Below are 62,213 nucleotides of genomic sequence, written 5' to 3'. Positions count from 1 at the left end.
TCCCCTCAGTAGCACAACGCTGGAGGACCCAAAAATCCCTCCATGTTCAGGATCGGAGATCCTGTGGAGAAAAAAACAGCACATCAGACTAATACTGTGGATACGAATCCTGACTGACGTCTGTCATTACGTATTCTTACCTGTTAAGTCACTTGTGTAATGAGCCCTTTTTCAGGTTCGTGTTTATCATCCAGCTCCTCGTCAGAGTCTGAACACGAAAGGGAAATCGGTCAGCGTTTTTATAGAAACACCACAGAAAATGTAGGATGATAAAAGAACGGTGGAGCCAGGATTTTAACTGCCAACCTTCAGATTAGAAGACGACCCCTCTGAACCGGACGGCTCAGGTATTCATGCCAACTAAATGTATTATCCTTAAAGACATTAATGGCATCTACAACTGCTTAATAGCAGATGATGCCCTTCGCTCTTATTTTGAAAATTCAGCCACTGATAACCAGCCTGACAATTCCCGTCTTGTCAGGTTTCATCATTTTTAAATTTTCTTGTTTATTGACCTGTGTGAAACAACTGAGGCGCGCTTGTCTTAATGCAGGAGGCTGCAGGTTCAAAGCAGCTGCAGGAGGCTGGTGTGAGAATAAACCTTCACTTTTAATTCTTCACATTTTACAGAAACGGGAATTATTTTTGTATTTTGTGTTATCGACTGCAGCTCTGCTTCTGCTCTGGAGAGTGTCTGTGTCTGCAAAGGATGGGCCCACCCATTGTAGGGAAGGCTCACTGCAGAGGCAGCTGAGTAATTGAATTATTTTCTAAGCAATAAGATGTCTGCAGATGAAAAAGCTCCTTTCACTGTGCAGTGAAACAAATACTGAAGGAGCTACGCCACTCATTTCTGGGTGTGAAGTGCAAAGCTGGAAATCTAAAAACTCTAATAATAATAATAATAATAATAATAACATGACAATAAAATGAACTGTATATCTTCATATTTTGTGTCTGTGCGCTCATTTAAATGGGAATGAAGAGTCAGAATCATCAGACTGAGCAGTCTGAAGGAGCGACAGCTGAAGCGAGTGTGTCGGGTGTGTTTGGGTTTGTCTGATGTCAGTGGGAGGAAACAGACCTGCCAAAGACTCTGGCGGAGAGTAGAACTGCCCATCAGATAAAGGACCTGGACCCAGGAGAGGAGCCCTACTTGTATCTATGATGGACTGATGTCCTGAAACACAGAAGGATGAAGGAAGCAGGAATAACTGCATCAGCAGGACATCAATGAGGTTAGAATAACATAACAGTGGTGAAGTAACTTTCATTTATCAGGTGAGTAAACACATTTGCAGATTTTGTTCATAGCATATAATTATTGATAATTACCTGTGAAATAGCAACAGGAAGCTGATGCATTACACTTTTTACTCTAACATTATAATAAATAATTATAATATTAACTTCTTATCCCATGATCATATATTTTAAATAAAACAACTGAATAAAATTACTCAGTATGTAGCTTTGAATGTTCACCAGCAGGTGGCAGTGTTTCACCAGAGCGCCTGCTGCTGCTCTTTATCGTTTTCTTGTTTCTTTTTCATTCTCCACTCAGAGGCTCTTGAGTCATAGTACTTGTTTTTTCACATTCTTTTGCTAACTTACAGGAAGGTTTTAAAAGGAGCCTGTAAGGTAAACGATCTGTTGACAGAGATCACAGCAGTGACAGCAGCAGTACTGCAACAGTAATGAAGGTGCCTTTTTTATTATTAGCTCAATTGAGACTCACTGTTTTCGTCTTCGATCTCCTGAGGCAGGACCTTGAAGTCGAGCAGCCACGTTTCTATCCAGGCCAGAACGAAGGAGATGATGGGCAGCAGGTACCCAAAGGCCCCCTGACTCAGCAGCTACACAAGAAACACACACGTCCCAATATGAATACGTAATTCTACACAAAGCATACAAAATCTGACCATTTAAAATTTAGAAGGTGCAAAAACAAATATTTATTATTGTTAAGCAGCAGCAATTACAGGTTTTCCTGTACAGGAAGTTTGCTTCACTTCCTTAAATCCTCATACATGTTTGCATCGCCATCGGGGAATATGGAGCAAAGACTGCAGAGGAAAATTAACTCCAACAACAAACTGTCCTCTAAGAGGTTTTTGTGTGTGGACATTGACACCAATACTAAAATAAATAAAGATATTATTAGAAGTAAAAAACTAAAGTCAGTGCAACATTTTTGTTACAAACAATGAAAATATTAGATGTTGTCAGGTTTCCTTAGATCAAAGCTTTAAGTACCACCCTGTTTCCTGAGGTGCTGTTAAGGTGTGTGTGTGTGTGTGTGTGTGTGTGCACCCACTAGTGCAGACAGTTAGGAATTGTAAAGCTTTTTCTTACCTTCGACAAAATGACTTTAGCAATCAGGAAAGCACAGCTGACTGCAGTGGTGATCTGCACAAAGACAGAAAACATCAGAAATGCTCATGCTGTTATTTTTGCTAATATTTTAAACAGAACCCCTTTTACCTGAAAACATCCTCATGTTAATGGTCTTTAACTCTCTAAATATACTGAATATAATGAAGTGAAATGGAAAATCACAGAATCAGCCTGTAACAAACACTGATGCCCCCTGATGACATATTTAATGCACAGAAACAAGAATTAGTGCATCCTCCTGCCAGACACTTCACTGTGCACCCAACAATGTGAGCTCTTGCTGGGCAGCGCCCTCTGCTGGCGCAATTACAGAAGCACTGTTGTGGCGTACAGCCTTAAAACCTACCGCGATGGCCCACCAGTGACGAAGCTTGCAGACAGCGTAGGCCAGGATGAGGACGGCAAACCTGAAAACTGCCAGCAGCTGAGGGAGGGGAGGAAGGTGAAGGTGGCACAGAAGGAGGAGGGAAACAAAAAGGAAGGAAAAAATAGTGAAAAAAACCCCACATAAAATAAAAGATATAAAGTTGATCATTTAAAGCAAAAGAAAGAACCTTACAAAGATGTCGAAGAAGGAGGCGTGGTAGTCGTAGTGCAGGACTTCTTGTTCCAGCCGATTCTGAATGCCGCCGTTCACCTGACAAACACAAACAGCTCATCATGACAAATACTCTGAATGTTAAAGTTAACCCTGACACAACTGAGGCTAAAATGACCTGAGTGAGGCAGTTATATTCTTTGTTACTAGAGGAATATTTTTTGTAAGTTTATTCCATCTAAAATAACAATCATAAGTTTTAATACAACACAAAAACATGAGAAGTTGTAGGATTCAAATAAACATTTGGGGTTAAGGCTGTGCGATGACCAAAATCTCATATCCTCATGTAAGACATTTCTCATCCTGATAACGATGTACATGACAAAAAAGGGCTTTTTATGTAAACTCTGCGAATCTTGAGTGAATGATGAAGAACAAACCATAACGAGGGGCAGGGCTACTACACTGCATTGTGTCCATCAGGTAAAAAAAAAAAAAATCTGTTGGCTAATCTACACCATATCAATAACAGCTTCCTTAAGGTTTTAAAATGCACTGCAGCTGCATTTTAAAACACATCTACAAGCAATGCCAAAGAAACACACAGGTATGAGTACAGAGGTACTATGAAGGTAGCTCACTTCTTACTGGAGTATATCACCATAGTGACTTAAACTGTAGAGCAAACCTGCTTCAGAGCAGGTTGTGTTTGAGATTACGGATCAACAAGTATGAAATCACCACTTAGCTACCAATCAGTTCTCTGGAAAACTGCTTTACAACAAGTACCTGAAAGATCCCTTTGGACTGCTGTGCCATGGATAGTGGGAGGATCTTTCCATTGATGAGCATCAGTAGTCTAATCAGTTTCAGAACAATTTCACAACATTTTGAATTCCTCTATAAACATTAATCTCGTTTTTTTCTTTTGTCTGCAACGCTTGTCCCTAGCATGTCCTCGTCCATGAAAGCATTTAATCTTATCTGAGCAATTCCTCTTGGTCTCCTGTATCACTGCTCATCATTCGACATGCTTTTCCCAGTATATCCACGCCCATTTTTGTATTTATGCTTGTATTTTCTCCCAGACTGGTAAACATCAACAGAGCTCAGCAAAAGAACTTTTAGTTCCTATTTCAACTTTATTAATACAAGTGTTTAACCTTTTCATGTTTATAGTTTTATCTTTCTTTGTAAAGTCAGCTGTTCTGCTGCTCTGTATGTGATTGGTCAGATGCCCCCAACGCCACCCCTTTCATGTAAACAGGCTAGTAGCTAAAATGGGAAACCCTGGTTTACCTTATAGAGTTGATAACTAGCGTCATGTGATCACTTAGTCTGATTGACAATGTTGGGATAAGTTAATCAAGATAACAGAAAGATTTCTTGAGTATGATGAACAATGAATTTAACTCCTAAATGTGACTTCCTAACACAGACTGTGATGACGTCATACGCTTTGTACTTTGATGTGTGGTGATTGGAAGTGTCTGTGTGGTGCAGCCTGGACAGACCAGACCAGCTGCACCACACAGACACTTCAAGAGAATGATTGTTATGAAACTTCCATACAAATTGAGGGAAAAATGGAGAGTTGTTGCCTATGAACTGCAGGAACAAAATGGTCACAGAGCAGTGTTCACTGATCTGGTTGCCTTCATAATAAAACAGGTGAAAGTAGCATCAGATCCAGTGTTTGGCAACATCCAAGACTCACAATCTGGAAGCAGCTTTAAAGTTTCAAGTTCCACCAAGCAAAGAAAAAAGGGAAGTAGTTTTGCCACTAATGTCAGTACAGTTCCAGGAGTCAAAACTCAATCAACTGGAAGCAGAACAAATTCCACTGTTCTGCATAGTTGTTTGTTTTGTTCACACAGCAATCATTTACTAGAGAATTGTAAGCAGTTTAAAGCTAAAATGCATCGGGATAAGTTGACTTTTATCAAGGAAAGGGGAATTTGTTTTGGTTGTTTAAAAGTTGGTCACATAAGCAAAGACTGTAGGAGTCGTTTGAGACACAGCAGCTGAGCAAATGATCATTTCATGCTGAAGACATCCTCAGACAGAATTAAATACATACATAAACACAGCCTGGTGCCAATAACACAGCTAATGACACTGCTGTATCACTGGCTTTACTGATTAAAGACCATATCTGAAGGAAATCTTTGAACACAACAGAAAGTGACCTTTTAAACCTGCGACACTGATGCTGCATTCAAGGACCATTAAAAACATCTGAAAGGACTTAAGAACATGAAGAAAATGTGACTTGTTTCTCTGTAATGAAGCTGTTTTAGTGAAGAAAGTTGAAAGGTCACAGAGCGACTGCTGAATCTTCTGCTCTAAACATGAACTCTGAACTTTGTGATGCTTCAGGAGGAAAACTGCTTCAGTTATTCTCTCAGATTAGTTTCATATTTTCTGCATCAGATTTGAGTGAGATCCTGGAATGAAGACAGAAGAAAAGACTTTGTTCAAAGTTTGATTTATAGTCAAACCTTCCAGTTTATTCACACAATAAAACATCAACACAATATATGAATTCATTCATTAAAATCACAGTTTTTCCTCATTTGTTTGATGATTTTGACAAAAACAAACACAAACACACACACATGGTCTGCCATACTCATGAAGAGAAATGTCGACATTTTTCAATACAAATATTCCAGAAACATTTAGAGGATAGAGAAGTTTACATTTTCATGTGGAGAAATATTTTAGTAAATCAAAATGATGATGAGCAGTGATAGCCTCCATAAACAGTCACAGGAAAGATCTCCTTTAAAAACTCAGAAACATCAAGAGAACAACTAGAAGATGTGGAGGTACCACCCATAATGTTTGACTGACAGCTGATCTCTGTGCAGAAATGATGGAGAGAAAATAAAATGAAACTAAAATACAGATTTAAACCCACAATATGAAAGACTTCAGTCTATTTGAGCTTAATCAACTCAGCAGTGTCTCCAAATAGTAAACCAAAGTCCAGCATAGAGCGGCTGAGTGAATGTGGTCTGGACTCTGTGGAGGAGAGTCATGGTTTCAGAGACGCTGTAGAAGGACAAAATACCTGCTCTGTGATCCAGGTACACTCCTACTCTGGAGGAACGAGGACCTGAGACAGGAGTTTGGATGTTGTTGTACCAAAATGTATAACTGTTGTTGTTACAATACTAATGACCAAGATTTGTCATTACGTCCAAAAACACATTCATTACCCCATCCTTTTCTGCTGATATTCTTGTATGCGACTGCTACATAAACTCCTCCCCCTCTCCACTCCACCTCCCAGTAACAACATCCAGTGAATCTGTCTGGATGATCAGAATAAGACTGTTGTTGATTCATAAATGTTGCTTTTCTGTTCCCCTCTGATAATAACAGCCATGTGTGTGCTGTGTTTGGATCCAGTGTGATTTCACATGAATATTTTAAGAATCCAGCTCTGGTCTTTGGCTCTGGTGGATCTGACAGTAAAACATCCACTTCAGTGACTGTCAGTGAGATGTTTGTCCATTGCTCTCTCAGAATGTCCTGTAGTTTATCTCTGACCTCTGACACAGCTGCTGTCACATCCTCAAAGTAGCTCAGAGGACGGATATTGATGCTGGATGAGTCTGTAGACTCACTGAGTGCTGACAGTGAGGGGTAGTTGTGTAGAAACTGGATGTGATCCTCTGTGTGTGAGAGCTGCTTCAGCTCAGCATCTTTCCTCTTCAGCTCAGTGATCTCCTGCTCCAGCTTCTCCTCAAGCTCTTTGACTCGACTCACTTCAGTTTCCTGCTGGGATCTGATCTGCTGCTTCACATCAGAGCTTCTTTTCTGGATGAGATGGATCAGCTCAGTGAAGATCTTCTCACTGTGCTCCACTGTTTGATCAGCAGACTGATTGATGGCCTCCACCTCCTGTTGAAGCAGCTTCACATCTTTCTCTCTGTCCTGGATTCTCTGCTGGATGTTTTGTCGACTCACCTCCAGCTCTCTCTGCCTCTCAGTCCTTTCTGCTGCAGCTGAGACTGTGTCGTGGCCTTTATGTTCATCCACAGAGCAGAGATAACAGATACTCTGCTGATCAGTACGGCAGAACATCTTCATCACCTCATCATGACGAGAGCAGATGTTCTCCTGGAGCTTCTTGGAGGGCTCCACCAGCTTGTGTTTCTTTAATGGAGCTAACATATGAGGCTGAAGGTGTTTCTCACAGTAAGATGCCAGACAGAAACAGGACTTGAAGGCTTTTATTTTTCTTCCAGTGCAGACATCACAGGCCACATCTTCAGGTCCAGCATAGCAGTGATCAGCAGGAGCAGCTTGGAGTCCAGTCTTCTTCAGCTCCTCCACTAAATCTGCTAACATGGTGTTTTTCTCCAGGACAGGCCTCGCTGTGAAAGTCTGTCTGCACTGAGGGCAGCTGTAGATTTTCTTCTTTTCCTCTTCATCCCAGAAGCTTTTAATACAGTTCATGCAGTAGCTGTGTCCACAGGGAATAGTCACCGGATCCTTCAGTAGATCCAAACAGACTGAACAGCAGAATTTTGTTTGATCCATTTGATTCATGTGCTGTGCCGTTTCACCGTCTCTCAGTGACTGTCAGACAGTTTCACTTCCTCTGAACAGAAACAACCTCTGTGCTCTGAAGGGAAACAGATCTCTGCTCTTGTTCACCTCCTACAGGAAATGAGGCTCACCAGCAACTGCATTTACACCATGTTGTTTAGACCCATCCTGATACAGACACATCTGTGAAGGGAGGCACTAAAGAAATATTCTTACAGAGCGACCAAGAGCCAATCACATGATGCAGGGTGTGGTATGTTTGGTTACAGCATGCAGTAACAAGTCTGACCCAGTTAAAGTTTAATAGTTTATCTTTACTTGGCATTTGAAATTGAGTCAACACTCAGTGAGTTCATTTTATATTTCAAAAAGTTCAGCAAAGTTTAGGATGCTGTGATGAATAAAAATAAATGACACTTTATATTTTGACATTTTCTAATCTTAGTTCATTCTCACACTTACAGAATGATGCATGGGAACAACTGACTCCACTAAATCAAACCTATGTTCAAATGAGATTATGATCATTAAATAGTAACAAATATTTAAATTTAGCAACAACAAATGCAGATCGGTCCACAGTGTTTACAAAAACAAACAAACAAACATTATTTTGTAGTTTTACTGTGTACACAGAATCTCTCTTTTTTTTTTTAAACTTCTGCCTTACACCTTCAGCCATTTTAGTTTGTATTTGTTCATATCCACAAATGCAGCTCACGTTCTGATATCAGCCTTCTGCACGTACACCGCGACCGGGAAAGTGCCACTTAAAAGTTTCAGTGTCATGAACTCTGGTTACTGTATGAGTTTTGTTTCTCCACCTTTAAGGAACTCGAGACCTTACAGGAGGTTTATCAGAAATAAATCATTACATCCTTATCAGTATCCATCCATCATTCAAAACATTACATTCATTTTAAAACTTAAAAATATATATTTACACTTTCAATTAAAAAACAGAGTGTTAATGTCTTATTTCCAGCATAATGTTTACTTATAATTCTGTGATCATTTTCTTGTGCTTCGGTTGAGTCACTGCAAAGGAAAATAAGCTCATGGATGCCACAGAAAGGATTGTTCAGCCAGTATTGAGCCTGCAGACCAGACTGTAGCAGAAAGAGAAAGTCAAACTCTTAGAGATGTTTATGATTACTTCAATGTCTTAAATATGTGCATGAAAGAATATTAAGGTAACATATAGAGATGTGAGCGATACTGTTTGTTTTGAAACGAGAGTGAAGGATTGTGTGTTAAAGAAAACGAGCCATAAACGTGCAGCATGTACACTCGGAGATTTGGGTTTAGTGCACTGAACAGAAGGGACGCTGCTCTCGAAAGCTGCTGTGACGGGCGGGGAAACGTTCTAATGCAAATGTACATATCTTCATGCATGCTTTGCAAGCTCAGTGGATGTTTATTCTTTTTTTTCTTTTTTAAAGAAAAGCCCGTCTGTATAACAGAATCATTAAAATGTTAAAGGTTATGTGGTTTTGTTTAATTGTTTATGTCAAACGTCGACCTTAAAGACATCAACAGAATAAGAACTTGGACATAAATTAGCCTTATGAATAAATAAAGTGTGAAAATATCAGTTTGTTTCAGGTAATGTCAGCTGTTTATTAAAAAAATATTCCTTTAAAAAAACGTTTTCATCTCTATTTTTTCTTAAACCTAATTACTAGTCTTAATTAAGGTGAACAGACTCTGAATGGGGGACTTTTATTTTAATTGTATTAATGTATGTAATGTATTAATTACATTTATTGAATTAAATAAAGATTAAGCCTTATTTTTAAAGAAGACATGCTACTGAATACATGGACTGTAGATAAAAGATGGAGGTGACCTTTTACTCGAGTTATTAGTTTTGAATTTTCTGGTTTTTATTTTTCATTCCATTTTGACTTTTTAATAATAATAATAATAATGGATTGGATTTATATAGCACTTTTCAAGGCACCCAAAGCGCTTTACAATACCACTATTCATTCACTCTCACATTCACACACTGGTGGAGGCAGCCTACAGTTGTAGCCACAGCTGCCCTGGGGCAGACTGACAGAAGCGAGGCTGCCATATCGCGCCATCGGCCCCTCTGGCCAACACCAGTAGGCAAGTAGGGTAAAGTGTCTTGCCCAAGGACACAACGACCAGGACAGAGAGCCCAGGGATCGAACCGGCGACCTTCCGGTTACAGATGCGATTTCCAACCCCCTGAGCCACGGTTGCCCAAAACTTTAAGGTCAGTTTAGTGTCAGTTAGTCTCCAGAGTGAATTTTCTTCTTTCAGTGTAGTTTTTAGTAGTTTCAGTTACTTTTAGGCTTTTAAATTATTATTGTTATATGGAGGCCAAATGTCAGAGGGAACATTTATGAAAATCAGCAGAGAGATCACTAAAAATAAAGATTTACCCCTTATTTTTAGTTTAGTTTTCCAAGTTCAAAGTCTTGAAATGTTTTATTTTTTATCTCAGTTTGGGTTTAGATTAGATTAAATTTTAGTTTGTTTTTTGTTGCTAAGCAAGCATTGTCAACATGCTCCATCCATAAATACAGCTCAACCTTTGTTTAATTTAATGTATTTTTTATTCATTAAATAAGATCAAACTAATTATGGGGGGAGGGACTTTTTATTTAGTAATTTTTGTTGCAATAACCAAACAAACAAGCAACATATTAACATTCTCTGACATAAGACCATTTAAGAGAGAGAGAGGAAAAAAACAGACCACGATTAATATAATGATATGTCGTAGGGGAGATTTATAGCTTTATATTACAATGTTCCAAAGTTCGTGTTCATCCACCCAAGTATCTGTCCACACATCCATCTCTGGTGGAAGATCTCCACCTTCAGTTGCAGGCTTGCTGTCATTCTTTCCATTGTATGAACTCTTTTCAGTCTCTGTTTCCATTGAGTTATGGATGGTGAGTTTGTTTGTTTCCATTTCACGGTTATCCTTTTCTTAGCTATCAGTATATATTTTTCATCTATGGTGTACCTCTCTCTAGGTATAACTCCCAAGAGAAATATGGTGGGTTCAGTGCAGGATTTACTTGTAGGATTTTCTCTGTTTCTTCTTTGATTCTTATCCAGAAACCTTGAATTATTGGACAGTCCCAAAAGATATGTGAATCGTCTCCTATTCCCCCACATTTTCTCCAACATAGTTCTGCATTGGGTTCCTTACAATATGAGGAGATAACAAGAGGTGTATTAAAAAAATCTAATTTTAAATTTCCAGTCAAACTCTCCATAATTGACTACTTATTCCCTTGTTTTACACATCTCTTCCCATACATTATCAGTGATAATAATATTTAGTTCTAGTTTCCATTTCTCTTTAATATGGCCTGTATTTTAAGATCAAACTAATTTTAATATTAGATAAAAAAAATAACCCAAGTAAGTAAAAAAGTGTTTTATAAACGATGATTTCGTTAGAAATCCAGAAATCACTCAAACAGAACCTGTCTGTCAAAGTGAAGCAGGCTAAAAGCTCAGAAAAACAAACATCGCACCACGATGTAAAGACGCTCAAGAAAACTTATGAGAAAAATTACAAAGTTATTGGCATCTATTAGTCTGCAGATGTTTGTAAGGCTTTGGGGCTCCAGTGAACAACGGAGAGGTGAACTTTCCAAGAAGCTACCAGTGACTCATCCAGGTCACAAAAGAACCCAGAATAACATCTAAAGAACTGCAAACCACAGAAATCTAACATATAAGAAATGTATAAAACCACATGTGCTCGATGGGTTGTTTTTAATTGTTATTCTTCTGTGTTTCAATTCCTGTTAAGATAAACCAGCTGGAGGGAACGCGGCAGATAAACGACTGCAGACAGAAGAAGAAACACAAAGCAGCAGTTTCTGTAATTCTCTTTTATTAATTTTTTTCTTCACATTTTTATTGACAGAAGTCAAGTAACCAAGGCATCTGTAAACAGTGCATCCACAAATCTACATGTTGCCTCTCATCAGTGCGATCGTTCAGTCATTCAAAAACACTGTTTGGAAATAAATACAATACTGATTGTTTTTTTTTTCTTTAAAAAAAGAAGAAGAAGAAGAAGAAGGTAAAACCTACATCTGCCTGAAGGAGCTCGTAAAGATTCAGTCTTTGTCTGTAGTCACAGTCTGGAAATGATGCCACATATGAAGCAACACACGGAGGTAAACGACTCGATGTGGTAAAATCCTGAAGCCGGAGGATGAAATACTGACACCACCTGCACGGCTGGTTATGTGCGGCTAAAATGAGAAGTGAGAATTTCTGGACCTTTGAACCCCTTAAAAAGCTTTCAGCTTCATTATAAAGATTACAGTATATCTATCAGTGCATCAGGTGGTCCAGGTGTGTGATTAGGAGGCTTCCTGTGTGCCTCATTACGAGGTTTATTAAGCTGTACGACACCCAGAAAGCCACAAACTTCCTCCTAACAGCACTGCACCGCTGTCCAAAGACGACTGAAATGTTCCTTTATTACCATGAACACAGACCCACTCCCACATGCATCACTGTGCTGCCCCAAAAGTAACAGGTTGACTAATCCGCCATGAAAAATAGTCCCCAATAAACGCACCTTTTCCTCCTGTTAAACAAAAACTTCCCATTTTCTTTTTGTGTGGTATCAAAAAGGGAAAAAAAAGCCAGCCATCAAGAAATACTGGTGTCAGCAGTTCATCCCCCCAGTGTCGTTTGAGACGTGAAACAGCGCCGCCTGCAGCTAAACCACAGCGCTGCATGGACGAAGTGAAACAGCAGATGTTCTGGTTGTTAAATGTTCAACGGATGGACGAGCATCTCTAACACGACACAGACGGACACGGTGAGATTTGTATTAGTTGTTCTCGCTGTACATGAAAATGGAATGATGTGCTGAAATTTGATTCTACTCTACTTTCTCTACTGGAATCGTGCGTCAAGTTTTCCTTCCATTTACTGAGAAGTGGTGCGATTTTTTTTTTGTCCCAACGACGTTTCTTGTGTGCGATTATTGTCCACCTGTCCTTAATTTTATCACCTCAAAAGTCACTCTAACATTACAGAAACATGTTATTGCATCAGACATGAGCTCTAACCTGTTCAACCATGATAATCACTTTAATTAAAACAAGAATCTTTTTTAACATCACTGAACCCTTAAAGCTCACCAGTCAGTCATCAGCTCCAGCACGCGCCTCATCTTGAAATATTCCAGCTTGAATTTTATTTTTTATCCTATTGCTGCACAAGATGCACCGCGACTCTCTGAGGGGAACAAAATAGGAAGCACGTGTAAAACAATAATAATAATAATATTAATGCAGTAACTGTAAACAAAAACAAGGGTCGACTGATGGATTGTTTGTTGGCTGTTATGAGTTTCATGATAACCGTGTATTGACGATTACAATGAAGTGACAATACTGTGTCAATAATGCAGGTATAACGTAAACGTATGAATAACTGTTCTCTTTTTACAGGTATGCCTAGACTTGCTCAAACCTTTGAGCTGAACTATTTTGAATTTTAAATTCTTTAAATCTAACCAAGGAAAAAGGGCAGACTAGCTTGGGTAAAAGAACAAAAGTTTAGGCACACAACGATGTGTGCCGCTGGTCAAGTTTCTGGGCTGCTTTTCCTCATAACAGCCATCCCTCAAGATTTTCTCCATTTAAAGCAATGCATTATCAGGGATTGTAACATCGAGTCCTTTTACTGAATCTTTGATGAATGCATAAAAATACAGCCCAAGTCGACCTGTTGGTATCTGTCTGAAGTCTTACTGCTTAAACAGCTGCTTTTATTACGTTTTTATTAGTTTGGTGAAAGAGGTTAAACGCCAGAAAACGGTTTAAAAATTGTCCTTCACCTGCTGGAGCTCAAACCGTGCAGCAAATGAAACAGGTGGCTTTAAATGAGTGTAAACTTTCTGGGGTTCAGGAGTGATGGTCAAGCATCTCATTTTAAAGTTTGCCCAGTTTGAATGCTCAGCATTAAATATCAGAGCTGCTTTTATCTGAGGTCTCAAAAGTAAAAACACCGGGACAAAATGAGGCACCAACCGTGCTGTCGACACACAAAAATACTGTTTTGGTTCTTGTTCTCTGTCTCGCATGTAACAAGTATTGATCGTCTTTCTCTTCGGTTGGTTTGGGACATGATGTGCGTGTCGGACGGCTGGTACACATCTGCCCAGCGGGTGTCCTCACAGGACAGCGATCGATGAAACTGCGCGTGTACAGTAAGAGCACATGTAACATCGAACCTCCACGGGCATCGCACCTCGACATCCAAACACAGTGTTTTTGTGAGGTTTGAGTTTTCAGAGGGAAAAACAAACACAGATGTGTAACGAGCTGTAAACAGAGAGCCAAGAGGAAAGAAGCTCTGACACTGATCTAAATTTATATTTCTGTTCCTAAAGCTCAGAAATGCCCTCAAGGTTTCTAGACTGAGGAGAAAAGTTTTGGCCTGCAGCCTCAGTGGAAGCAAATCCTCATCCAACTGTTTATGTACAAAACACAAACATGGCTTACATGGTGGTACAGGTTCAAAAATATTTCCTTTGTAAATGTAATCTCTGGATTGAAAAGAATCCAAAAAATTTGGAGCAAAATTGTTTTCTGGATCAAAAAAAGAAGTTTGTCCCATCACTGTGCGCACTGACAGTGTCCGACAAATGTTATTGATTTACTTTTACTAATACTATTCATTTATTGATTTATTGCAAAACTATTAAAACATTTTAAGAATTAAACTTGTTACTTTTTGAGCTTTCATCACTGTTAAGAATCACTTCAGTTCCACAGTTTGTTTAGTGTAAAGCAGAATTAAAAACATAAAAGTGATGGTGTTTATTTGCTTCCACTGGGCTGCTAAATCGAAAATTTAACTACTTTAACCACTAACTAATTTTAAAACAAGCTTTAAATATGGCTTAATTGTTACCTTTGAAATCAAAACAAACAAGAAAAAAAAAGGTCTAAATGTTCTGTTATTGGGTTGTGTTTTCTTCAGATTGGTCATTTTTATTTATTTTTGTTGAGGCTTCTTGTTGAAAACTTTCCAAATACGGTGACTGCTTGCTTTTCAGTGCATTTAGTAGCAGTTGTGCAACTTTTCCTTCACAGAACACGATCAGAACACGTCTACCAAAAAACGACTCTGCTTCTTCTTTGTGTAAGAGCTCAGTGAATACTCTCCTTTTGAGTTTAATGTTATATTTTTTAAATGTCATAATAAATGGAGCAAAATTTATTCTGACCTTTAACGACTAAATCTGTTACACCAAACTGCCAAAAGAAAAAACAACGTCTGAGGTCCAAACTGGCGCTTCACGTCTTTTAAAGTCGAGCTGTTATCCTTACTTTAAATGTCTGCTGTTTTAATGGTGAATATTTAAGTGAGTGAGCTGGGAAGTCCCTACTATTGTCATCTCAGGCAACACCACTCTGGGTGTGAGACCAAAGCCCCACCCCCTCCTGCTCAAACCTACTGTTTGTGAGGGGCAGCCAACCAGAAGAAAGCAGGTTTAAAGCAGTGGTACTTTTTTTTCTATGCTCTTGCATTGACTCTAGATCAAGACCCTACGTTTGTTGTTAGTAATTGATAAAAGATGGTTTAGTGACAGGTGAAAACAGGATCAGGCCTGAAAATGTTTAAGAACCACTGGTGTAAAATATTAAAAGAGCTTGTTTGGGACAGTAGACGAATTGAGGGACTGAACAAAGGCCTGTATGAGTTAAAATAGGATTATTTTAAACTGTGAGTCATGCAAAGCTACTCTAGTCGAGTCCAAGAGTAAAACAGTAGAGCTGGAAATGAGCCTAATTGGACTTGCACATTTGATAGGTTAAGCGTTTCGGTTTTTCATATTGCTAAAAGCATCTTTGGGTTTTGTGGTTGAACAAAATAATTTGAGCTCAGAAAAACTGACTTTTTTTTTTTAGATCAAAGAAAACGATCATTAGCTGCACTCCATCAGGAATCTGTGACCTTTTCTCTACTTTCTCAATAAGCTACTGAACCATTCTGCAAACTGATGCCTTATTTTCTTATTTTTTCCTCACTTGGCTGCGACTTACACCTATCAAACGCAACACACATCACATTCTGGCAGACGAGCAGGTCATTACCCATAATACACCAGGACTACTGTTTCATATTAAACCAACAAGGTGCATTCATACAGTTTCCATCTGCAGATGCCGCTTTCATTTCTGGAGCAGACAAAGGGAACAGATGACTACACTATGACCTCTACTTGATGGTCGACTACTCGCCATCCTACATGTTGAGTACAAATGTTAGAGTTGCTGTTAGTAAAGTGGACGGAAGTCACTGAGCCTGAAATGCAGTCCGTTTCTTTCCTCGTTCTTCCAGTCGTTTATTCGGAGAATCCGCCGCTGGCTCGCCGGGAATGTGGTCAGGAGGAAAATGCCGATCCTCTTTTTTTTTTCCTCCCCAGGTTAAGCTGCTTATCACAGGGTGCCAGTCGGAGGCCCGGATGTATGGATGCATTGTATGGAGCTGGAAAAAGCCAAAACAATCCGACTTTCAGCAGTAATACCGCGTGTCATTGTGTCAGGGGAGCAACAAAAGGCCTTGCATCGAAGAGGAAGGCATTCTGTGCATGCTAAGCTGCTTAGCCCAGTGACCTGTTGGGTTTTTTCTTTAAAAAAAAAAAAGATTTTAAAAAAGGACGCTGTTTTTCACATAGCACCATGCCATCGGTTTCCAGTTCTTTAACGGTTGTGTGTCACATTTCCAAAGGTTTTTCTTTTTTTTTCCAGTGAAAGCGCTGATACAAGAACAAAAATGGCTCAAAAGAAAATCGCAAATGAGGATGAAGCACGCAGACGTGAGGCGACGGTGAAGCTGAAGGGAGAGGTTAGCGAAGCTGAGGTATCTGTTCAGGTGACTCCTACAAGGTGACCAGTCTGTGTGTGAGGGGCTTCCAGTGTGTTTTGTACTATTAATGTGAGGATCGTGGTGACAGAAGGCACACATTGCCAAGGTGGAGTGTGGAGGTGGGGGCTTATGAGCGATGAACTGTCTTCCATCTCAAAGGAAACCAAGCTTCCATTTGCATTTCAATGAACCGAGCAGAGATTTCCACCTGGTCTGGACAAAGTGGAGGTCTACCTGAAGGTTTTCGGTCCACGTAGTTTACCAGTGTTTCACCAGCTAATCAGAGATTTGAGATGCGAGCAGGACATCCGTGTTATGACTGGTGTTCCTGACAGCGGCTAAAAACCCAGCTGACTGGAGAAACAAGATGTCAGTGGAAGAGACCTGCCTCGTCGCCTGACCCCGATCTGGAGCTCAGACTCGGACTGAGACGTGTTCCAGTGATTGGGCAGGTGCGGGGCTGGGCGCCGCTGCGGGTGAAGGTCCAGCCGCGGCTGCCGGAGGAGGAGTTATTGCTTTCAGCTCCTGGCCGGGGCAGCTCTGGGTGCTAACGCCACGGTTCAGGGTGCCGGCGCGCGGCGGTGCATTAGCAGGCAGAGCGTTGGGGTCGGTTCGAGGGATATTCACGGGACAGGATCGGGTGCGGGCGTGGCCCTTGTGGCCGCCGGGGTGGCAGACGAGGCTGCCCACGGTGTCGACGGGCGACAGGTGGCGCTTGAGCCAGCGCTCTACCCGCTCCTCTTTGTACTTAATGGAGTACCAGGTGAGGAAGATGAAGAGGAAGCCAAGGAACTTGAGGCTAGCAGCGAGGCCGAAGTACACGAAGCGCAGAGAGGTGACGTCGTACTCCCAGCAGGAGCCGTGGACGCCGCAGTCCTGCTGCCACAACATGCAGGTGGTGTCGATGACGGCCCCAAAATAAATGGGAGTCGGGATGTACGCTGAGTAAAAAAAGAGAAGAAGAAGAAATCAGGCGGGGGAAAGAACGAGAGAGTGGACAGAAGAGGAGATGGAAAGAGCAGAAAGAAAGAAAAAAACGATGACATGGAAGAGAAAACAGGGAAAGAAGAAGTCAAGGGAGGTAAAAAAACAAACTAAACAAAAAAAACCAGAACAGACGTGAGCTCTCAGCTTTCTCATTGAGGTGAGATGCCAATAAAGCTGCAGGAGCTGCTGTGAGAAACTGCAGCACAAGATGAGAAGTGCCATCCTGGATTCCATAAATTTCATAATCCTCACCACCTGATTAACCCCAAACACCTCAGAGTTTCTAACTGTCCTCTAAATGATTTACACTGACAGCAGCTCCCTGAACATGCATCAAATATAATTCACCTCCTTTGACTCCTCCTTATTCAGGATAACTGCCACTTTTTAAAAATCTGTAAAACATCTCGTCAGTCAGGAGGCACCGAGTGTTTACAAGCAGTGAGCCCATCTCTCCATCGAGCTCCACAAATAACACTGCTGATATTCTGCTTTTCTATTTAATGTCATGGCAAAATAAAACAAGACGAGCAGCTCTGTGCTTTCCGGTTCTACTCACCGAGAGTCCTGAGGAGGACAAACTGCATTCCCAGAGCGAACGGCCGCTCCTGCTCCGCTACAGACCTGCAACACACAGACAGGAGACTGAGGAAGGCAGAAACAGAGGATGATAGAACCAAATAAAGCAACTGCCTAAGCTAATGTTAAATATTACAGTTGAATCGCTAAAATTAAGTGTTTGTTCAGTGATAACAACACACAACTCTGTGTTTCCGTGAATGTAGATTTATTTCCAAGCATCGTGCCTGCATCTAAAACATTTCTGAGACCACACACAGGAATAGAAATGGAAATTTGGTTGAGGTAGTCAAACTTCACAACTCGAATAAATATTCACCATCCATGCCTGTTGGGCAACCTCTTGGTCTGTAATATGCAATAAAATCCCCCAAAGAAACGAAAAGCTTCACAGCCATATTTATGAAAAATAAAACGGTTAATACTTTAAAAAACAAAAAAAGCAAAAGTAAAAATGAACCAAATGGATGGGAACTGATCTGTGGACTTGGCTAAGAGTGTTTTCACCACAGACGGCACATAACCATGTTTATGTTTATGTTTTTTCAAGCATTAGCCAAATTACCTTTAATCTTAGTGGATTACAGGGACATTAAAAGGGCGGGGATTCACCAGTCGACTCTGATAAAACTCTAAAGTTTGCTGACTCTGCACACAGACGTCACCATGTTTGGATGAGAGCAGGAGAGCTTTGTTATCAGATAAAGATAACAAGACTGATGCCGGCAGACTTGATCAGCTTAGACGTGATTCAGCAACAATTCTGCTCATTCACAACAAATATCTGTGTTTTTGGCTTTTTTTATTATGTTCATCTTACTTGACTGTCCTACTGCGTGAATACAAATCTACTTAACAAAGACCCACTTATCCATTTTTAAATCGAAAATGGCCCCATGACTGAATCCTTTAATGATGTTAACATTTTTATTTGTCGAATGTTCAGAAATATCTATCAAATACATACATTTCCATCAGACAAATTAGTTACACAGTCATTATTTTTACTGTATGTGGTGATCACATTTAAAAGGTCCAAAGACTTTGTGGGAATTGAGTTGATAAAGTTTGGAAATCACAGTTTGATAGTGCTGCCACTTGGATGAAAGAAGAAATGTTCACGTTCAAATTCATCGTCACATCATCAGTCTAATAAGAGATGCCCAGACCTCTCCAGCTGATCTGGGAAGGTTACTGAGACATTCCCAAGCCAGTACTATCCCAGTACTATCCCAGTACTATCCCAGGGGTCTTCTCCCAATGGGAAATGCCCAAAACACCTCACCTAGGAGGCGCTCGTGAGGCATCCTGTTCATTTGCCTAAACCATCTCAACTGGCTTCAACCTCCATAAGGTAAGAGAGGGAATGTAGATCAACCAGTAAGTCAATAGTGTCGCCTTTACTCTCACTCTCACAGTTTGTCTACAGTCAGTAAAGTTTCTTCAACTTTTCAAGCACTTTTGATTATTTTTGAAAACTCATTTCCTACAAAAATAGAAAATTGTTTCTTTTTTTCTCAGAAAGGTGATAAGAACACCTGGTCTGCAGAGAGGCAGTTACTTAAAAACCAAAGAGGCTGACGACTTTTAGTTGGAACAAAACATTGACATCCCATCCTCCTCACAGTGAGTGATTCATAAAGGCGTACCTGAGGGTGACAATGATGGCGGAGGGCTGAGCGCAGGCAGTGATGAGCGTGACGATGAAGAGAAAGATGAGGAAGGGGATGAGCGTATTGCAGGTGCGGTCGCACTTCCCCGACACGGCGTAGCCGTTCTCGTTCAGGTAGGTCTTGACGATGACGAGCTGCAGCTGGTTGCTGCCCTGACTGCCGGTCGACGGCGTGATGACCTGCCGGCTCTGAACGCAGGCGCAGTCGGAGTAGTTTCGGATCTGGAGGGCAAATGAAGATACGTATGGAAGTTTAGACACATGGTTCATAATGTTATTACTTTAGACATTAATGTAACTGCTAAAAACAAGTGAGAAAGCCATGAAGCAGATGTTCCTGAGGTTCTACAGTTTTGGATGAATTAAATGAGACCAACCAAACAAATCCCTCAAACCACTGCTGCTCATATGGCAGTCTAACAGTGGGCGAGTAGACTGCACCCTCAAGATTTGCACTGGTGTATTTTTAATGTCTTTAGCACTGGGAAAATAAAGGCCTTTTATTACTCTTTCAAACCTATCCAAGTGCCTCCGTCTAATAATGACGAGACTGCCTACAGAGGGCAGATCCAGCATCTGCTGACTCAAACAAAAACCTTGATCTTAACGTTATAGAAAGTCCAAAAAAGGTAGACAGAGCCCCATCTACAACAGGGTAAAGCTGAGAACATAACGAGCTTTCAGTTCCTTGGTCTCTATGCCTCTGGGGACCTGACATGGTCTCTATATACTTCCTGATAAGCAACAACAATGCCTCCACTGCCTGAGGAGATTGAAAAGGCTCCATCTGGACAGCTTCTACCACTGCACGGTAACATCTTGCACAGCAGCTTGGTACGATCACTGCACCTGCAGCGGTTAGTGAAACCAACAGAGCGTCCTGTTGGCACCCGCTACGTGCCGTTAAAGACTGCTACCTGAAACGCTTTACCTTGCATGCGTGTAACATGAACTATGACCCCACTCCCCCTTTCAACATTGATCCCCCACCGAGTGTGAAACAGTACCAGTGTCTCACACTGTAAGGCTCAGGAACAGATTTTTTTGTTCCCGGACTGTAAATCTGTCTCTCCAATCGTGTGCACCATAAGCACTGAACTCAGTCACACACTGTAACACACATAATCACTGGATCAGAACCTGCCACACTCTGACACTTTATCAGTAACAACAGATTACCTATAAGTCACTAACCTGCTATTTTCTTTTCTTTATATTAATCTATATGATTTTTTTTTATTTTTCTTATTTCAAAATCAAAATCAAATCAAATCAAATCACTTTTATTGTCACATCGCATGTGCAGGCACACTGGCACAGCACATGCGAGTGAAATTCTTGTGTGCGAGCCCACAAGCAACAGAAATGTGCAAACACAACAACACAAACCAGCAAATACAAGAATGGCTACATCTGAAACTAATAAATATATGTACAATATATAATAGTGTATGCATTTCTGGATGTGTATACTAAACATTTTCCTGTGTGTGTGTGTGTGTGTGTGTGTGTGTGTGTGTGTGTGTGTGTGTGTGTGTATACACATTTTACAAATTAAATAGTAAAAAAAAAATAATAATAATAATAATAATAATAAAATATATAAAAATATACAGAGTTGAATATGTGCAAAACAAGTGGCATTTATATACAGTGTGTAGTGCATAATGTTGAAGTTCCAGTAGTGAAGCTGAGGTGTCTATGACGTGTTCAGCAGTCTGATGGCCTGATGGAAGAAGCTGTCTCTCAGTCTGCTGGTACGGGACCGGATGCTGCAGAACCTCCTTCCTGATGGAAGCAGTCTGAACAGTTTATGGCTGGGGTGACTGGAGTCCTTGATGATCCTCCCCGCTTTCCTCAGGCAGCGCTTCCTGTAGATGTCTTGGAGGGAGGGAAGCTCACCTCCAATTATTTTATCCTCTTTTATATCATTTTATGTTTTTGCTTTTCTATTATGTTACTGTGTCGTGTCATTACTGTGTTGTGTTGCGCTGCACCTATATATTAATACTGCATATATCATTGTGTTGGCTTTGCTTGTATAATAACAACAAAATGAATTAAACAGAACTTTTTGATAACATTTTCCTTTTTTTGCCAAAATTATTAAAATCTTCTGGTTTTTGGCCTTGAAATCACACATATACAACGCCAGGATAGTGTCCAGGTTACTATTACCCCGTAGTGTTTACAAGTTCAAACAAGTTAAACTGAAGATCTTTTAAAATGAATATTGAGGGAAAAGCACATCTAAACTAAAACCTTCTTCCATCTCACTTCGAAATAATTTATAAAGTAACAGTTAAGTTCAAGAACACTGTCTAAATGCAATTATTAATTTGAAAAGAACAGAAAAATATAATTTATACATCAGTTAATATACCAAATTAGAACCTGTTTCTAATTTAAAAAAGAAGCTGAATGGTTTAAAGAAGCTAACCCAGCAAACATGACTGTTTGAGAACATCACCAAACTCCATCACAGTTCAGAGGTTGTTGCCAGTAAAAATGACATACGTGACCTTTAGTTCGTGCTAGTTTGATTAAATTCGGACCAATGCTGTAGGTGGAGTAGCAATTCTGCTTTGAGCTTATTGATCCTTTAATTTAATTCAGTTTTATTTATGTAGCGCTTTATATTTTAAGGTAAATTGCTAAAATAATACAGAAAAAAAAATCCCAGTTAACATGAGCGAGCACTTGGTGACAGTGGGAAGGAAAAACTCCCTTTTAACAGGAAGTATTCTCCAGGAAGAACCAGGCTCAGGGGGGTGCGGCCATCTGCCGCGACCTGCCTGTGGATGAGAGGACGGAGCTGCATGAGCTGAAAATAGCAACAGTCAAGCTGAGAAAACAGCGTGCCGTGGGCAGAAAATAGTGAAACAAAACATTTAAAATACATCTTAGACTGAATTTAAGATGTTTTAGTGTCAACATTTAAAAAAATAAGACACAGGTATCGTGGCCTCTTACCCCAGTGCTGTCGTTGGCCACGCTGCCACAGCCAGCTAGGCAGGGGTTAAAATATGTGATGCCATCAGAGCCGCAGACCGGAGCGTACTCGTGGATTTTACAGCCGCAGTTCACATTACAGCCTCCGGTCAGGTTCCTCTGCGTCATAGTGAGTGTAGGTCTGAAGGGAGAAAACAGAACCTTTTTAATTAGACAGTTATTTTCCTTTAAAGCTATTCCACTTCTGAGTGTTCAACACTGAAAACAAATTAATCCCAGCACTTAGTGGCATTAAGTCAAATTCAGTCTGTTAACAGGCGACATCATTACACTAAACACTGTGTAAAAGCTCATTTCTTGCTCGCAATGATCCGCATATTGACTGCTTGTCTAACACATTACTGATAAGCAGCATCAAAGTAAAGCTCAGGCTGATGGAAAAGTCATCACAGCTTTTCAATGAGCACTTTCGGTACATTTCTCCATTATTTTATTTAGTAATGATGACACTGCGTGAGGAAAAAGTTACAAATCTTCTTCAGAGAAATCTGACAGATAAAGAAATTCACTGAACACTCAGACGATTTGACGTGTTTGGGAAAAGCCAAAAAGAAAAACTAGAATTCTTAAGTTATGGGCAAAACAAGCTGTTTTCAGGTCACAGTGGCCTTGGTCCTAGACGTAGAAAAACTAATCATTTCTTCTTTCCTTCGTCCATGTAAAAGTTTGTGCCAAGCTGGCACGTCCTGATCTATTTTGTTCACAACAAGTTAAGCAGTAGGGTTGGATGGACGCAGCTGTCATCAAAACACAACAGACGAACAAAAGGAAAAAGCAGAGAGAGGACGAGGAAAAGGAGACAGAAGGGAGGGAATCGAAAAGAATTAAACATGAAGAGTGGAGGGCGAAAGGGACAGTCAGACTCACAGAGGGAAATAAAAAAAGACCAGAGGGACAAACGAGAGAGAAAACAGAGAGGGCACGCAGCCAAAGATCCTCTCTTCCAAGCTGTCCTTGGACATTTTCCACGGTTGCCATGTAATCGCTCTCAGGGACGCTTTGTGCAAAAGAAAACGCCTCCGTTCACTGGCTCGTTATCTGTTATCCTGCACTCATCCGAACATTCGCTTCCTCCCTGACATGAGCCACAGATGGGGTGATGAAAACTACCACCTACTCCGTCAGACCAGGAAATGATTAAACAGGAGAAAGGCCACGCTGCAGTCGGCAAACGGATGTCTGCGGTTTAAGGGAATGAGTCAGGATTCCAAGTTTACATCTGGAAGGAGAAGCAAAAGAACGACACCAGGGAGGTGCTGAAAAAAACAACTAAGGGCTGTCAGGTTGATGAAACTGCAGACTTGAATGGAGCAGATCTGGCCAAAAACTTGTGCCGCCTCTAAATGGTAAATGGCCTGTATTTATATAGCGCTTTACTAGTCCCTAAGGACCCCAAAGCGCTTTACATATCCAGTCATCCACCCATTCACACACACATTCACACACTGGTGATGGCAGCTACATTGTAGCCACAGCCACCCTGGGGCGCACTGACAGAGGCGAGGCTGCCGGACACTGGCGCCACCGGGCCCTCTGACCACCACCAGTAGGCAACGGGTGAAGTGTCTTGCCCAAGGACACAACGACCGAGACTGTCCAAGCCGGGGCTCGAACCGGCAACCTTCCGATTACAAGGCGAACTCCCAACTCCCAAGTCTAAAAACATGACTAAAAATGAACTTCAGAACTGTGTGGGATGATTGCAGGGGAAAAGATGTATTATTATGGCTTCATATCAAAGATTTGAGTTTGTTTGGTTTACAGGAGCTATAACATTTTAAGAAAACTAGCCTGATATTTTATTCTGAAGGATAAAATCTCTTTTTTTCCTATTATGTTGTCAACAAATAAACCTGCTGCTAATTGTCTTCAGTAACCATCTAGCTGTTCAGCCATAAAATAGTTCTAAAGCTGGAGGATATGCCCACCAAGGTTTCCTAGTAAAACAAAATAAAAATAAATAACAGGCAAGAAGTTATTCTGTTTCTCTGAATAAGAATAATGCTAAAAAATGCAGTACAGGAAATGAACAGATAATAACGCTGAGAAACCAACACATTCCTGAGGTTCATGAGGTTTTTTTTCTACCTTCTTTAATGGAAGAGTTTTGACTTTTTGTATGTCAGATAAAACAAGCTCTTTGAAAATGTCACCTGGAAACCCGTGAAGCCAATTTTTTCTGACATTTTCTAAATTTTTAAGATCAAACAAACAGACTAGTTTGGAGCAGACGTCACTGATACGTCAGTCGGGTGACAGGAAACAATTAGAAGAAAAGAAATAGGGGAAAACTTTCTGCTTCATGTGATTGTAGGTAACAAATGTATTTTTGTGTCACTGGAAGTCAGTATTGAAATAGCTGCTGATGTCCTTTACAGTGAAAAACAGAGTTTTATGGTTACAGTCTGTTATAAGTGACAAACTGGGCTGAATGAAATCATTCAGAGAGCATTTCACAATCAGCCAGCCCTCCAGGTTTGGTTGATCATCTTTAAGACACATGAAGGCACCATTTCATTACAGTACCATGTCAGCAACATTAGCAAACAAGCAAACTAGACTATTTATAGCCTGCTTACAACACCAGCCACTGTCAGTGCAAGCAGCAGGGCCTATAATGATATTATAACCACGATGTACTTTTCAGTCTGGACAAAGACTGAGTTAATGCTGCTTTCTATTTCAAGTGCAAAGTTGGAAGTATAACTGCTGAACTTTGTGTTCACTGTTCACACAGTATTTGCAGCTACGCAAAAAAGTCTTATACAGAGAACTGACTGGATTCTATCAGTGAACGTGCTACAGCTGTATTATTAGACTGAGAAAAAAATATATACACTGTGCTGTACTCAGGCACTGCACTGATGGCTGAATGGCTCCACCTTCAGAGCAAGTCACCGCCCGTTTTTCCAAATCCGACCTATAACCTGTGAGGTACAAGGAAGGCAGCATAAGCCTTTGGATCACGTCACATCGCCATTGTTTTCTGGCAGAGGTCTTAAACATCTGTTAGTCTTAAAGACGTTTCTAGGATCCACTCTGGTCCAAGTGACAAATGCTAGTGCCACCGACTATGCATGCATCCTTCAGTTGGACGTTACGTGAACTGTAACAGGAATGATGACCTGTGCAGGGTGTCTGTGACTCTCTGTGTCTGTGACTAAGTTTCATGCCTGCCTTACAGGGGAACCATTCACAGATCCAGAAAATCCATCGCCCACCTCTTGTACAGATGTACTTTTTGTCTTTGCCTCTAGCAACAGGCAGTACATCAGTCCTTTACACAAATATCGGCCAACAAAACGCTGTAATAAATGTCCTGGACATGACATCAAAGTGCAAGAATGCACGTTGCAAGAGCTTTGCCTGCTTCTAGGCTGGTGTTTGGATGTTTAGTTTTTACGCCATACAGAAAAACTTTGTCACAAAATGTCTTGTGTTGTTATCAGTGTGTTTTCACACTGCGCTGTTTAGTCTGTTTAAATCAAACTCTGGGCTGTTTTTTCCTCTCGGTGCGGTTCACAGATGCAGGTGTGAACACAGTCATTGCACTCTGGTGCTGATGAAAACATCCACAGAGAGATCCTTTGGAGGAGGTCTCAGTCTTGTCTTAACAAACTTCAGAGCAATTTATTTATGATGTGAACGTGAGCCAAGCCAACTTTGAGCTAAACACCTCCTGTACCTCCAAAAGTTGATTCTGTTCATCTGTTCGTTCCCACAAAACGCTACGTTCTATGGAGTTTGTTCTGTGTGAAAAGAAACCAAATCATGGAGAAAATCACGTTTACAAATTCATCGACTGATTTGGACCAAAGTAAATAAACAGTGTGTGAAATCAAATCAAAGCACACCAGAATCCAGAAACCTTTCTTTAACCCTCCTCCTCAGTCAGTCTGATTTTCTTTTACTTCTGTCTGTTTATTCTTAGCTTCGTCTTTGTCTCCTCCATCCTTTGAGTGTTTCTCTACATCCTCCACAACCACATCACTGCAGGAACAGCACACACAGACCCAGTGTAAAGACTCAATTCAGACATGAATGAAGTGGCATTGACGCCGAAGTGACGTCAGTCTTCCTCGTCAGCTGCGATGCAGCACGACCCACCACCTCCCCGGATTTCACCCGCCCAGCTTCTCCTTACCCGGTGGTGTAGGGGATGTTGATCCCTCCGAGGTTGATGCTCTCGCAGCCCACGATGAACAGCGTGGAGAAGCAGAGCAGGGACACGCCGCTGCAGATCATGGCCAGCTTGGCCGACTCGCGAGCGCCCAGCTTCAGCTTCTTAATGATGTAGCCGCCCAGGACGATCCCCACGCCGGCACTAGGTACAATAATCACACCTGAAGAGACAAAGACAAGCAAACAGAAATAATCAAATGTGGAAAAAAATCTTACCCGTACCTCTCAGGATCAGCAGATTACAACTTGCTTCATCAATACAGGAGATAACAAAGTAACAAAGACTCTTTTCTATTATGGGATTTTTCAAAGCTTCAATAGCAAAACGGCAGCAATTCAAGATCTGTGACAAAGAGGAACAGACAAATGAACTGGGACTCTGCCTGTTGACCTGCTTTCTGATAATTCACTGGAGGAGACACTGACTGATATTTCCTCAAATGTGTTTCATTCAAAGCTGTTTCAAGTTAGTCAAGCAAACTCATAAAAATATAAAATAACTAGAAAGTTATGTCACAGAAACATGAAACTGGCTTTAATGTACCTTTTGGAGCCCAAAATCTCTAGGAATATTTTTTTTCTATATCAGTAATAAATGTAATGACTCTGGTATCATTGAAAGATAGAAGATAGAAAACGTAAAGTCAGCTGGTGAAGAAAGAGAATATTTTTAGAAGCTAAAGTCACAGATATGTTTCTCAGTAACAGCTGAAACCACAGAGGAGCTAACTCACCACACGTGGTTTCAAAAAACCAAGATGGTGACGAATGAAATGCTTCACAGCAGTTTCACTATGACAGGACGTCAGCTGGTGGCATCGCTGCGGCTGCATCTATCTTTTACACCATCTATGGTCAGGACACTGGTATATTAAAGCAGCCATGCCACTAAAACCAGCATCCAAATGCATTTATTTTAAAAAAGATTCAGCATCCTATAAGTTGTTAGGAAGCTTGAGATTATCAATTTAAGCCAATTTCTTCTAAGAGGAAGTAAACAGTAAAATAAAATGGAGGAGATTTGTAGCCAGCCTCAAGTGGCCTTTAAAGAAACTGCAATATTTGTCTTTGAAATTTTACTTCATATTTGAGTCTTTGAGGACGCTGCGTGTTGCAGACTCATTAGCCATAAAAACTAGACGTGGTAATTCAGTTTGGTTGTGCTGCTTTTCTGCCACCAAGTGGCCATAAATTCACCAGGGTAATGAAGTCAATATAAACTAATCCTGTACCAATTAAACCTGCGGCTGCACATTGTGGTGAATTCACTTTTTCTTTATCCCGTGTGTGCGTTTCAGAGTATGACGCACTGCACTTTGTTTCTATAGTTACAGTGCGTTTGATGAAGCGGGTGAATTATCTGGACTAAGGGCCAGAGATGATTTTCTCTGTGAGCAAAGCATATGTTTATCGTTCAAGCCTCAGCTCGCTTCAAGCTGGACTTTCACAGATCAAATCGGCGGCACACTGTGTAGCTGTGGCCACTGCAGCTATCGCTTTCTCTTCAATGAGATCCTAAAGAAAACGCAGCGATCACAACAACATCCGCCTCCGGGCAGCCTTGCATTGCCATGACAGCACACATTTATAGTGTGGGTAGCCTCGGAGGGAGTGAAGCCTCTAACCCAAGCAGAGATGCTCTCTTCACTCAGTAGGTGTTAGATAATGTGTCCTGTGCAGCTGTCTGTCCTCTCAGCTTGGAAGATGGAGTCTAACGGAGGAAGCTTCTGTCTCAGAGTAGCGGCTCCATGCTTTTTTTAACTCTGTATCACGAACCCAACAACACACAAAAAACACTGCTGTTGCAAGTTGTAATTAGTTGGTATGTGTAATATATCACGTGTGCATTCCTGTTAAATGGGAATTATAACAGGAAAAAGTCCATAAAGGTATGTAGTTCCCGAGGGTAAAAGCCCAGCCGTTAGCCTCAGGGAGTCCCCAGATCTGTTCAGTCCTAAGTGACTGTCATTAAAAGCTCACCACACTGTCTGGTTCTCTGTAAGCAATGCTTCCTCCTTAATGAAACCTGCCCTACGTTCAAGGTTGTTCTAGAAATGTTAAACGCAATGCCAGCATGACTAAAGACACGTGGATTACAGACTGACTGGCCATTTAAATCCAAAACCAAGCATCAAAATCTCAGAAGCCGATATGTGCAAGTGCCACAAAACTGCAGTTCCTCTAAAGGCCACTTGAGGCAGGCTCCTAAAGAAAGTAACCTGTGTTCAAATGTCCAACGCAGTGTCTGATAACAAAATCAGTTTGGGGCTCTAAGAACAGTTTCAAGTGATCAGTGGGTGAATTTTCTGTTTCTTTCTTGATACTCGCAGGTTTAAAGCTAAAAGAAGTGTGGCGACACAACATCAACGTGCTTTCACTAAAGCTTTAAAGTACAGAAGACACTAAACTGCAAAAACCGAGTATGAATTTTTTCCACAGTTGAGGACAAAACACTAAAGTGTGGATTTAACTCTAAAGACGTGGGCACAAAATTATATCCTACACTTTATCTTACTTCTTCTGCTGAATAATGGAAGGGAAAGCGCCGTAACTCCAGGCTGGTGGGGGCTCCTGCTTTGCTCTACCCACTCAGGCCCCTTAAAGTGAACAGCTGTGGATACCAAATTGGGGTCCTGGGACCTTCACAAACTCTTGAGCACGTTCCCAAGAAATAATTTTATGTCACTCACCGGAGGATGGCATATTCTGAAAATATATATGAGTGGCAGTTCTAATCACAGGCTTCACAGCCCACTCCGCCTACAGCTGAGACAGTTATGCAACTCAAACACTAAAACATTTCTGATAACAAGATGTAATTTCCTGGAGAAAAATCATACTAATGTGGCTAAAAGGAATGAAAAAAAGGAATAAACAACATTAATGCAGAACCAGTGTGAAAAACACTAGTTTGTTGGGTGTTTATAAACTCCGCTTTCAGTAATCGAGTTTTTTATGTGGAAAGTTCAGATGACTCATGGTTACCTACATGTGTGACTAATGATGTGCTGTTCTTTGACGACAGCAATCAAAATCAATTTTTTAAAAGGGCAAAGTTTTGTTTTGATTTTTGCTCGTTTTCTTTTTATTAAAATGATAAATTCAAAGCAAAGAATAATCCGTACAGAGAGTGAGAATCATTTAGAGGGACTGAGTGGGGTCATTTTTGACTCCACTGTGTGTACGGTTCTGATATTTTTAACTATAAAAAGAATTTCTATCATAAATTTGTCCCTTACAATCTGAAGATCTGGAGACAGGACACGACTGGCTGAGGAGGCGGCCAGTTAGGGCATCTCTGCTTAGACTGCCGCCCTTGTGACTCATGTAAGCAGCAAAAAAAGAATCAATGGACGAATGTTTTCTGAAACACTTTACGTTTCTCATTATTAGCATTATTACTAACTAGCATAGCTCAAGATCACGGTTTGATTTCAGAAGGAGACACAAATGGCTTGGGGGCTGCATCAGGAGGGTCTGCCAGCTTAAATGTGTGGAGTTATCCCTGTGAGTAAGGGAGCAGCTGTAAGTAGCCTTATATTTTCTCCACTAACAAAATAACTTCCTATGAAATGGAATCAGAAATGACCTCACTCTGACTTTTCAGTTCCTAAAATAGTCCAAGTCAGTTTCATGAGGGCCCACAGTCGTGAATAAGGGTCACATTAATGGCCACACATACACAGCACATATATTTAATGTCAAATGTATGTCCCAATCAGCTCTCAGTTTACAGGTTCCAGCCTCCATATGTTTGACACCCCTGCTCTAATTGAAGCACTCCTTCTTACAGACTTGTATACCATGCAAGCTATTTCATATGTGCAGAGTTCATCAAACCTGATAAACAACAGCATTACGCAGACTTCCACATGTGGTCCAACTGCAAACAGCTCTTGTCTACCAAAATAACCAAAGCCACTAAAAAAGGTCGTCAGCCCCGAGTGTCATGTTCATTTCAGCTGCTTTATTTATCAGCCACAACAACGGGATGGCTTTAAACAGGACTGTACACTTCTATATGGATCGCCTGATACAAGGCAGCATTCGCCTCAGGTTGGATTTTCAAATTAAAGGGACAGTTCACACCAAAAACAAACCCATGCGTTAACACATTGAAATGCTATTTATCCATCTAGATTGTTGTTGTTCAGATCAAATACAGAAAATCAGCACAACAAGCATTCAAACTCTGTGTTTAAGCTAAAGTATTAGCCTGTATGCCCGTTTAAGTGTGCATGTGCATCGGCGTGTGACTGTGAGTGTATGTAGGACATTAATGTGCTTGTATCTTTGTGTGTTTCTTAATGTTTTGTGTGTGATGCACTCAGTGCTCCAGCTCAGCGTCCCAGGTGCCCCCTTCATTTGAAGAACAGCAGTTTCTTTATTATTAATGTGCTGGCTTGCAGTGCTAGGGTAACAGCCTCTCTGGCTCTGCTCTCCGATAAAACCAGCGCTGCAGTTGCACAAATTAAAGCCCTGGATGTCGTATGAATATTCTGGTCTGTCTGCATGCTGTCTGCTGGAAAAATCACAGGAGGCTTCATTTAATATGAGAAATGAATTCCAAGTTTAAGAACCAGATTTATTGAGCCCAGTTTTCAGTCTTTGCAGGATTTCAGAGGTGAGATGGTGAGGCGAAATGCTCTTTAAAATGCGTACATTTAACTCACCAGTGTAGATGCTAGCATTGGAGGCAGGGATCCCAAACTGAGACTCGATGAATTTAGGGATGAAAGTGATGAAAGCAGTTACGATGGCGCTCTCTGCCGTGTAGGACAGGCTGACAAACAAGAAGGTCACATTGCTGAGGATCCTCACTGCGGCTTTAGGCAGGTCTGGAAGAGGGTGAAGAAAAAAAACATGAACACAAAGTAAAGCTTTTGTTTTTTTTTCTGTCAGCGTCACAACAGTGAAAATAAACCCTTTTGATTTTTGCAAATCCGTTTGTGATTCAGTCTGAACTACAGATGGCTGAGACAGACTGACGAGTTCACTTTAGTTCAACTGTCCTCATAATCTGCACGCTGTCAAAATTTGTACACATTTGCACACACGCTGTTCACTGCACACAGGTTTAGAGTAGCTTTTCTACTCTCAGGAGTACAGAAAATATGACAAGAAACAAACAGAGCTGTACTATCACAGAATAAATAAAACCACTCAACTGGGAAAAAAGTGGCTGTAAATAAATGTGAAATATTTCACACGGGGGTAAGAGAACCATTTAGCCCTTCAAGGGCTGCCTGTAAAAATCCTCACAATCATGAACAACAGCTAAAATTGAAGCCTTCAATACTACTTCCTTGATTTGGCACTTCAAATCAAAACTTTAACCACCCCCTTGGCTAAATGTTCCTAAATCAGTGCTGTGAAGAGGGGCAATGAAACCAACTCCATTTGTGCTTCTTTTTCCAAACTTTGCAGCACTCAGAAGAAAAAAAAAGCTTGCAGTAACACGTAACACGTTCTCTTGACTTTGCTGTCAAAGCTTTTCAGGAGGAGCTGCCTGAGCAACACCGAAGTCTGCTTAAATCATCAAAGATGCTACCGGGATGTAGCAAAAAGTATATTTTTATTTAGTTGCAATCCTGAAGAGATTAAAGCTCCAGCAACAAATGTAGTATGTGGTCATTTCATTGTTTCGGCTTGTGGCTTTCAGAGGGGTCAACACGAAACAAAAACAGGACTTTTGTGGACAACGATCAGCTCTAAACCATCTGTTGTTGCCTCACTTGTTGCTGTGTGTGCTGAGATATATAACTGATGGTTTTATATCTTTCTACTCTGTACCCATCCTATTTTAAAATCCTATTGTAGAAGTTATTCTCTATACTAAACGTGTAGCTATTGCTTTAACCCGGGCGTCTCGAAACTGAAGCTCTTTAGCCCATTCTCAGTGGAACCGCGTGGCTTTGAAAGAAAACTAGATGATCGTGATTAAGGAAATTATTTCATCCTTTATTGTTTTGGATACTGTTGTGTACTGGGGAAAAAGTTGTAATATTTTGCGTGTCATTGCCTCCATGTATCATCCGGTTACTTATTCTCTTAATTTTGCTGACTAGCTACAGATTCCAAGGTTATTTATACTCAATAAGCTGTATCACCTTCATTATAATGCTGAAATATGTTTTGTGGCCCCAAACTGATTTTTAGGGTAACATATTTCTCAGAAACGGCTCTTAATAGTAGAAATCTTCCTGCTTTATTCTCTTCTCTGGTAGCTGCAGTTACACGATAAGCCTCTACTCTGTTATTCAATTAGAGGAGGCTGACTTGGGTTCTGCATTCATTAGACTTGAAAGACCATCTGAGCTCGTCTTTTAAGGTCAATAAATTGAACTAAAGAGTTATATTTAAACAGCCCACACCGTCATAGTTCTGGGAAACACTCCTCTAATAGTTGACATCATCGATTTTCCAGTACCTTTGATGTCCTTGCCAAAGCCCATGGACGAAGTGACCGTCTGGGTCTTGTTGTTGTTGCTCTTCTCCTTGAGGACGTCGTCGTCACTGGACAGATCGTCCAGACTCAGCTTTTTCCTCCTCTTCTTCTTCTTGTGTCGGGGCGGCAGTTTCTTGGGGAAGGTGAACATGGGGAAGATGACCAGCAGCATGGCTATGGCGCACAGCAGGAACCCGCTCCACCTACACAGCCCAGAGATTATTGAAGTAAAATATTAAAAACACATGTTTTTATTCAATTCTGAGTCAGTTTTTACTCCTTTTGCTACCAAAGACTCAACCTCAGACTTGGTATCATCTCATGTGCCTCATTAATATGCACATAAACTGGTACACCATCATCTTCCTGCTATCATCACCTATAATTCATGTAGAAAGCTCGTGGCTGTTAGCTTGTGAGTCACTGATTATGCTGTCAGTCAGAGGAAGGCATCAGTGAGAGCTCTAAATAGATGACTAACCACATCTCACACACAACAACAGATTTTCAGACGGATGATATGTGCGAAAACGTGACCTAAGGACCAAACACGTCTTGGTTTGGAAGGATTCAAACCCGGAGTTTGTTTTCAGATGCGACCGTGTTGGGAGAGGTTTCCTTCTCTTCTCACACATTTAACACAGAGACGAACAGGGACAAAGTGTATTCTACCCCTCCAGACTTTAACAGAGTCCTATTATTTGGTGTTGAGTGAAGTACACTCTGTCTGTTATTACTGCCCCAGTCTATCGTACAGAGCCGCCCAAGTGTGTCCGTCCTGCGACTCATTTAATCACAGATGCGCTCACAGCTACGTTGGTCTCGTTGCATCTCTGCACCCACAGTACGGGGAAGCCGAGAGAACAAGATATTCCCGCAGCACAGCGTGTACCAGGAAGAATGCGACACTGTTAAGAGTCACATACAGCAAATAAATGATCGACTCTGTAATTGGTGGACATAAGTATTAAATTGTAGCATTTCTGTTTCTTTTTTCCTTTTTAACTTAGTTGCATTTTTTCCAAGATCTTTTTAGAAGTGTAACAAGTGAAAGGGTGATAGCAGGTTAATAAGATACATTCATCCAATTGTTGTAGTTTTTATACATAAAAAAGAAAATCATGGTGTTCTGCACAGCAGGAGGTCAGTTTAAGCCAGCTGTAATTCACTAGTAAAAGACCTGAGTTGCTGCTAAGCAGCTAGCCCCAGCTAGTTTAGTTTTGCAATGACCTTTGTCAGATGTACTCCAAGGATCTGCACTATAGCTGCCAGCAGTAGTGCTCAATCTGGTGTGGAAGTGAACTGTAACCAGAACCTGCAGCGGGTGGTTCATGAGCTCTTACGTCATGTTCAGAGGCTGCAGAGCAGGAATGCAGTTGAGAGACCCATTGGAGAAGCAGCTGATTATAATGCACCATTATTTTTTTTTCATTAGAGTGCAAATAAAAAAATCTGCAGAACAGAAAACTATAAACAGAATGAATCATTCATTAATGAAAGCGTGTGAGCCTCTTTTCCTGACATACATTTACACAGAACTCCACCATCATCACCTCAAATAGAACCAAAACTTGTAAATACTGGATCTTTCAAAGTTTTGAGACTTGGAGAGTTAAATCTCTTTAGACTCGTTTCTGATACATGTACCAGAGAGTAAATAATCTGTATTTACTCTCTGGTTTCCATTTTTAGTCGGCGAAGCATTCACCAGCATAATTTGGCTATATTTGGAGAAAAGGAGGAAAGTATTGGTCAAAATGGAACCTCAAAACAATTTAACTTTTTATTAAATTTTTGAAAAATGCATCTAGATCCATAATCCTGCTCGTCTCCGAGGCAGAGCCATTGAATATCACCAAAGGGTTAACTTAGAATCCACCCCAGGTACCAACTAAAGTGTGTTTCTAGCACTTTCACCAAGAAAGAAACTACTGAACTGTACTGTGTTAATGAACTGAAACTTAGGTAATACAGTTTATTTACCACTAACACTCTGAGAAACTGGGGATAAAAACTCGAAGGATACTCTTCAGTGCCCCGTTTGTGAGCTTCAGCACTAAACCCAGTGAACCACACTGAAGACACAAATGGTTAACTTACTGTGTTGGTAATAGTAGTGATACTGACAGAGTGTATTTGCTTTAATGGAAATTTATATAAAAACCCACCAACTTCAACATACACACATATTTTACATTTCGATGGGCAGACTCTTCTCACCAGTTTCCAATGAAGCGGGGATCACTCTGGTCAATGTTGACAACAGTCTTGGGGTCCACGTAAAAGCCGATGAGGACTCCACCCAGCAGGTAGCCAGCTGCTGGGCCCAGCGCTCCCATCACGTACATGATGGCTGAAAAGAGGAGAGAGAAGCAGAGAGCTCGAACTTTAAATGTGTGCAAGTTTTGGCCGAACATCAAAACTACTTTTAGAGTTGAACAACATCCAGCAGACACAAAGCAGCCTCGTCATCTCACTGGAGTCAGTTCAGATAAATCAACTCCAACATCCATGCATCTTTTCTGCTTTGATTTGGTCTCAATCTCTTTTGAAGGCCATCAAAAGCTCCCAGCTTCGACTGTGTGCTGTCTGGTGCTTTGGAAGTTTTTTAATGTGACCAAAACTGAGCTAAAACATGAACTGTGCATGTGTTTGAGAAAATCTGGTTGGATATTTTGTAGTTCCTCTCTCTCACATGTAGCACAAAGCAGGAAGAAGTCATTTAACACAAATTTGCACTATTTTTGTATGTATTAAGTGAGAAAACTGAAGGAGGCAGCACACGACACGACATTAGCTACAACCAGGATCCCAAGACTGATGGGATGGTGGCAGGTTAGGAAACGGCTAAAATCGATTCTTTGTCAGACACTTCCCTTTTCCAGCAGTGCCACTAGACTAGTTTTACTGCAGCACATGTCCCAGAGTTCATCTGCTGCCCCTCAATAAATCCTAAACTTTTTTCAAGTACCTATAATTGACAGAGGAATGATTTAATACTGTGAGTACTATGAATGGATTTCATTTTGTAATGAATGCTGAAAAAGCAACCATCCATCCATAGATTGTATAAAAAGGTGGACATACCACTACATACGCTTTTTTTTAATCTATAAAGAAGGGCCTAAAAATACCATTTAAATGTTTTTTTGTGAAGTTGTCAATTATGTGTGACTAGAACACTGGTTCATCCCTTGTGATAGGAGCCATTTTTATGCTGCAATGACTCATAGGTCAGTGTTAAGGGGCTTAACAAACAAAAAACATTTCACTGAAAATGGACAGGTACGAGGGCTGAACTGAAAAAGAGTGAGCTTTGCATTAGTGGCCACTGCTCTGTCATCATGGCTGAAAGTAAAAACCCGAGGTTGAACTTAAAGCTAATAAATGCTGAACAATAGTGAGGTAGATTATCACAGCTCAGAACGCTGACTACTCCATTAGCATTGAGAACAACCGGTACAATTACAGCAGACTGCATTTTGTTTAGCTTCTGTGTCAAAGTTACACCATTACACTGAACTCAATGACATTTGTCAAACTGCAGGCCTTATGCAACACTAGAACTAATCTAGCCATTTACAAAAGGTCGTGTGTGTGTGTCATGTGTGCAGATCATATGACTGTGCAATCAGGGGGCTGCCGAGGCTGCGAATAAGATTTCTCCAATTAGAGGGAATTAAAATCTTTAATTCCTTGGCTGGAGTTGAAAGCACTTAAGAACTCAAAGCTGGGCCAGGCACTGGAGGAACCTGAAAGTTATCTGAACCAAAGCTGTCCTGGGAGTCCTGGGAAATACTGGGAGCACTGGGTTTCCGTCAGTGATGGCTTAAACTGTTAACTTCACTTTAATTTTTTTTTTTTATTCTATTTTTTTTATTGTTTACTGTTGTTAAGTGAACACGACATATATTTTCTGATCTGTCTTTTACATTTTTGCTAGTATTCAGCAGCAAATGATACAAACTTTGACCAACAAGTATGAGCGCTTAACGTTTACTTGCTTATACTTTGTTATCCGTCCTTTTTTTGTGGATACTGGTTTCATAGAATAATTGAGATGTTTTTGGAACATGTCTGGAAAGCCAAGTGAAAAGGCACTGTTCATGTTTAACTTCAAAACACTAATTTAGTCCTGTGATGATTATTTCAGTTATATTAGTGCTTGTGAACGCGTAACATGGTTTCCACTGTGTTTGTGGCCTAGAAGTGACTCAGTCAATCTAAATACAAACAGTACGCTGCACGGGGCACATGAATGACACTAAAACTGAGATGTTTGTCTCTTAGCACAGTTGTAAATGTTGTGTTCCTGTTCTTTTAACCTTCTTTCAAAGAATCAAAGATGTCCATAATGACACTTTTTGATTTTTTTTTTATTAAGCTGCCAAACTAACACTTAACAGGATGCACTTAACTTTCACTTATGTAGCATGCTTTTACTTCAATGTACTATATGAAGGTTTAAAAGCCTTATTATAAATAGTGCAAATCAAACAACTTGCCACTCTTACAGTGATGTTACGTTTTTGATCATATGCTGAAGTGTGTAGTTGTCGATACTTGTTAATTAATAAATAAATAATTTGATCTTCCTAAATACAGAACACTTCTGCAGTAGCTCTTCACAGGACTGACCAAGTTTAACTTGAAATCGTGAATTTTGTAGCGTTGTTGTGGTTGATTCTTGCAAATATGTGTTGTTTTTTCCCCAGTGTTTGCATAGGTAATTACAACCCACTGTTACTGAGACCCTTAGAGTAATTGCTGAGTAAGGATAGGCTCCAGCACCCCTAATGGCACTAAGATGGATAAGCAATTAAGAGGATGACTCGATAGATGACCGGTGTGCATAACTTTTTCAGTGTTTTTTCCCCTCTCACGCTGCACTGCTGCTCTCTGTCACTGAAGCATTGCTGCTCAGTCACACAACAAACAGGACACAGAGAGAGCTGTTCCTCAGCTGAGTTACAAAGCAGTAGGTCACTACCCAGAGATTTAGTTCTTCTTTTTTGCTAGATCTTTTTGGGAAAAACAAAACTCAATTCAATGGGTTGGAAAAACAGTTAAAAATGTCTTGATAAACCGCCAAGACTAGCTAAAGTGTAATGACTATAGCTGTGCCATATCTTATCGTATGTGATAAACCTGTGAATATTTGTATGTGACATGTGTTATATTGTGATATCATTGCTATAGTAACACCATGTGTTTGCGTTTCATGGCCTCGGCATGTCTGACAGCAAGAGCCAAGAGAGAAGAGCAAATGGGTGGAAATGACTGATGTGTTACATGGAAGAAAAGCAGGACTTATACAGCACACCAGCAAGAAAATATAAGTAAACTTTTAATATGACCATATTGCTCGGTTCTTGATGAGTTACAAAGTTATGTTACTTTGCTTATTATAAAAGAAACATGTTAAGCTGTTATTTTATACGTCTCCTTAAAATTTCCAGGGAAAACACCACCTGTACTTCCATTTGAATCGCGCTGTGTTACAATGCTGCTGCTGGCACCCTGTTTCAGTAAACTCGCAATTTAATTTCGGTAGTGTGTCATCACTGACAGCAGCTCGTTGAAAAATGCCCCTCATTACTGAAACTTGTTCAGTATTTTTTTCTATATCGTCATAAATATTAGTATCGCAAATTTTCTTGAACTATAATGACAACATTTGGATATGGTATTAATTATTATTTTTAAAAACACTTTATTCAACAGAAACATTTTCAATAATAAAAACTGACTGTTGATAATCCAGATTTATGTGTAATTTTTTAAAGTCTCATTCCCATAGCCAATAATTCACATGATGTATCTGATCTTCTCAGAGGCTTTCAGCTCACCCGTTATAAATACAGCAGTATGCTGCTCATCTATACTATGTTGATTTTCTGACAAGGTTAATAGTTACTTCAAATAAAAATAACAGTATAATAATTCCCTCAGCTAAAACTGATCAATATGTACCTGCCTGCCTGATTTCTCAAAAAACCCCAAACACTCAACAAAATGAAAAGATTCAGCACACATTCCTCATTTAGGGAGCGTTTCCCAATCAAATCAACACATTCCAGAAATGCCGGCAGCAACGTGAGCACTGCAGTTACTCATCTGCAGAGCATCTTGACAGAGCATCTTGACAGACAGAGTCTGTCTCTCCACGCCATCCTTCCACTCGATTATTACATCATCTGACTAAGAGAGCCAGACTCTGGGATGATAAAACAGAGTGATGGGATTGAGGGCTCAGGCCTTCCGAAGGGAGCCGCGGATAATCCCTTACAAAGCAAAAGAAGAGGGAAAACCCTCGGCTGGCAGGTTGCCGTGTTACACAACATGATGCAGTAACGTGACTGTCTTCAGAGGGATAAGAGACGAGCACGCCGCCGGTCATAGGTCAGGCAAACGGGCCCAGCTGAGATATGAGGAGCAAGAAAGAAAGTGAGAAAAATAAAATAAAAAAACTGAAAAGAAGATGATGAATCATACAAAGAAAGACAGACTGTGACAGCGCAGATGTGAGACCTTCATTAAAAATTTATGATAAAGTAGTCAGGGACCAGAAGGATGATGGCTTTTCTTCGCTGCTCTTTATTTCCAACGTAGACTGGAAGTCAAATCTTAATACATAACCATTAAGCAACAAAAACTTTTCTAAAAGCCTCTCAATCATGTGTTCTAGTGATATTAAGAATTTTGCTAGATTAACCACTTTTATAAACAAAAGAAACGCTTTGAAGAGAAGATTAAGATGCCTCTGAAAGCCCATAGGAAAATTCATTCTCTCCATTTAAGCCATCCGAAATATTAGGAGAAGTATGCAGCAAATACAGCTAACTCCAGCTATAAACCAGTGCAATGAAAGGAGAATTAATGTTTCAGTGATGGAAGAAACCAGAGCACCTAGAGGAGTGCGCAGAAGAGCCCTGCCCTGGTATGAACCCAGGACACTGCACCTCACGGAGGTGGAGCATAAGTGAAAGGAATTATGTCTGTGCTTGTTTGTCCGTCAGCAGTATTACAATTTTTTTAAAATAAGGTGGAGCACAGGAAAAAAGCCATTAAAAATATGGAGCTGGAAATTAGCATTATAGGTCCACCTTAAATTTTGGTGTGGATCTGGATTGCGGTCTTTAAAATTGCAAGATAAGTCTAGAATCTTGGCGAAGGTCTCTGTGAGTCCTTCCAGTTAATTAAGCAACAGCAATGTGCTTTATTTGTTAAAAGTGGTTTATAAGCAGGTTGCAAATGCTCAAAGGAGCCAGTGTGCACTTTTTTCAGTGGTTAAAGAAATAGGTCAAAAACAAAAAATCCAACAGATGAATGTGTAAGCCACACAAACCATGCTTTCTGTCACATTTACTTCAACTATGTACCCTGCACACATATGGTTTGTCATAAAGAGGCTTTCATGAAGAGAAAAGGAAAAAGAAAGATGAAATAAAACCAGACAGGAGACAGGATGCAAAGAGAGAGGAAGCAGAAGGAGAGCAGAGTGCACACCAACCTGCTGCTGTCGAGGCAGCAGTGTTTGTGCTTATGGAGGGAAACCATCTTTGGCCTCAGCGTTCCAACGATCAATGTTAAGGTAGAATAAACCCTGGGAATGAAAATCATCCTAAATCTAAAGTCTGCATAACACCTTTATGATCTATAACCTCAGACCGGTTAACACTGTGCAGTCCCATTAACACCACCCTGTTATAGATATATGTTATGTTTTTGCAGTGGGGGTGATGGACTTGTTTAATGGTTGTGTCTTTGTTTTATCATTCAGATACTTCGGGGTTTCATCTCTGCATAGATCCTTCTGTATGCTTGCCTTTTCTTTTATGTTGTTACATAAATTGCATCAACCTTGCAGTTAAAAATCTCAGATATTTACATAAGTGCTCATGTTAATTAAATAACTGTACATTACCCCTTTTAAATAAAATAAACATAAAACACTATGCATAAGTCATCCTAAGAAATACCCACAAACATCAGTGACATAGCAGCTTATCCGCCTCCTGATCCGTCGTAGTTCACAGGTCAATGCCGGTAAAGCAAGACATGTGAGCTTGAGCAGAGTTTGGGTTAAGACCCAAGAAGTGATCATTGTGTGCAAGTTTTATTAAAATCTGACCAAGTAGTAGTGATAAAAATGCTCATAAAATAACAAATATAACCTTAACCATGACCACAACTTGTAGACCCACGAGGTGATTGTTATTTTGCTTTCCAAAACTACAGGAGTGTGGATTATTGTGAAATATGGACTGACAAACGGACACTTCGCCTCACTTGGTCACAGTATAAATTCACTGAATCTTTGGCCAGATGAGTTACAAACACTAATATGTCGAACATGCATGCCTCATTTTACATGTCCAAATGCCAGGTGACAATTTGGGCAGTCTCAGTATAACTCATGGACCTCAGCTGAGGCTGAAACTTCTCTCCACACCATGCTTGAATTGAGTGACTGGATCCAAAAGGCTATTTGGATGAAGTGGTTTGTAAAGTAGACGACTCGCAGTTTTTTCTTAATTCCACAATTCAATTCAATTTTATTTAAACAGCGAAAAATCACAACAGCAGTTGCCTCAAGGTGCTTTATATTGTAAGGTTGACCCGACAATAACGCAACAGAGAAATCCCCATATGACCTCTGGCGCTTTGGCGACAGTGGGAAGGAAAAACTCCCTTTTGACAGGAAGTAACCTCCAGCAGAACAGGCTGTGGGAGCCATCTGCTTCAACAGCTTGGGGTGAGGGGAGGAAGACAGAACAAACAGACAAATGTCGGTCCAACCACGGCTACGAAAAAAGCTGGACTGGGTATCCGTGACAACAGACTGATTTGTAATGCCATGCGTTGGCAGCAGTTCAGCAGTAAAAGCTAGCACATTATATGGAGGAGGCTAAAAGCAAAGAGTGACCAATTTGGAAGTACTTCACAGTTACTGCTACAGCTTTTCTTTTATGGTTGCAAAATTTAATTTTAACCTAACAGCAAAATGCGGTCAAGAAAGTCAAAAGACTGAAAGCTTTGATATGACGACACTTTTATTTCTCTACTGCGCACTTGTTTACGTTCATTCTTGTTATGCTCGGACACAGAGGTGTTACAGCAAGCAGAAGCTAGGATGTTTGTTCACTGCAACTTAATTTCACTTCACATTATGTGCTACTGTAATCTAGACTGATACAGGATGGGCCACATACAGCCAACTTTGATCTGAAGTAGGCCGGACCAGTGAAACTACACGATAAATGTGTAAAATTACAGAAAATGTTGTGACAGTTCATTGCACAGACTGACCTGTAATTAAAACATATTCCTTTTTTAAAATTTATTGTGGACTCGCTAATAGCTGAAAAACAGGAACTTTCCTGTGATTTGATTGGTGTTAGTTAATTATGTCGGCGTAGTATGAAGGAAAATCCAATGGGCTTGATTCGAGGCTTCGCCACGGCCGACTTCGGCACCCAGGCCTTATGTTTGACACCCCTGCAGTAGGCTGGGACGAGACAAGTGCAAATAAATTACATGAAAATTTTTGGTAGCACTTTAAAATAATGTCACACTATTAAGCATTAGCAAGGTATTAGCAAGTGCTTAATTAATAATTTATATAGCATTATTTCTCCTTAGTAGGTCATTTATACATAAATTATAATGACAGTGAATATGATTATGAATTCAACTAGCAGTGATAAGCTGTACATTGTGTATCGGTAACAGATGAATAAACATATGTGTATATTTACAAATGACGAGGATTAGGGAGGAGTAATGTGTATAAATGTTGAATTAAGCACTTGCTAATACTTAATAGTGGATGAATTTGTTATAATTTACTTTAAAAGTCACACAATCAATGTTTAAGTCAATCCTGATGTTTCCTTACACATCAAACAATGCCTCTCAGCTTATTCATTTAACCCTGGCTTCAGATCGGTACCTTGCACCAGCAGATACCCAAAGCCAACATAAATCTATCCTATCAAAAAGAGTTGCATGGGTGCATTCCTAGAAAAAGAGGCAGAAAGTTCAGTTTTGTCCAATATCACAATAAACAATCCTTCAAAAGTCCCAGTATCCACATCTGGATAAGATCCAGATTCTGGGTTTGTCTAAGCCCCACCTCTGGCAAAAATTTTCCACAAACCTCTGTAACTCTTAGAGTAACACTGCTAATGAACAGGCAGACCAACCAAACCAGTCTCTCTCACACACACAGAGGCCTCGTCCGCCTCATCAGCTTCAGCTGTACACCATGTAGTCTGAGATGTCTCTGAGACATAAATATAATACCCTGATCCTTGACAGTGTGCCGGACTTACATAGAGAGCCTCAATATGCTGCTTGTTACACAACAGGTAGAAGCAGCCAAGCAGTCTGATCTGGTTGGATCTGGTTTGAGACACAATCTGAACTGCACTGTGAGTCATGTTTCAGTGGCGCCAGCATCAGCTGTTGCAGTGAGCAGGTAGCTAATTATCCATCTTTCCTTCCTGCTCAAGCACATCCTTCACCTGGCTAGCATCATGTCACTCACTCGTGTGTTGATAACTGCAGATTACTCTGTAACAATACCCTAATGTGCTGTAATACTGCTGCAGCCAAAGAGTTGCATCAACATCACGCATAATGAGCACAGAGAGCGCTCTCAGGTGTTACAGCATCAAGTACAGAGTCTGCATATGTAGTTCGGCTCCCTGCTACACTGATTACACTAGTCTGGACCTGCTGGGGCAGCAACACACACTCACAGCAGGGCCGTGAAAGAGATTTATGGCAGCTGTACATTAGAGAAAAAGCTCAGAGCTTGCAAAATGCTCATAATAAATGTAATTTTGAAATTAATGTTTAAAAAAAACATCATGAGATTCAGAAAGACACAGAGCTCAGTCAGCAGGCACAAGCTTGTGAGCCTTCAGTCTACTCAGATAAATCAGAGGCATAAATCGGGACTGGAGTTGCCAAGTTTCATTTGATGTTTGCCTGTTGATGGTATGATTTAATCATGGTGTACAACAGTGCAGCTGCACACGACAGGATTAGTAAAAGCTGGGTGAGGAGGCAAGCGGCGTAGCGGTACGCTAGACAGGCTGGCGGACGGACAGCGCTGAGGCCAAGACGAGGAGGAGGAGGGAGCGCGATGAAATGTTATGGTATGATAGCGTTGTCATAGTAACCTGCTGACACAGCAAGGTCTGGTTACAACTTCCCGGCGGGACGTAAGCGCTAACGTCAGACTCCCTGCCTCCATGAAATCTGTGAGGAGGCTTCCTGCGCGTTTCACCTCAGCACGTGTTCTGATCCTCATGTTCGTCAGCGTTTCACTCGCTCCTCACTGACCTGGCCATCACACTGCACTGCAGCTCAACAATCACAAGTACTAAAACCACAGATGTGTCAAAGCTTTAATATCACAGTTCCAAATATCGCGCCGCTTTCCAGAGACAGATTTAAAAAAGCTGAAGCATGAGAGGCCAGGTTACCCCTATCACTTCATTTCATTCTCCATTGCAATAGTTCTCTATGCACTAAAGAAGCTTGTTCACATAACAGCGTACGGTTTAAAACAGGCCCAAGTGGTTCATTTATATTTGTTTATCAAAATAAAATATCTGCACATTTCAAATTTGTACAAGAAATCAGGACAGAAGACATAATAACATTAGTATGGAATCAAATGAATGGTGTAACCCATTAAAGGTCTATGGTCGTTTGTGCCATTGCATGAAATACCCAATTTCTTTTGTAACAGATTTAGAGCAGCATCAAATAAATCATTTTGCAAACTCTATTACTGCACTGACTTTATTATCATTATCTGAACTGAAGGTTTACTGTTTTGCATTTGCAGTGTGGGTAATCTTGGAGCAAGCTTTGACTGCTTGCAGGTAAAAAGCTGGGTGGAGCGCTAACACGTTTACTGAAATGAAATCTCAAAACCAACTGTTGGGGAGTTAGCCTTCATAATTCATTCTAAATAAACAATGACCAGTACACAGAAGAAGTAGTTAGTCAGTCATCAAGGGACAAAAATATGTAAAACAACCAGCAATGTGGTCATTTATCCCCTGAGAGGAAGCAGATATAATATAAAAGACTTCTTCACAGGGAAGTTAAAGGGTTTTAAAAGTGTTAACACAAAACTCTTCTGATCTTGTGCGCTTGTTTGTGTTGAAGTCTGCAAGTGTGCCTTTATGCTGATTAAATTATGACCACACCTCTCTAAAACACTTTTCCAGAAACTACAGAGCCTCAGAATCAGAAAAAGCCATTAAAAGCCACTTTAGCATTAAAATTGATGCATTTCCAATAACCCAAAATAATACTTTTTAAAAGAAAAAAACAGGATTTGAGTAAAGATTACTGTTGTGCTAGTATTTTAATGAAATCATGCATTAGAGTAGAACAGCTTGGAAGCAGAGATTCCCAGGTTAACTATACTTAGTCTATGGTTGTGCAAAGCTACAAAGTTTCTGGGGCAGATGAGATAAACAGGCAGTGTAACCTGGGCTTTATGAAATATTGGGAAGTCCACTAGAATTTTAAGTAAAGTTGACAGGCTGCGTGACTGGGATTTACAGCATTAGCGGTCTACTGGCTTCAAATCTTTTAAAATATTAAAGTGAGGAAGGACAGCACCAGGATCCCAGAGTGGATCATTAAATACCAACATATCCACTCTCTAACTCTGGAAATCTTAGTACAGGAAAGTGGAGTTCCCCTCTGTGAAATAACAGAACTTTCAGTCAAAGATTTAATTAAACCGTTTTAAAATTGCTGACAAGAAAACCTGTTACGTTTTAGAAAATGACCACACATTAAACCCACACTAAACGTAGCCGACAGACACACACAGACAGTTTTAGCACACCAACTGGTTTGTGGTTTTTGCTGTTAATCCCCGACGGTCAGTCTTTTTTTAATACACTACATCTGCATTGAAACAAAAAGAGAGACAAGTAAACTGCAGCCTGGTATTAACGCAAACCCCCAGTGATGATCTTTTAATTCCACTGCAACACAACAGCAGGAAACCAGACCTGATCCGAGAGAACAGCCTGACACCAAAGTGGTAAAATAATAGCATCAGCCACATGAATTTCTTCCTGACCTATATATGAGCCATTCCCTTAACACACCGACGGCAGCTTTTCAGCTACAGCAGACAAACAGACAGGAACAAAACTTTTTAGACGCTTTTGTTATTGAAGTGTGATTTAAATCAGAGCATTGAAGCCGATTCCTGCTCGAGGAGCTCCAGCTGCAGGCCTTTACTCGGGCTTATAAGGAATTGTAAAGAACCAAGAAAAAAGCCCTAGAAAGGCTTAAAAGAAGTCAGTAATGCACATTTCCTGTCATCGCTTCATAAGAAGTGTAGAGGCGAGGATGAGATGAATCTCAAAAGCTGCAGTAAAGTAACTGACTTTCAAATGCACCTGCCTCTGAGTTTACTTAATATCTAACCTTTACATCCACACAAGGTGAACCGTGTCCACGCGACTACTCGTTTTTTTATTTTTCACATTTCCTGCACTTTTATTTCCAGATTGTTCCTCGATTTGTCTTGTTACGTTCACCTTGAGAGGTCTACCTCCTCAAATTTTTTTTTTCTTGTATCTCTGTGTGTTCAGCCCCATAACGGCGATTCAAACTGTAATCCTGAAACAAAACTATCTGCTCTCCAAAAACTAAGCACCAGGATTTACCTCCGACTTCAGTAAATACATATTTAGAAGTTAATGTCTTGTTTAAAACTCTACATGCTGTCTCAATCGTTTATTTTATAGTGAGCGGAGCCCTTTCAGGGCTGGCAAAGTCACACCTCGTATCAACATCAACAGTACCAGTGAAGCTGCATTTTCTCCATTTACACATATTTCTAAAAAAGTCTTTAAAAGTAGCAGTCACCTTCAAAATAAAATACACCAAACTGACAAAGTCTAAGTGTAGTTTATCAACGATTGGGGTTATCAAGAGCTCCATGATGTATATTTATTTATGTTTCAATCCCAGCTTCTCATTGGCCTCGCACGCGCCGGTCAGGAACAAACTTGGGACCAAATGTGGCCCCGTGTTGTACAACACCTGGTCTGATCTAAGCTGCAAACACAACTCAAGTAGGATAAACAGATTTATACAGCAGTGAATACCATTTATTACCCAACACCATGAGTGTCTATGGTATATAACAGCATAGTGTTGAACTGCTAACCCTGCCTGTTTTGCCTGTTTGCTTAAGCACCTTGCTCCTCTCTTACTTAAAAAGAGAAAGAAAGAAAGCCCTCAGAGGTAAATAACACCAAATCCTTCCTCTCACGTTGTCTCTGTTGCTGACCAGATCAATATTTGAGAACACGAACCCAGAAACATGATAACCCACCCTCGTGTCACGTGCAGCTCAAATCTAGAGAGTGAAACGCTGCTGAAGCGGCTTGTAAGAACATCTGATGCTCCTCAAAGGAAAAACAAAAGCAAAACAGTTTTGTTAGAAATCCGAGTGTTTTCAAGCTGTGACAGCATGAGGGTTTCATGCCTTCACTTTACAGGTTGCTTTTTCCTGGAGCTTGACGATTTTTCAAACAAAGAATCAATTGGCTGACAGAAAAGTAACTCAAGATGAACTGCTGGCTCGTTAATTCTTTGATTTACAGGCCAAGCAGAAAGCGCAACATTCTTCTCTTCTCTATGTTGTAAACACTTTCAGGTATAATCAAAGAGCGCAATAATCATCCTTTTTTTTTTTATTTAGACGTACAGACTCAGTGTAAAGTAAAGTTAATACCTCAAAGCACTAAATGGATCACAGTATCTAAACATGTAGCTTATTCTATTCAATGGGTAACCACCACAACTCGTGGTGGCCTAGTTTAATACTTCTGAATCACTTCCACCTTAACAACAACTTCACCACTTACTGTGACAAATGCAGATCATGCCGATGGGAAGAACCAGGCTAAATAAGGCACGGTAGCTAATTTCAACAGTTATTGTAAAATGTTGTTCACGTTGTTTCTCATCATTTGTCCTGACTGGCACCTCACTGTGAGGAAGCAGTGTTTACGCACCACATATAAAGCTGACGACAAACAGTGAGGGGCTCAGGTGACTCTGTTGTGCAGTGGGGGGTGAGGGCGTCTGGCTGGCACTGTTTGTGCTCTCTTAGAGGGAAGCTGCACTACAGATCAATACAAAGTTGTTCTGAGTGATCACATCTATCCTGTGATAAAACATATTTATACTTGTGGGATTGATCTGACCGGGGCTGATCTGGTTACACTTCACTAAGACACTTTATGGTTGCTTTATTATGTAATTCGCAGCCCAAATATCACATCGTCCAAAGCTAAAAACTGGAAATGTCACATTCATATTGTATGTAGCGTCACTGTAATGACTGATACCATTTTTTATTTTATTTACCTGTTTACTGAGACAGAGTAAACAGTTAAATGCAGTCTTACATACAGTCCTGATGTATCAACTTATTTCTCTCTTTTGTTTGACTCTTTTTTCCCCTTGTTTTACTTTTAGATCTTTCTTTTATTGCCTTTATATCTTGAGTGAATACTTTTGAAGAGGCCCTTACAGCATTAACACTATACAAACCTGCCATGATAGTTTTTTATGCTTGATCTCTGAGTAATAAGAAAACTTAGAAGGAAGCTTCAACACGTGTCATGGTGATAACCCTGTAAACCCTGAACGAAAAAATAATTGCCAGAAAATTAGAATTTAAAAAAAATAGTGTTTATTGAACTTTTAAAACATTTTCTAGTTTTAATTTGTATCATATTTGCTATACCCCCTGTTTTTCTGTTTATTTGTTTGTTAGCAGGATAACCTGAAAAGTTACGGAAGGATTTGGATGAAATTTTACCAGAGGTGAATTACATCTGCTTTCGATCCAGATATGCTTTCGACTGTTTTTTCCCCCACTGCCAGACACTGTAAAGCTGGACTCCTCATATCACAGCTTTAAATTACACAACAACAAGACATAACAAAAAACAGAGATATTTCCCAAAGGTTTTAAGATAATATCACAAACGAATCCTGATCCCGAGACAATTCAGTGTACGCAGGTGTATGCAGACTCAGACACAGAAATCTGTCTCCTGTGGTGTGGATGCACCAAAGTCTAGCCAAAAATAAGTGATTTAATCTGCTGTGAACTTAAATCCAATTAGACCGTCACACTGGCAGTTCATGGTCGTAAACACTGATTTTACTTGTCCCCCTAAAAAAATAAAAAAATGTTTTGAAAAAATTGCAAGGCGACAGGTCTGAGGTCATATTCATGGAGCGCTAACGTAATTCGTTACCAAACATGGCAGCAGCGTTACACCCGGCGAGGACCACATTGCGTCTCTGAGCTGGCACATTAAAATTTCGAGTGGCTGCAGCGTGGCCCTCTGCCTCGCATGGCAACCAAACAGAGCGCCTCTTATTGGGGTTACAAAGCAATATTGTCCTGAATTATTCTAATGGCCGTCTGTTATTGCCTTTGGGCGTGATCTCATATGTAGGCTAACACAAAGAAGGGCCAATACGGACCAGAATGTGTGTTTACAGCAGACAGTTAAGCATCTTGATAAATGTTCAAAAACAAGGACCTCCCCTGTCTTTACCTCGTCTCAGTTCAGATGCATCACCTTATCACTCATCAGTCAGCTTGAAAATGCTCATGAACAAGCTACACACCAGAGGTTTTAGAGTATGAATGGTGTTATCCTCTTAAATGAAAGCCTTGTGTGTTCTGGGATGGATTTTAAGCTTTATTAAACTCTAAGGTGAAAGGTCTACCGGCTACTTATCAGGCCTTTCACTTTTCCTTCACCTTTGGCCCAGGAGTCCAGGCTGAAGGTGCTGACCTCGAGCTGCGAGAGCCCCAGTACAATCATTACACACCAGCTTCCTCGTTGAAGTCCATCTTTAAAAGCATGTACTTGAACAAGAAGTACTGTTATTGTGAGCAGTGATAATAGCAGTCTTATAAACACCCAGCTGTTCTAAAGCTCTCTAAATAACAAATTACTTTTGCGAAAGCCCATCTTTGTTCCAGAAAGACCTTCCTTTTTTTTTCCTTTTACAAGTCAGGGCCACACTCAAAGAAAACGATGCATTGTGCTGCTGCGAGTTGGCCCAGTTTCCAATGGGCATGCCAGTCGGACTTAAGATTTACTAGAAACTCCAGTTTAAAACTCCCTCCCAGTGGCCTTTTATTACCATTAAGAGCCCTGAGAAACTAAGTGACGCCCTGAATCGGGAAAATAATTTGTCATGTGTCACAGATTGATTTCAGTTCAAATTGTGTCTGCAGAGTTAGATCTGCAGTGGTCTATTTGGATAGCTGAATTCACAGTATGGCTTCAGATTCAGCAAAGATATCATCTGTCTCCACTCATCTCATGTCACTAATATAATAACCTAAGTAGGCTAAGCACCGTAAGAGCCTATCCGAGTACAGTCAGCCCTTTGTGCTCACTCTCCATGGTCAATATCAGACGCAGAGTAGATCCCAACTCATGCAAGAGAGAGGCAGAGAGCCAAACCTTCAAACAAAGCCTCAAACTGACTGCATGTGATATTTAAAAAAGCCTGGACTGCATTTAAAACAAAAGAAAAATACTGCTTTTAACCATTACTGTGTAGCAACAGCAACCTTTCATTGTTCCTGTGTTTACATGTTGAGAAATTAACAGATTAAAGGAACTGTTAACAGGTAAATTAATCTGTGCATGTGCTGACCACTGTTACAAAGCTTGAAAAACACTGCAGTCTCTTCCCATTCCTTCTGCTGTGCATTCACTGGGAACTGCGAGGTGAACTGGTTGCAACTTATGAGAGAAATCCAGTGATATAATAAAACTGATGACTGGGAGGATTCGCAGTGTCCAAGATTTCAGCATACTGACGCAGACATGCTATCAATCTGCAAATCAAACACTGAAGCAAAACAAGTAGAAGTCAAGATTTTACAGGAGCAAAAACATTCTGATTCTGTCTCCCAGTAACACAGCATCTTACTTACATAATATCAGGTGATGGTAATGTAAACCTACACACAACATTCACCATTAGGACTGAAAACAAGACAATTGTTTTTTAAACAGCCAATGTCCTCATTCCTGTAACTGAAGGAGCTGTCAGCTGCCATTAACCCAGCCGACCACATCACTGTGTTTCTGCAGCCAACCTCCTGCTCACAGAGGATCCTCTGCCCTGCTCTGCATTGCTCTGTCACATCCAGCCATTGCTCGCTGCTGTGAACAAATGCTTTCTTTAAGCCACCACAAAGGAATGCCAACGGTTACTGGTCAACTGGGTCCTGCCAGACAAACCCGATTCAGTTAGGGGAGAATGTCGGTAATGTTTTTTTGTTTTTGTTTTGTTAGATTTTTGTACATATACCTACTCAAAAAGAGAAAATAATAACAATAATGTATCTATATTTTAAAATACAGACATATTTATATTTTAATAAGAATATTATGGATCGTATGAGACCTCTGATTTACTTTGAAATTCACTTTTCTCCCTGACTGATTTTCTAACACAACTAATTTTTAAATTTCCCCTTCCCAGCACCAAATGCTGCTGGCACGGTGGAGTAGTGGTTAGCACTGTTGTCTCACAGCAACAAGGTTCTTGGTTTGAACCTTCCATTCGCCTGGGGCCTTTCTGGAGTTTGCATGTTCTCCATGTCCCTGTGTGGGTTCTCCTTGTTCAGGTACTCAGCATTCTCCCACAGTCCAAAGACATTACAGGCGTAAAAGGTTGACTGCCTCTCTGTGTTGGCCCTGCGAACCATCCAGGGTTTACCCTGCCTTGACCTGTGACAGCCGGGAAAGGCTGCTAGTCTCTGTGACCCTGAATTGTACAAGTGGTTAAGAAAATGGATGCGTCAAAGCCTCTCCATTTTAGCTCAAAAGAACACAGAGCTCAGGCTGTACCCAAGACTCGGGTACAGAGGCTCTCTTTTTTTTTTGCCCCCACCACCAAATAACAGGAATGCACATAAGAGCTTCCCTCCACCCCCCTACTCCTTTCATAACTCAGCTCTCATTTGGCGGTTTAATTAGGCTTTACCTTGTTTGAGGCTGCTGGAGCGAGAACTTCTGGGGAAGCATGTGAAAACAGGGGGGGTCACTTAACCCATTTGGCTGCAGAACTCTCTGGACCGAGTCTGCGGCTCAGTAGAGTCACAAAGCAGGTAATTAAATATAAAAATAGTTTTAGTTTTATGAGCTTAACTGGTCTTTCTCCTCCCCAATCTAACACTTTTGGGATGAAGCAAAAAGCTAAACATCACCCAACAACTGCTGGACCACACTAATGCTCTTCACTCAATTAAATCCCTGCAGCCAGATGCAGATCCAGCTGTGCTTTCCCATAAGATTGGATATTGTCTTTTAATTTAAAATTTAAAACCACTTTAAAAAGAAAAATAATAATTAAACACCTTCAACATGTGATAAGCATTTTTAAGCCAGGGCTCACAAACTGAATGTTTTGTATTGCCTTAAACTAACCAGCGGGCTAGCTTAAAAGACACTGTTATTATTCTTCACCGCCTCAATGTTTCACCATCCTTGGAGTTTGTAGTTTTAAGCCTTTTTCAAATATAAGCTAAAATTGCATAAATTTAACAAATAAAGTTACTCTAAATTTAAAATACATCAGCTCATTGTGAGGGAGTCAGGTGGGAGGACTGATTGCTTTTCACAAGAAAGACGTGGCAAAGATCAACAACTTCAGTTTTTCATAATAAAGCTCAGTATTTAACACTAAAATATCTTCTGTAGCACATCTCTTCACTGCGCATGTCTTTTTTCATTTCATGACTGCGTCACCAAAAAAATAAAATAAAAACAAAAGCTTCACAGCTATAGGTTTTAAAGAGGCTGTAAGAGTCCTTCATCAGTGTGGAGAAGCAGCTGCAGCCACAGTGAATTCACATCACCATTTTATAGATAAACAAAGAGCAATAAGCAAAATTGACACTAATTATATGTCTGTGTCGTAGCATCTGCTCTTAAAGTCAACTACCTTGTGCTTCGTAGGTTTTCAGTGCAGTGCTGAGATCAACTATACTGTAACATTTTTAGTCGTTGAGTTTAATAAACCGGATGTGTTTACAAACCTCATAGCGTTCTCTGTGTCATATATATTTTCATTTGTTTTTGGAGGTTTCTTCACACAGTAAGTAATGTATTAAACCATTAGAAAACACACAATACGCAATGTATAATTTTTCTTTTTTTACTTTACAAAGAGTTGCAAAGCATTTAGACATTTCAGTTTTTCCCAGCATTAATCAGGTGAGGTTAGTTTTTGCCTGTTTTATTGTATTTCATTTCTATTGTGACTCCATCATTTTCTTCTCTAGAAAAAAATCCAGGGACTCATCGAAATAAAAACATAAGCAATGAGTTGTTTTTCTCTGGCTTCCAGTTTGTTCCCAATGGAGATTCAAGTGCTTCTACTAAACACTGTATAAGAGAGAGACATGGAACTCAAAGAATCACTAGTAGAAGTTTTTGGGAGGACTCCATAATGGCTCCAGATGGCGGTTGTCCCACCACTGCCTCTAAAAAGAGCCAATCATCAGCCAAACTAGTAAAACATGTGGGCTAGTTGTGTTATTGCACTGCTGGTGAACACCATTTACAATAAACATGTAGGTAAATGTACTTACAGTCTTTCTAATGGTAATATCTGTTCAGATCTCCTGTGGGAGGAGCCAAAGTCACTGAACTTTAACACAGCCATGAACCAAGCCGTCATGGTGTGTAGCTTTGCATGTGTAGTACAAATAAAATGTTGACAACCAAAGCTTTTAACCCGATTTCAATTTTAACTTTGGCTTCCAATTATTATTAAAACCAGATGATTAAGATAAAACAAACTACTGTTTTCTAATAATAGTATTATTTTTGCCTTTCAGTACCTTAATTCCCTTTAATTTTACACTTCTCTAAAACTCCAGATTCATTCAGTTCACATTTTTTATTAATTTATTTAAAATTAACATAATTTCAAATGGACTTTCTTAATTTAAAACTTGATTAAAACTTTGGATGCGGCCAGTATGGCTGCTGAGTGGTGAGCACAGGCAGTATAAAACATGGATCTTAAAGGTGAAGCCAGCGCGGAAGTGCCTTAAACTTAAACCTGCGTTCTTCTTAATAGCCAGTAGGGGCCAACAGCTGGACTTCTAGTTGTATAGAAGTTAATAGGAGAACAACCTTCCAACCTGCCCTCTCTAAACTCTGTCCTGATGAGTTTATGGACTCAGTTACTCATCTAAGGTCACACTGAATAAACATCAAGCCCAATTTGGAAATTTTAGTCATTCTAAGAGTCTCTAGAGGATAATCGTGGGTGCATTCATAGGGAAAAGGTGGGTGTTTTTACAGTGAAATGATGCTCAACTTGAGGCTTCATAGTGGGACTTCACAAACCAGTGGAAGTCTGGTTAGTAACCATGGTGGCTACTTCCATCTTTCATAGTGTCTGTAGTTTTGTCAGATCTGCCAGAGCAAAATGCAAACACAACATGCAAAAGTGTCACAGCGCTGTCTTGCTGTGAGCCAGTGATGCCCAATTCACCACTGTGCTGCTACTGGCCTCCATGCTGGTGGTGGATGCATGTACAAATCCCAGCAGAACTGCTCCATATTTAAGGTGGGCAGGAAAACTAACCAAACATTCCCCCAAACTCTTACCTAGATACAGCGAGGCATTCTCCTTCTTCACATTGTCGTCCAGGTAGGTGGGCCCCAGCGTGTAGATGGGCGTGGACCCCATGCCTACCAGGATCTGAGCGATGACGAACAGCGCCACGTACAGGTTGTGCTCGTTGCCCTCCTGGTCTCTGGGACAGGAAGTGATGTCAACGCGATCCCTGCTGCTGGCATTGCTATTCATGCACAGGCCCTCGTTGGCCGAAGATGAGTTGACCTCCTGGATCTGGTAGGGCGGGGAGATGAAATGAGGTAAGGAGAATAGGGCAGCACCCACAGCGATGAAAATGCCCCCCACTGCCAGCCAGCGAGGCCTCTGGCCCCGCCCACCAAAGTAGCTGATGAAGACGACCACCAGGAGGCTCCCGATGTCGAAACAGCTGACGAGCAGGCCAGACTCTGAGCTCCTCAAGCTGTACCTTTTCTCTATGGTGGTGATGACGCTGCTGAGGTAGCCAGACACCATGAGCGACTGGATGAACGTCAGGTAGCACATGCAGAACAGGAAGCAGCGAGAGTCCTGCAAGATGACGCCAAGGTGCTTCCGACTGGGCAGACGAATCTGAGCTAGCCTGGCTGCGAAAAACCCCGGGGGCTTCCTCCTAGCCATGTGTTTACTCCTTCGGATCTCCGTGTTCTCCATGTACGAGGCCGGCCTATTCAGCGCCGACTTCCCTGGCTTTGGAGGGTAGTTTGCTCTCGTTGGGGACTCGGCCTGGAACGACTCAGTGTTGGGCGGGTTCTGGATGAACTCTGTGCTCTCCTCGGCCGTTATGGACATCCGCACTGAGCTCGCCAGTAAGGTTTTCTCCTGAGATGCAGCTTCGCTTAAAACAGGCAAACTTTTAGATTTGAAGTTCGTACCTGGATCCTCCACCTCGCTGGAAAACCCGTCCTCCTTCTGAAGGGACTCGGACAGCTCTGCTTCCTCGTGGTCAGCCATCATTTTCAGTCAATTTTCTTTAGAGGTTCAAAAAAAGAAGCCGGCCCAGTCAAAGAACACATTTACAGTTCAGGGGCTGCTGGCCATCACATCTATTATTAATAGGAACACCTACTCCCACAAAGAGACCAAAAAAAGCAACAATGACAAGCACGCTCACAGCCTCTACTTTATCTCTGCTGCAGGACAGCAGACAGCTCTGGGTTTGTTTATCTTGTCATGCACACTTGCCTTCTGCCACCATCCACCATAATCCGGAGGTGGAGACCGCTCAGGCCTCCTCTGCTCGGCCAGCGGAGCTCCGGGGCCAGGGCTCCCTGCAGATGCTTGCTTCAGCAGGACGCTGGTGCTCCTGGGTCGGGAGCAGGGATGACATTAATTCACAGAGCATCCCTGACAGCCCTGCCGATGCAGATCACACAGCCGCAATAATGTCAGTTCTTTCATCAGGTTGCATGATCGTCGTCCCCTGCTCCTCCTAACTCCTGCCCAAGTCAAGGGCAACCCCGACTCCAATGTTATCAGCGCACCAGCTGTCCTCCCAGCGGGCGAGGGGGGCTGGCATTTAGGGATTATCTTTCGGTGCAAATTCCTGGGGAGGAACATGAACGAATAAAAATCAGGGAAACTGGGAGAAGTCGTCGAGGAGAACCAAAGACAGCGAGCAGAGACAGAGCTGCAGCTCACTGCAGTGCTGCTCGGCTGCTGTCTGTCGCTGTTTTGAAAACAACCAGGTTCAATCCAGGAAACACTTCAAAATAAAAGATGCAATTTTAGTGACAAAACTCCCAAGACACACAACATCATAACTGTGAAATGTAATGGCCATTTCGGGCTTTCTAGACTATTTAAGATAATATAGCTTGTAGTAACTTTCCTGACCAATGCATGTTTTCACAATTATCTCCACACGGCTTCAAATATTGCAAAAATAAATAAAACAAAAAACCGGAATCCCATTAACTGTATATTACATCTAAAAAACGTTTTCTGTGTATATTCACGTGCCTCTATATATAATCACTCTTGAACATGTGACTGAATCTGCGATATTTAATATTAAATTCGGTCTGTTTAACACAAACACAATAAATTCCTAACAGCAAAATTAGCAAATTAGAAGAAAGGCCGTCGGAATTATCACAATTTTACTGTTTGTTTGTTGTTGTTGTTCTTTTTAATGTACGGTTTACAATATAATGTGTGGAAGATTAAAATGTTTTATTTTGAAAAGAACCATGGCTAGCGGCCATACAGCTAGCGGCTAACAACCCGTAACAATAACAATATCGACATTGTCTTTCATTAACCTGACATACGGTAAAGATGAGACATCATTCAGACCTTCGTGTCCAACTTCCACTAAATAATACTCAAGGGCTGGTAGTGAAGAGTCATTCAAGCAACGTCCATGTTAAAATATTCCACATCCAAAACATCATGTAGCAAATTAGTGGAGAAAATACCGGAAAAGTGTTTTCAAAATAAAATAAAAGCGTCAGAAAAAAAGGGGGCGATCGCTCATTAAAGCAAGGGAACTTTGGAGATTCATTTTGAGGAATTGCAGGTATTTAAAATACCAGTTTGGCCAGTAGCCGATGCACCCGAGTTTGTTTATTTGTTTGTTATTTATTCATACTGTAGTGTCAAATCAAAAGATAAGCTAAACTGTTTCAAATCTTTCAGCTCATTGTCAAAGATCGCAGATGTAAAGAGCAAAGAACACCCCTCTGTGTGAGAGTAAAAAAGCCAAGCAAAGGTTAGACGAAATTTCGAGTTATTAGGTCAGAGGCTGAAACAAGTTTTCACAGGTATCAGTCAGTGAGGCCAATACTTGAGTATGTGACCAATATATAAATATTAAATTAAGGCTTTTTTTAAGCATTTTTATCTAGATCATAAAATAGGCAAAGAGTTTAGATAAAGGTTAAATATAAATTAAAATCTAAAAAGTGAGAACAATAAGATTGTGAAAAAATACTATAATACAAAAACACATACTGCATGTTAAATATACAATATACACTTAATGTTAAGTATTTATTTATTTGTTTAGCTAAAACATCATGCAGCATAATGAGGTTTCAAACTTCTCCAAGGGCTAAATGAAGACCTGCAATGCTTTGCCTAAAGTATGTAGATACCAGTGTTGGTCAAGTTACTTGAAAAAAGTAATCAGTAACTAATTACTGATTACTTCCCCCAAAAGTAATCCCATTACTTTACTGATTACCTATTTTCAAAAGTAATTTGTTACTTAGTTACTTATTTTAAAAATGTTTTACAACCTGAATAGGTAAAGCAATAGATCTTTCTATTTTTTCTGCATAATCCATCATATAAAATGTAATCAAATGAAAAAGTCTCTTTTTGAAACTAGTTTTATTCGTTTTAGTCTTTTAACTTTACGCATGAAGCAAACATTAAATTATATTCAACATTCTCTGACTAGAAGAAATTTGTTTAACATTTAAACCTATTTTCTGCATATTCCAGCATATAAAATAAAAAAATTTTGTGTTTACACTCACTCTTTCAAACAGATGCAAGCAGGGGCGATTCTAGAATCAGAGCTTTGGGGGTGCTGAGCACCCAGAGAGCTGCCCAGCCAGCCAAGATACACTTTACTCGTCACAATGAGACTTCTTCCCTGTCTCTGTCAGTCCCTGCATCCTCCCTGTCCTCGTCGTCTGTTGTCTTTGTCTCCGTTATCAGTCATCATAATTTTACCATCTCTGTACAAGTCTGCAAATTTCTTTATTAAATCATAAGATTCTTAAATTCATCAAGTCTCTCTGTGCCTGGGTCCTCGTCACAAAACATGACATCACTGTTTTGTGCATTTTAACACAATTTAATCCCCACATTTGTGAAAGAAAAGCAAAACACTTTTGTCTGTAACAAAACCATCAAATCTGATAAAGGTTATTTAAATGCTGCAAAAGAAGAATGGATTGGAATAAAAAAAAACATATCCTAACCTTAATTACTGGGGGAGAATAATAAATGATGCTCATAGTGAGTAAAAAGTAAACTGAGTGCATTTTTTGGACAGAGATTCACTTTTAATGTGTTTGTATAATATAATACAGATGCATAAAAAACACTCCCAAAACAGAATAAATTATTACAAATAAATTATTACAAAATATTAAAATATATATATATATATATAAATGGAGGCAACTTTACCTGTGGTAGAATGTATACCATGCATGAAAAAAATCTTTACTGCAGATACTAATTTGACCAATTTAATAATACAAATTTTGTGTTAGATTCATAAGATTTATGAGTTTCATGCTTTCATAGTGGCACTTAGGAGAGCTTGACATTTTTATCAGGTGGTACACACTGTAAAAAGTTTGAGAAAAGCTGCTGTACAGAATCTTTGAAACAAGCTTAAAACATTTTTAGAATATAAACAGAGCACTCTGCTTCTCTTTACAGCTCCTCATGTATGTACTGCGGTAGTCATACAGACAACTGGACGGTCCAAAAGTTGGCCTACCTATTACTGGCTGAGGTTTTAGTAGAGTTGTGGCTGAACCACAAAAAAATATATAATTAATTTTACTCCCTAATCAATTATAACGTGAAGTTGGAATGTTGTTAAAGAGGGTCAAAACTGTTTCAACCCAGTTTGTTTAGCAGATTCTGTACAGCAGCTTTAATATAGAGAGAACACAACTTCCAGATTGTGTGAGTAAAATTTGTTTGTTTTTTCTCTTTGTCAGTTTAACAGTTTCTGTTGTGCCTGTCACTGTTCCCTGTCTGTTTTCTTACCTGGTTCTTCCTGACCTTGTACTTTCTCCTCACATTCCCCTCTTTCCTCTCTCCCTCTTCGGACTGACAATCATACACAAATAGATTGTATTCGATTAGATGAAAAATTACATTAATATGAAAAAAAAATACTATTAAGATCACTAACAAAAAGTACAGTGTACTTTCAACCAAAAGGCAAATAACCAAACCACATGAATAACCAATAAAAGATAAATACTGAAACACTCATCCAACATTATTCTTGATTGACGGATCATTTGATTTTACACTTTTACCTGAATGTGGCTCCTTTTTTTGAAAAAACTTCCTTATATCCATTATGAACCTGGCTGTCTCTCTGTACACACACACACACACACACACACACACACACACACCAGAAGTTATAAGGTTAATGGGCATCCAGTCGGTGAAATGTTGATGATTTTACTACAGAGTAGGACGGATTGTAGGGTAGCTAACGTTGATGGAAAACAAGTTTTCAACACTGCAGGTTACCTGGTGTAATGTTTTTCAGATAAAAAGAAACATGGTCTGACTCCTACCTAACTAAAGAGTAACTGAAGGTTAAATGCAGCTAACATGTCCTGTTTTAAGCCAGGCACTTACACCTCCGCTCCGCTGCGTCTCAGCCACCATCGCTCTGGCAGCAAGGGCGCTAGAGCCAGAGTAGGGGAGAGGCGAGCTGGAACAAACCACTTTGGGAGGGGGGGGTTATCTATACTTTTGTTGTTAAAATGTTACGTCTCAACCAAGTACTGTATGCTTTTTATATTTTTAGTAGTGTGTCACACAAACAGCAAATATTGTCAAAAAAGTAAGAAATCTTTGGGGGTGCTTTGATTCATTCAAAAATGGGCTAAAATCGCCCCTGGATGCAAGTAAAACACAGCAGAAAATAAATAAAACCTGTTGCTCTGTTTTCACCTGTATAGCAGGACTAGGGCAGACAGAGGTTTGCCCTGGTGCAGGTGTGTTGCAGCGGTCAGAATCAAAATCAGAATCAGAATCAGAAAGGGTTTTATTGCCAAATGTTGAGCAGGTTTACAACATTAGGAAATTGCTGCGGTGCTTCAGTGCAAACATACTGTCATAAAAATATAAAAATAAGAATAAGAATTAAAAGTGCTAAGTGGATAGATATATACATGATATATACATGAGTGCAGGTGGTGATCAGTGCCAAACATGGAACCAGTGGAAGGATCTGGGAGTTTCACATTCCCGTGGCAGCATACTGTCTGTACTTGCTCTGACGTTTAGGGTTTTTGTCGCTGTAAAAAGAAGTTTTCTACCCACGCAGTGAACAGCGGACACTAATGTTTTTGTCACTTTTTACGGAATCAAACGCAACGTGCTTACAGGAAAGTAACAGTAATCTAATGACCTTTTTTGCAATAGTAATCCCTTACTTTACTCATTACTTTAAAAAAGCAGTCGGATTACAGTAACAGTAACACGTTACTTGTACTTGTAATGCACGTTACTTGTAACTCATTACTGCCCATCTCTGGTAGATAAATAAGAAAAAACATATAAAAACCACAAATATTATTACCAGGCATCCAAATTCAAAAACAACCCAAAAAAATGAGATGCAGACACTGAATATGGGAGCAGGCATTTACACCCATTTAGCCAGATGAGACCTTTGAGAAGTCCAACACTGATGTTGTGCAACCACATGTCCACAATCATTGTTTCAGTTCATCGCAAAGATGAAAGATTAAGTTACAATTATCATGCAGATTGTCTTTATGGACCCAGCTTTGCTGGCATGAACACTATCAAGTAAACACTGGATAGGGTCTTCCACAAGAGTTTGCAAAAGACAAGATTATTTAAGTTCAGTAGCATGACGAAACATTTGAAAACAAAAACTGTAACAACTTAAAAAAAATACAATAAAGTAAAATCTTACTTTTTTTTATTAAATTTGCCAAAATATGAACCAAAATGAGGGATTTGTACATGTGTTTATTGAGCATGTGATGTCTACATCTCTCAAACAGTCAAGTGTAGTTTGAAAATTAAACATTCTCAAAATAGAAACTCATAGAAACAAATAGCCAAAAAATTTATCTCTGGAGACTAACTGAATTGAAATCCAGCTAAAATAAAACAAAATATTAACAACTAATGAAAAACAAACTGTAAAAAACAAAAAACAGACACCATTTAAAAGTTTACAAAGGGTGTCCATATACTTTTGGGATATGCAGGTAAGTGACCTGAGCTTGAGAAAAGAGCACAAGAACGCAGCGACCTCTGGTGGTTAATATGAAAACAACAAATACAGAAACCTGCACTTAAATTAATCACATTTTTCACATTTATTTATTTATTTATTTAGGACAGTGCATGTTAATGAACATAAATGTAAAAAAAAATTACATGAATGTAAACATACCAGATTATAGCCAAGGGCTAATTTC

General features: G+C 40.3%; 2 protein-coding genes and 1 pseudogene across 2 annotated transcripts; all 3 read right to left on the bottom strand.

Moving 5' to 3' along the window:
• Positions 1-3: 3 nt before the first annotated feature.
• Positions 4-3,605, bottom strand: stard3nl (STARD3 N-terminal like). Its single transcript, XM_042213032.1, has 8 exons — positions 3,590-3,605; positions 2,960-3,054; positions 2,747-2,824; positions 2,359-2,412; positions 1,742-1,859; positions 1,088-1,183; positions 141-208; positions 4-61 (listed from the first exon to the last, which is right to left on the bottom strand). The coding sequence occupies exons 1-7, from the start codon at positions 3,603-3,605 to the stop codon at positions 144-146; spliced, it is 522 nt and encodes a 173-aa protein (XP_042068966.1). The 3' UTR covers positions 4-61; positions 141-143.
• A 1,808-nt stretch (positions 3,606-5,413) lies between these two features.
• Positions 5,414-7,717, bottom strand: LOC121812028 (annotated as a pseudogene).
• Positions 7,718-11,376: 3,659 nt separating this feature from the next.
• On the bottom strand, positions 11,377-56,730 carry LOC102296967 (solute carrier organic anion transporter family member 5A1). Its single transcript, XM_014340885.2, has 9 exons — positions 55,029-56,730; positions 35,506-35,638; positions 33,268-33,488; positions 31,511-31,675; positions 26,800-26,998; positions 22,617-22,776; positions 19,621-19,865; positions 17,952-18,016; positions 11,377-17,346 (listed from the first exon to the last, which is right to left on the bottom strand). Exons 1-9 carry the CDS (start codon positions 55,990-55,992, stop codon positions 16,820-16,822), a joined length of 2,679 nt encoding a protein of 892 aa, XP_014196371.1. The 5' UTR covers positions 55,993-56,730; the 3' UTR covers positions 11,377-16,819.
• Positions 56,731-62,213: the final 5,483 nt, after the last annotated feature.

Source organism: Haplochromis burtoni, unplaced genomic scaffold (assembly GCF_018398535.1).
Source record: "Haplochromis burtoni strain Fernald_Lab_line unplaced genomic scaffold, NCSU_Asbu1 Contig_410, whole genome shotgun sequence".
Lineage (NCBI taxonomy): Eukaryota > Metazoa > Chordata > Actinopteri > Cichliformes > Cichlidae > Haplochromis > Haplochromis burtoni.
This window is presented reverse-complemented; position numbering and strand designations above follow the sequence as displayed.

What these genes read in the sequence shown, in the direction of transcription:
- stard3nl (XM_042213032.1), bottom strand. An exon ending in CTAAAGTCATTTTGTCGAAG is followed by an intron (nt 1,860 to 2,358) that starts GTAAGAAAAAGC and finishes TTTCTTGTGTAG; the next exon opens with CTGCTGAGTCAGGGGGCCTT. An exon ending in GGAGATCGAAGACGAAAACA is followed by an intron (nt 1,184 to 1,741) that starts GTGAGTCTCAAT and finishes TCTGTGTTTCAG; the next exon opens with GACATCAGTCCATCATAGAT.
- LOC102296967 (XM_014340885.2), bottom strand. Translation starts at nt 55,992, where the DNA reads ATGATGGCTGACCACGAGGAAGCAGAGCTGTCCGAGTCCCTTCAGAAG. An exon ending in CCCCGCTTCATTGGAAACTG is followed by an intron (nt 33,489 to 35,505) that starts GTGAGAAGAGTC and finishes TGGGCTGTGTAG; the next exon opens with GTGGAGCGGGTTCCTGCTGT. An exon ending in CTTTGGCAAGGACATCAAAG is followed by an intron (nt 31,676 to 33,267) that starts GTACTGGAAAAT and finishes ACCCTCTTCCAG; the next exon opens with ACCTGCCTAAAGCCGCAGTG.